Source organism: Hippopotamus amphibius, chromosome 4 (assembly GCF_030028045.1).
Source record: "Hippopotamus amphibius kiboko isolate mHipAmp2 chromosome 4, mHipAmp2.hap2, whole genome shotgun sequence".
In the NCBI taxonomy this organism is placed as follows: Eukaryota; Metazoa; Chordata; class Mammalia; order Artiodactyla; family Hippopotamidae; genus Hippopotamus; species Hippopotamus amphibius.
In genome coordinates this window covers 12,479,682-12,550,011 of record NC_080189.1, presented here as the reverse complement: position 1 = coordinate 12,550,011, position 70,330 = coordinate 12,479,682, and the positions used below count along the sequence as shown (strand labels likewise).

General features: G+C 48.2%; 2 protein-coding genes across 5 annotated transcripts; one reads left to right on the top strand and one right to left on the bottom strand.

The window, feature by feature from the left end:
* The first annotated feature begins 28,335 nt into the window (after positions 1-28,335).
* Positions 28,336-43,102, top strand: EPHB6 (EPH receptor B6). 4 transcript variants are annotated; one of them, XM_057731570.1, is made up of 18 exons: positions 28,336-28,654; positions 30,819-30,888; positions 35,801-35,997; positions 36,433-36,497; positions 36,746-37,499; positions 38,192-38,347; positions 38,685-39,023; positions 39,133-39,257; positions 39,452-39,614; positions 39,837-39,951; positions 40,147-40,199; positions 40,356-40,475; positions 40,591-40,838; positions 41,073-41,246; positions 41,704-41,853; positions 42,087-42,280; positions 42,403-42,558; positions 42,664-43,102. In XM_057731570.1, the coding sequence occupies exons 3-18, from the start codon at positions 35,898-35,900 to the stop codon at positions 42,770-42,772; spliced, it is 3,021 nt and encodes a 1,006-aa protein (XP_057587553.1). In that variant the 5' UTR covers positions 28,336-28,654; positions 30,819-30,888; positions 35,801-35,897; the 3' UTR covers positions 42,773-43,102. The 4 variants fall into 4 exon arrangements, with proteins under 4 accessions (XP_057587553.1, XP_057587554.1, XP_057587551.1 ...); XM_057731571.1 differs by lacking the exon at positions 30,819-30,888 and having other exon boundaries at positions 35,799-35,997; positions 41,076-41,246; XM_057731568.1 differs by lacking the exon at positions 30,819-30,888 and having other exon boundaries at positions 35,799-35,997.
* Positions 43,103-43,379: 277 nt separating this feature from the next.
* TRPV6 (transient receptor potential cation channel subfamily V member 6) lies at positions 43,380-57,204 on the bottom strand. Its single transcript, XM_057731572.1, has 15 exons — positions 56,871-57,204; positions 49,562-49,659; positions 49,281-49,403; positions 48,773-48,910; positions 48,390-48,488; positions 48,097-48,272; positions 47,441-47,587; positions 47,138-47,350; positions 46,746-46,832; positions 46,571-46,647; positions 46,162-46,327; positions 45,738-45,804; positions 45,144-45,412; positions 44,003-44,109; positions 43,380-43,697 (listed from the first exon to the last, which is right to left on the bottom strand). The coding sequence occupies exons 1-15, from the start codon at positions 56,996-56,998 to the stop codon at positions 43,427-43,429; spliced, it is 2,166 nt and encodes a 721-aa protein (XP_057587555.1). The 5' UTR covers positions 56,999-57,204; the 3' UTR covers positions 43,380-43,426.
* Between the last annotated feature and the right edge of the window lie 13,126 nt (positions 57,205-70,330).

Genomic DNA, 70,330 nt, shown 5'->3' with positions numbered 1-70,330 from the left:
ACAGCTGTGTCCCATATGTTCAAGAAGCTAGAGGAATGATTGAACATGTTAAGTAGAGACATAGAAGATATTTTTTAAAGCCTCAAATGAAACTTCTAGAGAGGAAAACTATAATGTCTGAGATGAAAAAAATACACTGTATGAGATTAATGGCAGATTAAACAATGCAGAAGAAAATATTAATGAACTTGAAAGTAAAGTATTAAAAACAAGCTAAGATGAAATAGAGTTTTTAAAAAGTAAATAGACATTCCAGAGTGATAGGACAACTTCAAGTGACTTAATATACTTGAAATTGGAGTCCCAGAAGAAGAGGAAAGACATAAGGAAAAAGTAAAAATATTAGAAGAAATCAGGACTGAAAAATTTCCAAATTTGATGAAACTCTAAATCCACAAATCCAAGAAGTCTGACAAAACCAAGGACAAGAAACACACACACACACACCCTCCAAAGAATACCACAAATTGCTCGAAACTATTGTTAGAGAGAAGATCTTAAAAGCAGCCAGAGAGTAAAGATATGTTTTATACAGTAGAACAAAGTAAGGAAGACAAAAAGATTTCTTGATGAAAATAGTACAAGTGAGAAGATAGCGACATCTTTAGGACACTGAAAGAAAAGCATTGTCCATTTATCATTCTATACCAAGTGAAAAACTTCATAAAATCCTTCCTAAATACATCTGTTCTTTTGCCAAATTTCTCTTCTGGGTGCCAGCTGCCTTTTCCCTCCTCTTTTTTTCCACAGCCACTCCCATCCTGAACTGTTCCATCCTGAATTGTCCGGAACAATTCAGCTCTTGAAGGGAATATCCAGCAAAACAAAAACGTAGTAGCAGATCAGACCCACGTGGAAATTAATTCCATGACCACCTCTTTTTATATAAACTTGATCCATTCTGATGTTGCCCTCTCATCTAACCCTCTTCACCAGAAGTGACTCATCAAAGTATTTAGTAGACAAAATATATCTCTATCGAAGAAGAATTCTGCTACATTGAAAATAATATTTTCTTCCTCTTGCTACCTACAAAAATTGGTAAAATCACGAGGATTGGTTTCGGAGAGAGGGAAATAAGTGTAATTTAGTGCTCTGATTGCGATGTTATGGTGGTCTGATTCAAGGGGAAATGCACAAGTGAAAGACTGAATTTTTAATGAGACATCAGGATTAGTGACAGTGATTTGAGTCATTTACATGGAGATAACAGTTAAAACTTTGGGAATGGGGGAGATCTCCAAAGTAACAGGTGAGCGTAAAGCACAAAGATCCAAAAACAGAAATGGCTAAAAATCCACAATTTTGCCAAAGAAAGGGAAATGCTAGAGAAAGAAAGACGGAATGCTAGCGGTAAGAAGAAAGATGGGAAGGTGTCTTGGGAGCTAAGAGAAGATGCTGACCAAAAAGAGACAGTAGTGGGATTTAAAAGGACAGAACAAGGTCAACCAAATTAGGACTGCGTGAACTCACTGGTATCATTGATTAGAGGAGCAGATGTGAAGCGTTCATCTGTTAAGCACAGGGGTGGAGAGAACAAGGCAGGAGTTAAAGGGAAACGTACAGTTGAGTAAAGTCTTTTATCCCAAGATAATTGCATCTAATTATGTCTGAAAGCCAAGAGGAGTAAATCTGTGAAGACAGGAAAATTGAAGATGCTAAAGAGGAGTTAATTGAGAAACAGGGGAAATCTGAGGAATTAATTTTTAGGCACCGAGAGAGGGATTTCTTCCCCTGAACTAGGAGAAAAAGAATTAAAAATGTATAAAGGATAGATTTGCAGTGGAGAAGGCCAATAAACATAATGAGAAATGCTTAATCTAACTAAAGTTTAGTGAAATGTGAATTTTTTAAAAAACACCATTTCAACCATCAGATTGGCCAAATCAAAGGAATCAATAACATCAGATGCTGGTGAGCACGTGGGGAAATACAGGCGTTCCCACACAGTTGGAATGTAAGCTCAACCAGTCTTTGTGGAGAGCCATTTAGCAATGTTTACTAAAAATGCACAGAACATTTTACTCAACAATTCACTTCAAAGAAACAATTCCATAAAAATATATGCACATGTAGGCAGGAAATTTTGCCAGGTTTTATGTGATGGCATTGTTTATAAATGCCAAAATATAGGAAATATGTAAACACCCATCAGTATAGTAATGGACAAATAAATATCGACAACATATTATGCTATGCGGCAGTATTGTTGCATAAAATAGAGCAATATGTGGTACTATGGAAATATTCCCAAGATATGCTGTTGAGTAAAAAAAGCAAGCTGCTAAATAATATGTATAAAGCAATATGATTTACATCAAAACACATTCACAATCCCATATGCAAAGCAGTTTATTTGTATACACACACACACACACACACACACACACACACACACACACACATCCACACATTCATTCATCCAACCAGCAGTAACTGGGTGCCTGCTAGACATTTGTGTGTGGCTTATTTTGATAAGGGATTCAAATGTATAGAGAGGAAAAGAGCTAGGAAAATGCACACTGGATTGATAATAATGGTTATTTATGAGAAATAAAGCAGGAGAGGGAAGTGTCAAGAGACACTTTGTTTGATCGGCATGTTGTATTTTTGAGATAGATGTATTTGTGTGGTGTGTATTGAGTACCAGCGACTGAGCCTGACTCTCACTCAACTTATTTTGAGCAGGTAACTAAGTGAATTACAGTCATTAGGCTCAAACTCCATCTTTTTTTTTTCTTCAGTTCATAGTAAATAACCTATTGAGAACAACATCAAAAAAAGGTGCCTGAGTAGTTCAGATTGACAGAAAGTCGGGATGCCCAGTGAGGGATAGATGTGTGAAAGACAGAGAAGGAATGGCATGAGTGAACGGTCCAGGAGAGGAGAACGTGGAACACTGGAAACGCTGACAGAAAAGATATTGAGAAAGAACTGTCTGGTAAGATGAAGGCCTTCAGTGTTTCAGTCTTTGGCCCAATTGGTGTGAGATCTAAGATCTTGAGGGGTGACTCAATAGGTAGACTGAACTCATAATTAATGCCAGAGTGGGGACTAGAGAAAAGAACATGAATCAGTTACTGAATCATCTTTGGATGTGAAAATGGGTCAGCAGAGGATGCTAAGCTATAGATTTCAGGAGGGCTGTGGACATAACAGGAAAAGACTTCAAATAATGAGGAGCAGAGAAAGGGTGGTAGAAATGGCCCAAAGTACGGTCAGTCCCACCACCCCCCAACCTCTTATGAGGCTGGTTTAGGGGAGCTCTCAATGGGAGAGAAAAGTAGGAAGAACAGTATTGAAAGAGGAGGGCTTAATAGGGCAAAGCTGTGAATCTAGAAAAAACTTGAGGAAAAAAAAAAAAAAAAGGTATGTGCAACAGAGCAGACACCCACTACCTAATGTGAACACAATGGGAATGAGACTGGGTGCTACCAACGGGATGGCTAATAAGAACCAAGTCAAAGCAGCCAAGGATGCTGCCAAAGGGTGGTGCCCTGAGCTCTGGGTGTGGTTCACTGGGGTAATGGAGACAGTCAGGCAGGACGCAAAAAGCAAAGTCATGATGAGAACCGGGGTGTCTGGTTGCTGTCACTCCCAGAGCAAGGTGCCTCAAAGTGGGAAGTCAAGTTCAAGAGGGGAGAGGCCAGTGACCACACACACACACACACGCACACTTTCATACACGCCCTAAGATTCCAAATGTAAGACTTGTCAGTCTTATCAATAGCAACAATTATTTGACCTGTCAGGTATGTTTATTTTTGATGACATTACAAAGAGCAGTGAGGATGTGGGAAAACTTCATTTATAATCTCCCTTTAAAATCTTGCTGTGCTCTGTTAAAAGGTATACAAGATTATAATTGTGTTATCCTTTATTGAGGGAATTTGAGACAAGCAGTTTGGAAAAGTTTCAGGAATGTAAAGAGTTGCTTTAAAAAGTGTCATAAAAAAAAGAGTAAACCTCATGTGACATTTGAAAAGAAATGATAATGAAATTCCCAAAACAAGTTTTAAAAATTAGTGGACTAAAGAGACGTAGGGAATGGGCAATTTCTTTTTTCTAACAGATAACGTATTGTGAGATTTGCTGTGTCCAGGCGCAATCAAGCTGTTGTCCCATCTTATCGCCCTGAAGGTAAAGCTCCACCGTCCTGACAGGTGGTCGGGATTTGTCAAATGAGGGCATTGAGGCTTGGAGAGGCTAAGTCACGTGCCCCAGGTCACACCACACCGGCAGCACCTGGGCTCCACCTAGTGCTGAGCGACTGCAAAGCTCCTGCGATAGAGCAGAGACTCACATCCTCACATCCTCACATCCTCACATCCCTGCTGTGCAGTGAGGAACGCATTCCCCCCTGCTATGTCAGAAGTTACTCTTCCTGGGGCGCTGTTCCTAGTGCTGAAATGTGTCACAACTTGATCCTGACAGACCCTATGCTGCAGGTGATTTCGTTATCTGTCAGCCCCCTCTCCGCAGATAAGAAAGCCCAGGCACAGCTGAGTTAGATGATTCTGCCCAGGGTCACAAGATGAGCAGGTAGTTGCGCCAAGAGACCCAGACAGGGAGTCTGGCTCTGAAGCTCGTCATGGCGGTGGGGTGCCGTGGCCGGGTGTGTGGTTGGTTTCGCTTCTCCCATGGAGAGAGAAACAAGAAAAAGCTAGGATCGGAGACAAGAGATGAAATATTTTTTTAATTTTCCTCTTCACAAGAGTGTTGAGGAGACAAAAGAACAACAAAATTGGGGTTTCTGTTAGCATATACATTTGCAGTCTTAAGAATTTCAGATATTTGAAAAACAATGGGGTGTTCACAGAAACTGAGAATTTCAGGATTTCCAGATGACTCTGTGAACCAAGGGCCTCTAAGCAAAGCCAAATATGCTCACAGGAAAAGTTGTGATGGGATCAGGGAATATGAGAAAGAGAAGAAAAATCCAAGGAAAGTTGAATCAAAGTACAAAAATAATATTAATAACAATGATAATTGTAACAAACATTTATTGAGTGTATACTATGTGCCAGACATTGTTGTAGATAACATACTTCCCCTGGGCTGGATGGTCAGCAGATACCCTCAGAACCTCCTCCAGAACATGGAATCAACAGCCAGTGGATGAAAGATTAGATTAGATGAACTTATATCTCTGCAAAGGCAGTTCATTTAGAAATGTTATTAAGTAAATACATGCCTACTCTTTGAATGAGTCCAGATGCTATGATGCTAGAAATAAAACAAGATTCTAAGAACCTAGCAAGAGAAACAAATTGCTTGAAGCGCTGGTTATAATAAAACAAGACAAGCAAACACATACACACACACAAATCTAGATAGATGATATCCACTATGTGCTTACATAGAATTTAGGAAAAAACACACGGTGAGGGTTACACCAAGGAGAAAAAACAAAATTTCTAGGAACATCATCTGAGGAACACCAGCTGATTTAATGAAGCATAAGATGCAGCCAAAAGTCAATAGCAGATCTATTCAGGGCTTAGAAAGGGCCTAGGAATATGTGCTTTGATAAACTTCCTCTACTTTTTTTTTTTTTTCTTAAGCTAGAGGTCGCCTAAAAATGTCATTACTTCCTTTGATTACAGTGGTAAAAAACAATGGGCACAGTATCTGAGTATGTCTGCGAAGTCTTACTCATGAAAATATTTATCTGTATTGGAGGTATGTTTAACCGTAATATCTCTCTACTCATAAAGACATAAATATTACATTTAATATGACCCAATGCTTGATGAAAGCAAAATGAACATTTAGGGTAACCAGGTGTTCCTGCATTGCTAGGGTGTGGTCTTTGGAGGAGTAAAGCTCCATCCTTTCCTAAGGATTTTGAAAGGTAAGCAGTTAAGGTGAGGTGTGGTCCTGCTAATGGCTGAATAAAAAATCAATAAGATATTAGTGATGAGGTCTCCCTCCTCCAGTTCTCTTCCAAACCATCCCTCAGGTCCTTGGTGAAATAGCTGAGGCAAGCTCTATACCAGAAAGCTGTGTCACCATATGGAAAACACACATGCACACCCAAGAGAGAAAGAGAGAGTTGGCTTCTGCCTGTTTCGTAAAAGTCCTAGGTGTGGCCACTACCTCTAGGTTAATGAAGCTATAATTATGAAAGAAAAAAAACATTAAGAAGAAGAAGCCCTGATTGTGATATTTTCACTAATAGCAGAAACCTGTCGAGGTCAGGTGAACTCCTATATTTTTTTCTAACAATGTTCCAAGTCCAAGGAAAGTAAAGGATAAGAAGATAAAGATGAAAGAAAGAAGCCGGTGCCGTATGGTGGGCTAGACTGCAAATTTTCCAATGTAATGAAAAACCAAGAAAGAAGGAATTAAAATATTTATAATGTGCATATGGCGTTATTACTTACATACGGCAAATGTCTAACATTTATGTATGTTACATATCTAACATAATGAGAATGTTAGAATCTGTTCTAGAGACAAGAAAGCAAATAAAGAGGGTAAAGAAACTAAGTGTAGAGGCAAATAGCTTGTGAGACATTGGCAGCGTTCGTAAGATGTGCTAAATATAGATAAATAAGTCGGTAACCTCTGAGACACATATGAATAGATAAAATGCAGCCTGAACGTGCCAAACAAAGATAGAAAAGGATGGAGAATAAGGGAAAGGGAGGAAGGTGGGGAGGAGGAGGGAGGGAGAGAGGAAGAGAGGCAGGAAGGGAGGAAAGTAGCATGGAGCTGGTATAAGTGATATTGACCACACCAGCAGAGGGCAGAGAGCCAGGCCTTGGGAGCAGTTTCTAACTAAAGGTAGGGCAGCAAACACAGGCATGTAGGTGAAGGAGGTCTGGGAAGGGTGAGTGATTATCAGACTCTCATTAAAGGAGTGGCCCTGGTCAACAGAGCTTAGAAGAGCGAGGGCACTTGGCTCTTAACACAGGAAATTATTACAAAGCATTAACTCTCTCTAGACTAAATACATAAAATAATTACTATCATTTTTGAACTCTTGAATTATATTTGTGTAAAAATGAAATCATCTCTTTAGTTGATTACATTGGGAACTGTCAGTCTAGGTGAATCTTTCCAGTCCACCCATGGGTCCAGAGAGCCATTAATTCCCACAATGGGAGGTCCTCATAGTTCGTTAAAGTCAACCCATCACACTTATGGATGAAAACCACGAGTTCTAAAGCTGCTAAATAACTTTCCTCACATGACACTCATAGCTTGGTAGTGGCAGAGCCAGGATTTGAACCCACTTGCTCACAGAGTGAGAAAATAGGACTTGAGAAGCTAATATGAGGGATAGTTGGAATAGGAGTAGGTGAGAGTGAGGAGAGAACATTCCTCTTTGGAAATAAGCTTTGGATAGAGTGAAACGTAAGGGGAATCACAAAATGTCCAAGAACCACAGAGGGACCAGTTGGTCAAGGGCAGAAGACAGTTTCAATGAAGCCCAGATTTCCCCAGTTTTATGAAACTAAGTTTTAACCCCCTTAAAAAAAACATCATGTAGATGAGAGGAAGGCAAGTAATGAGGTAGGGACACCTCCAGGTAATCTGCTGTGCTGACCACTGAAAGATTTCTCTATGTTCTCTGTGACACCTTGGTCAAGCCATCACGGCCCAAGCTGCGGTCCTCAGCTTCCTAAGGCTCATACACTTGTACCATCATAGTGGATCAGTCTCTCATAGTCTATTCGGGTTCAAAGAAAAGTTTGCTATATAAATTAGAATGCCAATTTATAAATTTAAAATTTGATAATGAAAAATGTAATTGTCACCGCTTCTGGGGAGATGCTCTTAAGCCCGCACATCCTTTTCCTTGGGAGAAGGCATACGAGAAGGCAAATCATCGGAAGGTCACTTGGTAAGTACAGGTGTTTCAACTGGTTTATTATATCACAGTGGGTTAACCTGATACATCTACCTGATCGATAGGAATCCTCCTGCATTAAGGACCACAAATTCACTTTTGTGTTTGTTCATCTATTCATCTAGTATATACCTTTGATATTATCTACTCATGTCACAGCGACAGCCTCTTAGCTATCTCCCAAGTCCACAGAAGCTTCCCTACAACCCTGCAGTCATATGAAACATAGGATACCCTCCACTGGGAAGAGGACACTGATCAGTGTGTGGTGGTAGAGTGTTTTTTATCAGTATGTTTAATTTAATATTATGGGGATATTTTTAACAATTTTTATAATGTTTTAATTTCTGCTATACAGCAAATTGATTTTGTTATATAATACATACATATATATGTATACATTCTTTTTTAATATTCTTTTCCATTACAGTTTATCATAGGATATTAAATAGAGTTTTCTGTGCTATACAGTAGGACCTTGTTGTTTATCCATTCTATTTATAAAAGCTTACATCTGCTAACCCCAATGACCCACTCCATCCTTCCCCCAACCCCCTCCCCCTCAGTACTGTGGTAGAGTCTTAATAGATGAGCACTTAGGTCACTTACTCCCTCTCCTAATGAAGCTGAATACTCCCACATAATTAAATCACTATTTATATAAAGCCTCTATTAATTACTTTTGTGCCTCTAAGCAACATTCACACTTCATGCATCCTTTCATCCTTCATCCTTTAAAAATGCACTTCTCACTTTAAATGTGATGATTCTGGTATCCTAAATCTTTCTTTGTTTCTTTTCCCTCCTTCCATGCACTAAAGTTATCATCTATAATTTTACTTCTACATTGTCAAGGTTGATATCACTTACATTCCATTTTGGAGCATAATCAAGTATGTTGTGCTGTGTCTATAAGGTGACTCTGAAGTTGAAAATTATGGTATTTATATTATTATAACTTCATAAATAATTATTTGCTGCAAAGTCATACAGGTATAATTACAGTTACTCTCTTGTGTAATTTTTATTAACTTCCCTGGAGTTAAAATTCTGTTTTCCCTAAAGTAGTTGACTTTATCATCTCCTTTATTTATTTTTCCATGTCCTCTACCAGGTAAAATATTCTATTGTGGCAGAAACTGCTAATGTCCCCCAATATCTGTTCTCCACTTCTTCTACTGTCATAAACTACAATTAAGCTTAGCTGGGTACATGGAAATTTGAAATCAAAATTTTTTTTTCCAAATTTGCTTATAGTGAGATGTAGTCAAGTGACTCAGCTCTGGTCATGGGATGTGAGGTCCAGTGTTGTGTGCAGCTTTCACTAAAAGTTGTAAAAGGAAGTCAATATGTCCATTCTTTCCCCCTTTCTCTATTCTGCTCCTTGGAACCTCAGTGGGATGTCATTTTTTTATTTATTTAATTTAACTAGTTAACTGTATTTATTGGCTGTGTTGGGTCTCCGTTGTTCCACGCGGGCTTTCTCTAGTTGTGGCAAGCAGGGGCTACTCTTCATTGCAGTGCACAGGCTTCTCATTGAGCTCAGTGGCTTCTCTTGTTGTGGAGCATGGACCCTAGGTGTGCAGGCTTCTGTAGTTGTGGCACACAGACTCAGTAGTTGTGGTTCATGGGCTCTAGAGCGCAGGCTCAGTGGTTGTGGCATACAGGATAGCTGCTCTGCAGTATGTGGGAGCTTCCCAGAGCAGGGATCGAACCCATGTCTCCTACACTGGCAGGTGGAATCTTAGCCACTGCGCCATGAGGGAAGTCCCGTCTTTCACTCAGTCTTGGGCTATTAGTACTCTAGGAGTACAAAGCTGAAAGTCATTCTGGGTCCTAGATCATCATGCAGCTTCAACAACTGCCCTAAACTACCTACATTCACGCTTTTATGTGAAAGAGAAACTTCTATCTTGCCACAACCACCCCACAGCCTTTTTACCAGCTCTAGACTGCCTCCCTCTGGGCTTCTTTTATGCAAGTTTTTAAAAACTGGGTTTTGTTTTTGTTTTTGTTTTTAAGCCATGATTGTTTAACGTCTCTTACCAGCAGAAGAATGCTTAACCTGATTGATATAAACCCAGAAAGGACGTGCTTGTTTTAGACACTTGCCTCGCTCATTGACTTCATAACACAACACATGGATGGTGCTCAGTTGATTTCAGGGCACAGATGTAGGAAACAAAGCAGGACACAAGAACTGCTTGAGTGGGTCTAGTGACAATTATTCCTAATCAAATGTATTATAGAGCTGAACATTGATGTAAAACAATGGCTGCTTTTAATAGATGAGGGTGTACACCAAGACAGGAAGAACAAGATGAAAAGAAAAGAGGAAGAAGAAAATAAGCCTCCTAATATAAAATATTCTGTGTAGCCAGCATTTCATCCCAAAGATTCTAAGTTTATAGAAAAAGTAAAGGCAGAAACACATCTGGACAATTGTTTCACTTGTCCAACCCAAGTTCTCTGTCCTAAAATTCCTTGACCTAACTTTTTTCTTTTTTTCTTTTTCATATTTATTTATTTGGCTGCACCTGGTCTTACAGCACACAGGATCTTAGTTGCAGCACATGGGATCTTTTTTTTCTTTTTTTTTTCAGTTGGGGCATGCAGGATCTGTAGTTGTGGCATGTGAAATCTTAGTTGCAGCATGTGGGATCTAGTTCCCTGATCAAGGATTGAACCTGGGCCCCCTGCGCTGGGAGCACAGAGCCTTAGCCACTGGACCACCAGGGAAGTCCCTTCTGGACCTAACTTTCTAATAATTGTAATATTCACCTTTCTATATCCACAGTTATCCCTTTAAATACCCACAATGTTTATTAAGCTAGTTCTTTCCTCTTTATTCTTTTCAAAGCTCTGTCCCTTCCTTCCTGCCAACTTGTTATAAAAACCCCCAGAGCTCTTGAGTGAACCAGAAATGTGTCCTCTCTGTACCTGGGTTGTATTCACATAAAGACTCAGTGGGAGTCGGGCCGAGCAGAAAATCACTTAGCCGCAGGGATGGTGTATAGGGAACAGATGATGGCAGTCTTGTGGATAAATTGCTCACACACAGATGCTCAAATAAATCTGTAATTAAAAGGAAATCTGAATGTTTGGACCAGGGGAAATAAATTCCCTGAGGCCAATCCTTTGTTGGTCTCTTTGATCATCTTCAGTAATGGGTCAATCAGACCACCTGCCGGAAGCTCAAATGCTGTCCTCGTGATGTGCTTGGTTTCCCTGTGTCCTAGCAAGGGCCTTGGGATTTAGATTACTCTGGCATTCAAGAGGCCTGGATTAGAAGGAGAGAGAACAATAATATTTAACACTTAAATACCACACGTATACCACACAGGGGAGGAAATCTTTTTCCTTCTATTCTAGGTTCTTTGGTTGGTCTAGCAGTTAAATTGGCATTAGACAGATTGACAGGAGAAAAAAAATAAATTTCATACATACCTCTTATCTTTGGAAACTCAAAGATAAGAGGCTGTAGGACAGTCAGGAAGCTGAGGTTTATATGCCTTCCAGAGCAAAGGCAAAGGGGGAAGGGGTTCAGTGACTTCAAAGTGGAGGAATACAATTCACAGGAAGATGGGAAGAGCAGATGTTTGCCATGCCTTGCAGCTAAGTCTTTCTGATATAAAAAGTTATCTCTGGTATTAGCTCTCTTCCTGGTACAGGCCCTCTATCTAAATTCTTTCAGGCAGTTAAGGGAGGTGTAAAACAAACAAACAAACAGACAAACAAAAGCACCTCTTTCTGAGTCCCTTAGGCCTTGGTTGTCATCAGCTCAAAACAATCCACATGGCAGTGGCATATTTGGGGGTCACATAATCCACTCCCCCTCAGTCACTTCTGTGTATTTTTACATATGTTATCTCATTTAATCCTCATAATGATTCTGAGAGGCAGAAAGCTGATTCTTTTATTTTTTAAATAACTCATTTTTAAAATAAAATTCACTGCATATTTAGATTGTAATAGGCATGTATGAAGTATATGTTTAATCTTTACAAGACTCCAGTACCTAGATCATATTTTACAGTTGAGGAAATGAAGGCACCCAGTTATTAAGTGCTAGTGGTAAAAATAAATTGGCAGGACTTCCTAGGTGGCGCAGTGGGTAAGAATCCACCTGCCAATGCAGGGAACACAGGTTCAGGCCCTGCCCCAGGAAGATCCCACATGCCGTGGAGCAACTAAGCCCGTGCGCCACACTACTGAGCCTGCACTCTAGAGCCCATGAGCCACAACTATTGAGCCCATGTGCCACAACTACTGAAGCCCACGGGCCTACAGTCTGTGCTCTGTAACCAGAGAGGCCACCGTGATGAGAAGCCCACACACCACAACGAAGAGTAGCCCCTGCTCACCACAACTAGAGAAAGCCAGTGTGCAGCAACAAAGACCTAACATGGCCAATAAAATAAATAAATAAATAAATCGGCAAATATTTTTTTAAATGATAATACCTACTCTTGATGGGCTTATAAGACAGTATGGCATTTTAGTAGGGCATTTTTCTATGCATACATAAAGTCATAAAAAAGCAAAGACCTTTGGGTCAGTGAGTCCACTTCAAGGAATTTGATCTAAGAAAATCATCAGACATTTAACATCCCAGGTACAAGAATGTCAATTGCGGAGTTGTTTATAATCACCAAAAACAATACTGAAATAAGTTAAACATTCAACCAGAGAAAGTTATTTGGTAACTTATGGTATACTATAAAATGGAATATTTTAACGTTTAATAACTTGTTTTAGGAGTTTATTTAAAAATACAGAAAATACAAAGGTGAGTTAAAAATTATCCACACTCTGGTTATATTAAAACTTCTATAAATTCTACAGCCCGAGTGTTGATAATTTTTGACTCACTCTCATAGTCATATAGGCATGGAAAAATCATTTATTGCTAAGTGAAAAACATAGAGCTTTTAGTTCAAGATGATAGTTTGAAAAAGGTCATTTATCTCCCTTCGCTCCAAAAAAAAAGAGAAGGTCAACAAACTATTGAAATATGAGTTTTGGTAAAGAGCATAAAAGAGAAGAAATTAATATGATTGCCGAATACTGGAAGGAAAACAGTAGCAAAGCAAGATTTTATGAGTTTCTGGAAGATCAAAGATGGCTACAGCCAGGTTGATATGTAAATGAGAGTGAAGAGAGACACAGCTCAGCACCGGTAAAGGAGAAAGCAGCAGCTGAGGCAGGGCCAGAGCAGCTGTGGACAGAGCCCCTTAAGTCCACAGGGATGTAGTCAGAGCGTGAGAAAGAACTCAACGCTAGACAATTGGTCTAAGAGCTATACATTCAACGGCCGCTAGGTCAGAGCCTCCTTTCTGACCTCTGCACACATGAATGTGTTTAAGGAAAATATCTATAACATGAAGCTGGAAAAACACTCTTCAGAGGAATTAAACTGTCGACCTAAGAGGGGCAATGGCTTCTGGAGAAGAGGTTGCCAGCTCACTTATCTTAAAGCCTGGCAGTCCACACACCGCACCCACAAAGAGCGTGTGCAGTCAGTCTTCTCACGCAGGGGAGAGGTCACACTATCAGAGGAAATGTAGTCAGTTACAGGTAGTTTATGTATATTTCATGAACATGATTGGATGACTGAATATCAGTAGACATTCGGTTTTTCAAGAAAAATAGCTGTGGCAAAGACAATGCTATAGATATATCAAACCATTTTGTTAACCTCTTGGGAGTCCAGGAAAATTACATTTCCCAGACCTCTTGCATCTAGATGCAGCCAGACAACTAGTTCTGAATAGTGGCGTGTGAGTATAAACATATGCCATTTCCAGGCTTGGCCCCAAACCCCAAATCTCCCACATGTGATCCTCCTCTCTCACCTGTTGTGACAGCAATGAGAAGCTTTGGTTTGCCAGGCCCTGGATCTCAGAGTCACCTCTCATAGAAGAGCTGTCCAGGTGAGATTCCTGACCAGAAAGATATGCATTGGCCTTTAGGTGAAGAGAAAACAAAACAAAACAAACAAACAAATAACTTCTACAGGGTTAAAGCACTAAGAATTGGGGGATTGTTTGTTATAACAGGTACGATTAATTACTCTTCCTTATGTAATAACATAAAGGAAAAGACCAAATCAAAACAGAAATATTGACCCCAGAAGACACAGAGATAGTTCAGGCTGTTGACACAAATAATCAATAAACAACCTATAATAAGAGTAGAAGGGCTTCCCTGGTAGCACAGTGGTTAAAAATCTGCCTGCCGATGCAGGGAACACGGGTTTGATCCCTGGTCCAGGAAGATCCCACATGCCACAGAGCAACTAAGCCCATGCACCACAACTACTGAGCCTGTGCTCCAGAGCTCACACTCCGCAACTACTGAAGCCTGTGTACCTAGAGCCCATGCTCCGCAACAAGAGAAGCCACCGCAATGAGAAGCCTCTGCACTGCAATGAAGAGTAGCCCCTGCCCTCAACTATAGAAAGCCCGTGTGCAGCAACGAAAACCCAATGTAGCCAATAAATAAAAATAAATTTATAAAAAAAAAAATACAAGAGAGTTTTATTCGAGCTAAAATCAGTACTATAGTCTGGGAAACAGCCTCTCAGCAGCTCTGAGGGGACTGCTCCAAAGAGGTAGGGGAAGAGCCAGTATATACATGAATCCTTTCGGCTGGGAAATACCCCTAGTCAAGCATACATCTTGGTGAAAGATTCCTGCTGATCACAGGGAACAGATATCTCAAGTTAAGGATTTTAGTGTTTTGCTGTGTATGGAAAGATCCAAGAATCTGAAGTCACTGGGATTCATCCTTAGATATGCATCTTAACTCTGTAGGAGCCAGAGATTGTAAATTCAAAGCATAGAATGCTTCTTCCTGTTCCAGCCTTAATTCCCCTCAAGGCAAACTGTTGGTGGGTGACTGCAGTGGACTGCAACCTTAACCCTTTGTGTGACTGGATAAGCATACTCTTTCCTTTAATTAAAACAGATATACAATGGATGTTTGACAGGCCACAAGACAGGCTATTTTAGTTAGCATAAAGTTCAAGCCAGATTATGTATAAACCAGAATGACTTCTCCATAGCTCAATATGTGAACATTTTTTCCATCAAGGGTAACTGAATTAACTGAATTCTAAGTCTCTTTTTTCTTTTCAGAAAAGTTTGAGGATATATTTTATTTATTGATTAACGAAAGGATAAAATGAAAAAAATCAATGAGAGAGTCATTGGAAGTTAAAAACTATTACTTAAATGAAAATTTCAGGAGAAAAGCTAGAAAAATGTAGCCCTCTCCCCCCCCCCCAAAAAAAACAAACAAACACATTAAAAAGATGGGGGAAAAAAAAAGATGGAAAGCATGAGGGGAAAAGTTAAGCAATAATGGGTCCCTATTTTTGACATATAGTCATAAAGTAGTCCCTATGTTAGCTTGAGTGGATGATCCCCGTGACCAAAGGGAAGTCTGGTGGCTGTTGCATGATGGTGTCCATCAGGACTATGCCTGGAACCCAGAGCATCCCCTCGGATCCTTTTAGTGTTCCTCTGTCTAGTGTTCCTAGAAAATGAGAACTGCAGCATCCCAATGAAGCCAGGACCCCACAGACACAGATCCTCTGGGAATAAAGGTATGATTCAGCCAACCAAAAAAGAACTCTGTCTTGCAAAGTTGCAGGTGGAGGGTAAAGGCAAAATGGAATTAGGTGAGGAGCTTATAAGAAGGTCTAGATGAATGCAATGACTATTCATCTAGACCTCATGACTATAAAAGCAAGGACTGAGGCAGCCATGTTTCAGGTTATTCAATGCTTTCTTTTCCTCCCCTCCCTGAAACATACAGACAATGGGAAGAGCTCTGGAATAGAGGCTAACATGTTAGTTTTCGAGTACATCCCACACAAACCACTGTTCCATCTGCTAACAGTCAGATAATTGCCTTCTCTGATCCTCGGACTCTTGCATCCGCGTGAACAACTGCTGATTTCTCCATACACCAACAGAGTATATCAGTTGGGGTAACATTCGTGGCTGTAACAAGCAAACTCTAAACTTCATAATGACACACCCATGGTAGTTTATTTCTTGCTCATGTAAAGTCCTCAATGGGTGTTCCTGGCTGATGGCAACCACCTCTCAAAGGAATAATTCAGAGACTAGGGAGGTGTTATTTTTCTCATCTGCCCTTTAAAAAATGTGATTTCCGAGATCCTTCTACTCATTTATATCAAGTCAGTAAAAAGAAAAGAGACCATAGATGAAGTATAGCTGCCTATTAAGGTTCTTGACCAGGGGTGAAACAGCTTACCTGTAGTTGCAAACATTGGTGGGTGTGGGACACTCATCACGTGACTCCGGCCCCCTCCCCCCAGTTCTCTCCTATCAGCTTTACTGTGTTTTTTTTAATTAATTAATTAATTAATTAATTAATTTAATTGGCTGTGTTGGGTCTTCCTTGCTGCACATGGGCTTTCTCTAGTTGCGGCAAGCAAGGGCTACTCTTCGTTGTGGTGCGCAGGCTTCTCCTTGCAGTGGCCTTTTTTGTTGCAGAGCATGGGCTCTAGGAGCATGGGCTTCGGTAGTTGCAGCACATGGGCTCAATAGTTGTGGCTCACGGGCTCTAAAGAGCCGGCTCAATAGTTGTGGCGCCTGGGCTTAGCTGCTCCGCAGTATGTGGTATCCTCCTGGGGCAGGGATCGAACCCGTGTCCCCTGCATTGGCAGGCGGATTCTTACCCACTGCGCCACCTAGGAAGTCCATTTACTGTGTTTTATTTTTAATTCCCCAGATCCTCCCCCTCTATCTCAGAGTGCACATGAAAATCTTCAAGTGGCCCTCCAGGCAAAGTATTATGGTGATTTTTACATTTTAGGGAAAAGGAACGCAGATACTAACAGATTATGACCACAATTTAAAGAAAGGTAACTCAGGGTCTTCGCACCCTTTTTTTAAAGATACATGCCTGCCTCTACTGAGAGTAATAAGCCTTATCTGCCAATATTTTCTTAAGGAATCTGGTTTGCTTACACTTTTGCTTCATTAGTAGATCAGAAAGTTATCCTTTAATATTTTAAATGAGACAAAAATAATCATTGAGACTTCCTTGGCCAAGGTCCAGTGGTTAAGATTCCACGCTTTCAATGCAGGGGGCTCTGGTTCGATCCCTGTAAGGGAACTAAGATCCAACATGCTGCGCGGTGCTGCCAAAAGATAAAAAAAAAAAAAGAAAGAAAGAAAATCCTCAATGGATTTTCCCACAAGATTCCTGGGAAACAAACGTGAGGGTCCTGCCCCACGTACAGTAACATTTATGACCATGATGCACTCTCCTTTTGGTAGAATAGGCGCCTGCGGAGACCCAGCTGTGAGGCCACCACCAACTGATGAAGCCAGAGACGGGAGGTAGTGTCACTGACAGCCGCATCTTTGACTAGTACATTTTATTGAGAAGAGAGTGTGATTTCCTTTGACTGCTCTTTTTTTTTCTTTAGTATCCTCAAACTTCTAATTGCTATTTAAAAAAAATAAACACAAACCCCTAAACATTCACCCCTTTATTATGTAAAGTAATTCAGCCCTGCTCAAGCCTCTATGCCCAAATTTACATACTCATATAATACTCAGCCAAAAAAAAAAAAAAAAAAAAGCGACAGCCCACCTGATTTAAGCCCTGGATTTACTGGGCAGCTTGGGAGCAACTTGCTGTATTTACGCATGCGTGTTGGAATTGTTCTTGCCCCAAGTACCACACCAACGCATTTCCTCTAAACACAACAAAACAAAACAACTTTCCCCATGGAGAATTTTCAAACCAGCTGCTAAGAGGAAAAATACCCCAAACATTCTCTATCATATTATACTAACTTCTACTGCTTGAATATTTTTTCTCTGCCAACCAGTTTCTTAGCAGCCTTTTTCTGGAAACTATTCAATGGCATTTAGCAGATGGAAAAACCCTGGATCACAGAGAAAGACACACATCATAAGCATACACAAACTTATCAGAGTCCCAACAAAAACAGTCTTAATCATTTATTTACAAAGACGTGGAATTGTTTCTATTTGGAAAAATAGACTAAGCGACACAACTGGAGAATACACTTATTAATAACAAAGCAGATTAAGAAAGAATAGGCACATAGAAAATAACTTCATTATAGTTTACGTGAACTATAGAAATTTCCCATTTTAAGTAGATTGAATCTACCAGCCTCACCAACATTATCATTACTACTAAAAAAAGAAAAAGCATTTGACTAGAAGGAGAATTGGTTTTTAAATATGCTTACGGAATAAAGTTTGTCAATATTCTGCGAGGTATTCAGAATCAAAAGCATTCACTAAAGAAGCTATTCTAAAATCTTAAACTTTCTAGTCAAATGAGAAAAGAAAAAGAAAAATAGGAGCAAACCTCACTGTTTTGCTGTTCATCCCTTGAACTATTAACAATGTTATGAAAAGTTATTGTGAATTATTAGGCATCTAAATCCGTAATATTTCCCACTCTGTTAATCTGTTTGAAGCCTGTGACAAGACATGTAGATTCTCAGAGGGAACTTAGTTTATGTACCATGACTACCAGTCTTCAGGTGAATTACCTAAAATCAGAATGTTGCCATGCCCCTTCCAAATCACTCACTGAATCCCTACCAAATTCAGATTAAAGAAAATGATGGCTCTTGGAGACCATTAGGAATAATTATCCCTTCTACAATCTATAATTTGATCATGGATAATTATGTGATGTAACAGTAGAATAATTAGACTGCTTTCTCTATCCGTGTTTGTGTGTGGCACAGTCATGCCACATTTGCTAAATTATATTTTTAAATGACCTATTAAAATTAGTCAGCTCTATAAATGTCATGGCTAGGAAAGGTTTAGATGATTGCGGTGCATGTGGTACTAAAGATTGTATTTTAGTTTCCTTCCTTAAGACTGGAAAAATTAATTCAATAAAAACTTGTATACCAAATTATTTCAACGGGCTAGACACAGCTGGGAGATAAGGAAGCAAACCTGACGTGGAAATCATTATGGATCGCACTGTCCTGGAGAAGAGAAAGACAGTCCTCAAAAACCACAAAAATAAGTACATATTTACAGACTAGAATAAAAGTGATGAAATAAAAAGCATAGGCTTCTGTGAGTGAGTATAATAGGATTTCAGAAGTTTTCCCTGAAATAGCCATCTGTGAGCTGAGATTCTTCTATTGTTATAAAATATACAGAACTTCACATTTATCATTTTAACCACCATTCAGTGGCATTAAATACATTCACCATGCTGTGTAACCGTCACCACTATCTATATCCAAAACATTTTCATCTTCCCCAACAAAACTCTGTACCTATTAACAATAATTCTCCCTCCCTCCCTCCCTCCCTCCCAGGCCCTGGCAGCCACTATTCTGCTTTCTGTCTCTATGGATTTGCCTCTTCTAGATACCTCATAAAAATGGAATTGTACAGTATTTGTCCTTCTACTTCTGGCTTATTTCACTAAGCATAATATTTTCAAAGTCCATCCATGTAGCATATATCACAGTGTTATTCCCTTTTCTGGTTGAATAGTATTTCATTATACGTATATACCACCTTTTGTTTATCTGTTCATCTGCTAATGGACATTTGGATTGTTACGACCTTTTGGCTACTGTGACTAATGCTGTTATGAACATTGGTGTACAAATATCTGTTTTAGTTCCTGCTTTCAATCTTTTTGGATATATACATAGGAGTAAAATTGCTGGGTCATGTGGTAGTTCAACACGTAACATTTTAGAAAACCACCAAACTGTTTTCCACAGCTACTGCATCATTTTACATTCCCACCAGCAATACACAAGAAGTCCAATTTCTCCACATCCTCACCAACACTTGTTATTTTCCATTTTTTAAATTATAGACATCTTGGTAAATATGCAGTGGTATCTCATTATGGCTTTGATTTGCATTTCCCTAATGACGAATGATGCTGAGTATCTTCTCATGTGCTGATTGGACGTTTATATATCTTCTTTGGATACATGTCTATTCAAATCCTTTGCCCATTTTTGAATTGGGCTGTGGGGTTTTTGTTATTGAGTTTTAGGAGTCCTTTGTATATTAAATATCAGATATTTAATTTGCAAAGATTTACCCCCATTCTTTACGTTATCATTTTGGTTTCTTGATATTATCCCTCGATATACAAAAGTTCTTAATTTTTATAAAGTCCAATTTATCTTTGTGTGTGTGTGCCTGTGCTTTTGGTGTCATGTCCATGAAATTGTCACCAAATCCAAAGTCACAAAGATTTTCCCCAATGTTTTCTTCTAAGACTTTTATAGTTTTAGTTCTTAAGTTTAGTTCTTTGATCCACTTTAAGTTAATTTTTGTATATAATGTAAGGTAGGGGTCCAACTTCAGTCTTTGGCATGTAGATATCCAGTTTTCCCAGTGCCATTTGTTGAAAAGATTGTCCTTTCCTCTTTCAATGATGTTGGCACACTTCTCAAAAATCAATTGACTGTATATGTGAGGGTTTACTTTTGGGCTTTGAGCTGAGATTTTAAGAATAAATAGGAGTTATCTAGATGACAAAAGAGAGAAAAATCCTTCTAAGAAGAAAGATTAGTTTGAGCAACAGTAAGTATTGCCTTTCTTTTCAAGGAATGTAGCACTTTTCTATTCCTCTTACACATACTGCATTAAATTAATCTGGTATCTAACAGCTCTTTTGGGGGATATGCTGAGTTATTTACTTTACTCTGGGGTCTCCAGAAGGATAATACAGGGTAGCACTAAATCCACTCTCCTTCATATTGCAACCAAAGTGAGTCACAAATATGCCACCTTTTTTTTCTTCTAGAATCCAACAGGCAGTAGTAATTCAGAAAAGCACAACTCACAAGACCAAACATTAATTATCATAAAAAGTACAGAACAAAAAATTATAAGGAGAAAAAAAATCTAATTATTTAACAATTAGTGAAGCCCACCTTGCCCATAATAACATTAGTAATTACATTATTATGAAGAGTAGTGTTAGAAAAACTCCTTCTAGGCAATTAAAAAATTTGTGGGAGGTAAGAAAGGGAAAGTTGTAGGGATTTAATGAACGTTAACATGGAAAATTTCTATAATTTACACTAGTTTTATTTAACATTCTACATTATCTGTCAAAATGTCTCTACTTCATTAATCTATTTTGAATGAAATGAATGAATATAATCCAGTTAAGAAATGTGATCTATTTTCCAATATGGAAATAAACAATTTCATGTTTTCATTTAAAGTGATTAAAGTCTTTAAGCCCATATTTTTGTTGAATTTGAATGTGTTATCCCATGATTTTTTTTAATCATCTCTCCCTTTCACACTGCATCCTGTTGGGTTTATAATAAATAAAGTGAGCTCAGTTCTAAGCTTTATCCTTTTTCATGATTACTGCTTTAGCTACATAAAGACTCAGATGAAGCTTTGAAATTATTGCTTGTAAGAGCCTAATCAATTTTGCAGACAAGTCAATGTTGTTTTGCATTCCTCCTTGGGTTGTGAAGGTGCAGGGAAAGAGAGGGGTAGAAGAGGAGAGGTGGGCAACAGGAAGGATAAAAATGTTCTTCTTCCATGTGTGTATGTGCGCGCGCGTGTGTGTGTGTGTGTGTGTGTGTGTGTGTGTGTGAGTGAGAGAGAGAGAGAGAGAGAGAGAGAGTATTTAAACTCCACGGTTTAGATATTTCAAAATTATATATTTATTTTTAACAATATTATATTGTACTGTTACTGATGGTTCCATTTTTATTTGAGAAATTAAAGGGTCAGGTGCCTCCCCAAATACCATCTCATTTATATAAACATTTCCAGAAATGCAAAAGACAATTCATTTAAGTATATTACAAAATGTGAAAGAGACTTTTTGTTACTTGCTACAGGAAGATATCACAACATACTTATTCTACTGACTTATCAAAGAAATTGTTCTAGAATATGCTTATTAGGACATTGTGCTTGGTTTGAGATCTGTCACTTTAGTTACATTTTAGTTACATTTTAATGCTTCCTGGTTATCTTTTGTATATTTTGCCTTTGCATGAACGAACTATAACCATTTACTTTTCTCTTCTATCTATGATTTGTAAGGTTAACACCCTATTTTAAAGATAATCTTACATGATTATCTTAAAACATTAAGATTCTTTTTACCTAATTATGCCAACAACAATTGTCTCCCTTTGATGATGTCAAGGAAGTTAACACTGATGACATTCCCATCTCTTCTATTTCCCTTTCATACTTTGGATTATACTAATCTGGGGTTTAAAATCTCCTTTCAAAAGTACTTTCTTCTTATATTTACATCGACTATTTTACCTTTGTTCCCATAATTACTCTCAATTACTTAATGTTCCTCTTTTTATTGCTTAGTGATTTGCAGGTTTGTATTTTGTTTTGTATTTTACTTATCCTACAATTTTAGTTTCAGTGATTATAACCACTTTTTCTCAATCATAGCTAATGAAGAATGCAATTGCTTATTCATCTCTTAATTGTTCAGAGTACATTTGCAGTGTGTCTTGCTGGAAAACAGACTTGAGCGGTAAATGTTCCAAGAATTTGCAGATCTGAGAATGACCTTATCTTGCCTCTTGGAAAGAGTAGGTCCTTGGCTGGAGATATAATATTTGAGTCTATATTCAATAGAGAAGTATGAAGCTGCAGGTAACAAAAATCACAATTACAGGTGTTTATTTTTTTCATGTAATGAGAAGTGTATGTGGTTGTGGCTTTGACTCAGCTGCCATTATGGATGCTGCAGCTCCAGCCATCATGTCTGTGGTACCAGAATAATGGTCCCCAAAGATAGCCACATCCTAATACTTGGAATCTATTATGTGAGTGCACATCGCAATGGGGAATTAAGGTTGCAGATAGATTTACGGTTGCTAAGTACCTGACCTGGAGATGGAGAGAATTATCCTGGATTATCTGGATGGATCCAATATAATCACACAAGTGATTATAAGTGAAAGAGGGAGAAAGAAGAGAGTCAGTGCGAAGAACTCAGCCCAATATTGCTGGCTTTAAAGATAGAGAAGTTCATGAGTTAAGGAATGTAGTGGCCTCTGGACTTTGCATTAGAAAAGACATGGAGACAGTGCCTCCAGAAGGAACACAGACCTGCCTACATCTTGATTTTTTTTTTTTTTTTTTTTGCCCAGCTAGACCTATTTCAGACTTCTGACCTCCAGAACTGTAAAATAATAACTTTGTGTTGATTTTAACTGCTAAGTTTTTTTGTGGCATTTGGTAGGAAATCAGTACAATGTCCAAGAAATGATTTCAAAGCAAGACAGAGGAGAAAGGGCCACATCAGCCAACTCTGTGTCCTTTTATCAGAAATCCAAAAACTTTCTTAGAATGCCCCCAGAAGAATTCTATTTCCTTCTCATGAAGCAGAATTAGGTTTGGGTATCTGCTCCTAACTGTAAGAAAGACTAGGAGGGCAATTATTTAATCTTCTCAGCCTTAACATTTCAGGTAGTTAAGGAGAAGACTTGGGAATAGTTTTTCAGAAGCTGATCAATAGTGTTATCCTTTTCTTCTCAGCACTCTGAAGATGTTATTCTACAGCTATGGACCTTCTCAATAATCAATGTCCCAGAAAAGAAATATGAACTTATCTTGACTTTGACTCTTGTTAAAAATGAACTCTGTGTGTGTGTATAAATTTATGTTACTCACATATATATATACCAAAATACGTCATAGTACTGATTTCTGCCTGTTAGTTTTGCTTAAAAGATGGCAAAATCTCTAAATTTTCAGTCTCATGATTTTTTAAAAGTTAATCCAACTACGTAATAAATATTTAAGTATTTAGCATGTGTCAGATACTAAGATAAATTTCATTAATTTTGTCTTTTTTTTTTTTTTCTCTTATGTTTTTGATCTGTCTTCTCATTCTGGTATTGTCATTTTAAGGTTAGAATCCCCTTTTGTATTTTTCAGACGTTTTACCTTCTCTGTTATTTAAAAAATAATCTATTTATGTCTCACATGGACTGTTGTCCCAGGTTCATGTTATATTTCACTGGTTTGTTTTTCCTGGAGTTTTAAGTCACTTTTTTCTTTCTGCATGACTGAGATTTTATTTTGGCTATTGTGCTTGTCTTTTTTTATCACACTCCCTTTTCATCCCAACCTTTAAAAATAGTTTCCGTATCTGCTTTTAACTCACTAAGAATATAAAGTGAAAACTTTTTCTTTAAACTCTTACATCATTACTCCTTTTCCACTTTGCCTCAGATTTTTAAAAGATCTCAAGTTTTGTTGCTGTTGCTTACTAATTCTTAACACTGACTTGATCCCTTTGTTATCGGTGCTTAAAGGTCTGATGAGATAGATTCCAGAATCCCATATGAATGGAGAGAAAGAGAGCTATCCTTGAAGACAAGGGAACATCCAGCAGCCTTAGAACCAGGAAATGCTCCAGCCACATCTAGAGCTGGAGACAGATCTTGCAGCAATGCAGGTCACCCTTCCTATTTGGGGGTAGGGGCGGGGGTGGGGCAGTGGGAGATGTGGACATTTTCAGAGAACACGATCTGGGACCAGAGCTAGAGGACAAGACTGCATTTGGCTGTAAGAGCAGACCATGGCACTATCTGCTCCGTGTTGTAGATCATCGCATCCTGTCTGGATCCGAAGGGAGGAGACACAGAGTAGACAAAGGAGAGGGCAGAGTGGTGTGGCACACTTGTCAACCCTGTCCCGCACATGGGGATTGCCCAAATTCTTCTTAAAATCTGGAATGTTTTCAACTCTTATTTTTTATATGAGTGACTGCAGAGGATTTTTCTTTTGAGATGGTGTCGTGGTAAGAGGAGGCACCTAGCATCCCATCCAGTTCATTAACTTCCTAGAAATCATCTTTGAACATTAAAAATATGTATGAAAGATGATGGCCTGGTGGGGCGGGGCTGCAAGGATGTCTTAATGAAAAGCCTCCAACTTCATGGATTGCAGGAAAAGTAGGTAACTGTGATCATCTCAGCTCATTTGTGGTGGAGGTTGCTGGTGGCTTGTCTAACATGCTTTCCCTTCTCTCTCACTAACAGATCTTTAATTTTATCTGGTGCACATGCATTCCCTGGCCAATAATCCACAAGGAGAAGTCACTGGGTGGAACTCCCAGAAAGGATTTTTAGAGAGTCTTAACTCGGCTGAAAATAAGCCCTTTATTCTGTGCCCATCTTCTATTTCTTGACTGAAGCTAACAGACATTACAACTGGAGCTCTGGCTAACGGGCTGACAGCCTGAGAACAAGGCCTCACCCTAAAGATGGAGGGGCAGGAACCCTAAGTCTTGTTGACCTGGGGCTGCCTTAGCATCCCTGGATTCCTCAATTTGTCTAAAGCACCGCTGTATAACTTTTCCCTTACATGGATCTGACATCAATCTCTAACTGATTAAACATCCTATCAGGAGAGAAGAGCCTTTCTCTTTCTCTCTGTGTATTTATACCTCTCAATGTCTTTTTACTATTGCTCGGTTAAAGTAATGCCAAAGTGTAAGACTCTGATGGGTAAAATTTGAAGATCACTCACATCCAATGAGCATTCAGGTTATCAATCACCATTGGTGTACAAATCAGTTGCAAACTAGGTTTACCTTTCAAACAAACCAGTCCTGTAGGTTTACTCTAGAAGTTTTTAAACAGAAAAATAAAATTGTATAAATTGGGCTTTTGACACTTTTATTGGGCAAAATGTTTGGAGACATGAGACTCCAGCTTTTGGGAAGACTGCCCCTAGAGGCCACAGGGCCTGCAGACAGTTCAGGGAAGTGGCAGGGACCCTGTGAGCTTGTGCATCTGGAGCTGTAACTCCTGTCTTGGAGTAAGAGATCTGGGGGCTCAGCAAGTTTCCTTTATTGCTTTTCGCTAGAATTCTTGTCACTGAAATTACTTATAAAGCTCTTTGTTTATTATAACAAACAGCTTCCATTAGCTGTTCTAAAGGGAAATAAAAAAGAGGAAACTTGCACATCCTTGGGGAAGTGATAGATGTTGGAGAGAGAAAAAGCCCAAGAAGGAGGCAAAAACACCCAAGAAGGAGGAAAAACAGAAAAAAACAAAACAAAAACCAACCAACCAAACAAACAAACAAAACAAAAAACAAGCAGAACCAATCAAAAAGCCATCTCAAACCACCTGGAGTTTTCTACTTAGGACCTTCTTTTGGCTCCAGATTTACATTGTAGGTGGTTGTGTCCCAAGATAATGACTTCTGTGAGCCCCAGACTTTATGGGTCCTGCCCTTCAGCACAGAGAAAATTTAAATATTATTGTTTTCTTTACTGACATTCTAAAACACTTCCAAGCACCTAATGTGTACCAGGCACTGAACAAATTTTAGAAAGGATCTATGTCCAACTTTAAGAAAGGATTTATTACTTTGCTTTTTAATAGCTGCAGATGGCAGCATCACTTAATGCATTCTGTGCTATCCTCCTGCTTTTAAAATTTAGTTTGATAACACACAGGAGATTATGATACAGGGCCAATTGTCATCATCACAAATTTAAACCTCTTTGCCTCCAGGGTACAAGGGAGCTTTCTTTGAAGACCAGATGCCTCTCAAATTTTATTAACAAAAGAAAAATAACTAATTACATAAGCCTCAAACAACAAAAGCTTAATTTCATATTATAGGCACCTAATGGGCAGTATAAACAATAAGCTATGTCAGACAGTAGAAAGGACTAGAGATATTTTTACTATAATGTCAATATATGATGAATTGCAAATTCCTACTGGAACTTCTGGGTTTTTTAAAGTTACCTCTGTCTTTGTTTGATTGATACTTTTATTTTTAACATAATTTAATCATGTGCTTTTTTACAAAGTTTCCAGCATACCCGAAGCTTTCTGACAATCAAATTATTACTATATCTAGGATCATGAGTTATATAATATTGCATATAAAGCCAGGTTTCTTCACAAAAGTCTTTCAAGGTCTTGGCAAGAACTGCTTAGGAAATGAAGGCAGTTCTCCACCACTGAGTTTCAGAGCAGAGAGAAGAAACAGATAAACTCACCCATGTAAGTGGACTCATTATTTTGATGTCCAAATGCAGAATCCCTCAAAAGCATTAGGCTTATTAATTGACTCAGATATTGAGACTGAACAAGCCCCCTGCCCAGTGGGGAATAGTCCAGTTGCCTTTACCTTTCTTTATGTCACTCATTTAGCCGATTCGTTAAAGCCTGTGTTTCTCCCAGGTGCCCCCTAATGAGTTTCACTGTTCTGCTTATTGTGCTTGTGGGCTCACAGACCTCTTTCACAATTTTCCTGGGTTTCTGAATGCTCCTTAAGTACCAGTTTTGACCAGCCCATTCGCAGCTAGTGCTTTAATAAAGATGTCTTGAATAAACGAAGAACGTAGGAGAATGTTGGGAGACAGGGTAATATGTGGGGAGTTGGGGCTGGTGAGGGGAGGCCAGACCGCCCCCGATGCTTGTGTTGTTTGAAAGAGCCAGCAGGTGGTAGCAGCACTTCGCAGGAAGGCCTCAGCTCAGCGCTGTTAGGACCCTAACAATGGACCCCCAATCCTGTCCCGGGTTTGAGAGGAGGCTACGGGTGGGCAGAAACATTTTTTTCCTCGCGGCGCCCCCTCGGTTCCTTCGAGGCACCCGCTGCGAGTACCTTCCACCGCCTCTCATCCGTGTGGGGAGTTTTTCTCTGGGGAGCGGGCAAGGCAGGAGGCAGCCAGAGGTGCAGTGACTTGCCCTGGCAGTGTAAGCGCCTGGCACCGACCTCGGGACTTCCCCTTTCAGACCCAGGCTTCCCTGCCCTTTGGGGAGGATGGAGGGAGGGAGGGTGGAGTCAGAAGCCCCAACGCTGAGCAAGATCCAGGGTCACCAACGCGGAGAAGTGTTGAAGGCTAGATCGGAGCCACTTTCGTACCCTGACTGCCTAGCCACCCCCAGCCCACCCCCGCACCCTCCAGCGTCTCAGTTTATCGTTCCCTCCACCCCCTTCTTCTCCTTTTTTTCCTCAGCTCACGCCCACCTTAGTTCAAATCTGAGTGGGAACTAAAACAGTGGGTTTAGTTCCTAGAGTTGAAGCAGAAAAGCAGGGGAGGCGAGGGGGCGCGGGTGCCCCTGCCCTGCGCTGGGTACCAGTCGCGCTGCTCTCCGGGTGCCGGAGCCCGCACCCGCCCCGGGGGCTTCAGACACCGCTCCCGGCCCCCCGGCGGGCCGCCTCCCGCAGGCCCGGCCGGCGCGCCAGCCCCGGCGCCCACGTCCCCCGGCCCGGCCCACGGGCGGGCCCCGGGCGAGCCCCGCGCCGCCACCCCGCTCTGCCCCGCGCGCCGGGGCCGCGGAGCGGGCGCCGCGCACTCGCCGCCGAGGCCGGGAGGGCGGGCTGGGCTCCCCGGAAGAGGGGAGAGGGAGGGCGGCCGAAGGGGCCGGAGAGGGGCGGGCCGGGCTGGGAGGGACGCGGAGGGGGCGGGCCGGGCTGAGCTCGCTCCAGCCGCCGCTCGGGAGCAGAGCCGCGGGCGGCGGGACCCGCGACCCAGCGCGGCGACGGCGAGCGCGACGCGGGCCCCGCACGATCCCCGGCGCCCCGCCTCCGGAGCAGCCCCCGCCGCCGGCCGCCGCCAAGCCCTGAGACCCGCGGCGCCGCGCGGACCCGGGCCGCGGAGAGCGGGGTGGGGGGGTCCCTGCACCCGAGCGGAGGCGCGGGCGGCGCCGGGGGAGCGCCGGGGGCCGCGGCTCCAGCGCGGGGCCTCGGGGGGCGCAGACCTGCGGAGCCTGCGGCCGGCGCGAAGGTGAGCCCCGGGGTCGCAGGCGGCGGTGGGGGGGCGGGGGCCGGCGTGCCTGGGGACAGGGATTCAGGTTTGCAGAAGTAAAGGGGCCCTCCAGACAGGGCCTCTGCAGATCCGGGGGTGCTCCTGGGGGAGTGCTGAGTCTCCCTCCCCAAGGCGAGAGCGGGGTTCGTGAGGGGTGCGGGACTGGCCAACCTGGCCCCCACCCCACCCCCGCCTGTCACCAGCCATCAGTGACACCCCCACAACCCTGCTGCTGCGATCCCCCACGGTGTTTCCAGAGACACTCGGTTGGCTCTGATGTAGGGGGTCCTGATCTAGGGGTCGTGGAGGAGGCCGGGCTCCCAGCCTTCCGAAGAGGATTGCCCACCCCTCCGACTCCAGTGGCATCTCTCCAATCCCGGTGGAGCTGGGAGGAGCAAGGAGGATGATCGCACACCTGCCCCCAGCTCCCCGCAGCCTATCCTGCTCCCCCACCGCCATCAGCACCCATAAACCCTGGAGTGGAGGGAAGGCTTGGTTCCTGCTTCCCAGCCCTGACCCCCAACTTGCAACCAAAGACTACTGCTTGCTGCTGCCCTAGCTCCACCCTCTCGCTTTCCATCTGGGTGCATGGCCCTGCCTGCCCGACACCCCCACCCACCAATCTTGGCTGTCTGGCACCCTCTCTCCTCCCATCCCTAGGGGAGCTGGCAGGGGCCCAGCCCAGCCTATGTTGTAATGTCCCTGGCAGTGCCCAGGGAGAGAAGCGGCTGGGCCTGTTTCCAATCTGTTAACCCCGGGCCCTGCGCCCGCCTGGGGAACTTGACTCAGGCTCTAGAAAGGGAGATGCTGGTTCAGTGGGAAAGGGGCTGTGGGACGCTGGCAGGTCCAGGGAAGCTGCCCAAGTAATGGGCACTGGGGCTCTGAGACTTGCCAGGCGCTGCTCAGAGGGGCCCACTTGGCTCGTTCAGGGCAATGCACATTTTTTTTTTGTTGTGGGAAGATTAGGCTGAGGGCTTCCTATGTATGTACCTGCCTAATGGCCTGGGGAAGAGGACTTCTTTAGAGTCTATTGGTTCATTTGGGGCATAAGAAGATGGCCTGCAATGGCCACTCTGTCATCAGAATGCCAGGAGCAACAGGCAGTGATGGGCTGAGCGGGGTAAGGACAGGACCATCCCCTCTCTGAGCAGGGCCAGCTGGTCTCTCACAGCTCACCACCATCTCCAGAGCTGGGCCCTGGGCACTGTGTCCCCACCGCACTCCCCACTAGGTGGAAAGGGGATGCTGGGGTTTGGGGGGCTTTGAGCCTGAGGTTTCCCTGTCTCTCCTTCCCTGCTTACCTTCCTCTCCCAGCCCAGGTATTTCCACAGGAGCGACTCCTGGGGTAAAAAAGCAGTTGACAGGCCATCCAGAGGTGGAGTAGGGACAGACCCAGGGCGAGGGGGAAGGGCTTTATGGGTGTCTGCCACCAGCGTGAGGACCACTCAGGATCTGCAGGGATGTGCCTGCTGTCACTTACACACACACACACACACACACACCCAGCACGTACTCTCCTGCTCCACACCCATCTCACCTCATATACACTCTCCCTTACACACTCTCACACTTGCTCTCACAGGCACTGGTCCTGGCACACATGGGCTTTCTTCCACAATCTTCCACTTACTCATCTCTCCTGTATATGTACCGACTGCCCCAACACCCTCGCTTATGCCCTTTTCCAGAGCCACGGGTGTCCCCCCCCCCATCATGCACAGCCAGAGTGGCTCCTTCTAAGTGGCTGTCTGGCTAGACCCAGACACTGCCTGCATCTTAAAAGCCTCCCCCAGCTCCACAGCCAGCCGGGGAGTGGGAGGCACATTCGTCTGCCTCTGCGTGCTCTAGGGGACATTCTCCGTGGCTGAAGGCCTCCAGGGACACAGCACTGTCCTCTGCTAGATAATCCACACATTGGCTTCTCCAGCCAGTGCAGTAGGGGCTAGAGGCCCTGGAGGAAAGCCACCTCCTCCCTGTCTGCTCTGGATGCCTCCTTAAAGGCCACCGGGATCCTTTCCAAGGCAGGTGGCCAGAGCTCGAAGAGAGAGCTACTGAGACCATATCCAAGGTGGAGATTAAGGGGTAGAGGCTGCAGCATTAAGCTGAGCGAGGATTATATTGGAATTTCCTGGGCATTTAACAGCTGCGGAACAGGACGGAGGACAGGGCCTGTGGTGCTGACCTCTCCCACGCTGACCCTGCGGCTGACAGGAGTTTTAAGCAACCACTTAAAACCATTGGCTTCTTTGCCCTTGGGACCTTCCCTCACCCTGCTGGCCCTGCAGGCTGCTCTGCCTGCCTCCCTGTCTGGGCTTACTTTGCAGTGATGCCCTGTGTGTGTTCCAAGTGCATAGCCCTCTCTGTCCCCCTTTCTCTTTGAAGTTGCAGGCCTTTGCTTGACATCCTGTAAGAGAAGCATAGTGTTATCAGTGGGACAATTTGAACTTCTTGGAAGAGAAGCTTAAAGACTATCTAGGGATAGAAGTTATTTGGCTTTTATTGTTGACATTTCACTCATTCATTCCCAGGTCCTACTGCCTCTCTCTCTCTCTCTGCTTTCTTCTTATAGATGAAAATTTCTAGATATTTTGAAACCTAGAGGGCAAAGAGGGGCAGGATAAATTGTAAACATGCTATACTAGTCTAGGTTTTATAAATATTTTCCTTTTTTTGTTTAGATTCTAATTATGAGATTTTGTTTTAATTATAAAAATAAGATATGCTCATTGTAACAAGAAAAACAATTCAACTATGTATGAGACGGTAACTCTCCCCTCATCCTCCATTTCTACCTCCTACAGTAACCAATTTTAACGGCCCAATATATCTTGCCGTATCTTCCTCCAAGCTCATTGGGCTTATATTATTTAAAGTTAAAAAATTCGCTCTGTGGATCGAGGTGCATAAATTATATTTAAGTCAGCTCAGTTTGTTCATAAATTTTCATATTTTGCATTTTAATTTGAGCACAGTTAACTTTTTAAATTCTTACAGATTTACTCATTTATTTTTATCTTTCATTTTTATAGATAACAGAACCCATAAGCTACAATTTAGAAGTTAAGGTTCTACACATCTTTAATCTTTGCCAATTTTTAAAAACAAAATACAATCCTGATGCCTACAAAACTGTCATGTTTTTGTAAACTAAAGAAATGTAGCAAGCTTGTGGCTATAGTGTCCCTGCTGTATCAAAAATATAAAATGGTAAAACCGGAAAAGGAGCTGATAAGAAAAAAAATTCTGGTCATAGAATGCAATTTTTATCACAAGAAACTCTGTCTAATCAGTCTCATTTTCTGAGCTATCATTTTACATCCACATTTCTGCTGCTCCTGGTGTTTTATATTTTTAAAACCAGTACATATCTGAAATGTGAATGTTTTCCTGATGGAGATAAGTTTTCTGCTTTTTCAGGGGTTAGAGGATTTTTAAACCCTGACGGATTCCTTTTATAAGCTGGAGAAGATAGAGGAACCTCAAGCAGGTTGCAGAGAAGAGGGTGAGGGGCCTGGCCTTACAGGGGCCTGTCTCCTTCTGTGTGGCAGCAAAGATGTGATTGGCTGCTCCCAGGGTGCACTCCTGGACCAAATGTGGAAAAATGTCCTAGTCCTCAGCCATTGAAGGCACCTTTGAAAATCAAGTTCTAAGTCCTGCTTGTTTTGTATTCCAGGCATGTGATGGATCTGCGTGTTCTTGTCACTTATATTTCTGCCTTTGAGTCTTGTTTCAAAAGAATCTGCAGTGACAGGAATTAGTTGACAGCAATTTCTTCCATATCTTAATAAAGTTCCCTCTATCCTTATTTTTATCCTTGCCATAAAGGTACACTCAGCTTTTTTTATACATTAAAAAATAAAAGACTTGAATTTATCTGGTTTGTTTGATACGTAAGAACTGACCGAACTTCCTAGTCTCACTCAGCAACGATTTTTTTTCTGAAGAAACTTATTTATAACCTTCAGTCTTCTGGATCTGAATCTAAAAGTGGTCTTTATCAAACAGCAAATGAACACTTCTGGGTGCTTGAAGGTCCTCAACCATTTCTTTTTAATGAATATCTTTGTTCTCTGTAAAACTTCAAAAAATTACTTGTGGCAATCTACATGCAACGTCTCCACTTTATTCTTTTCTTTCTGATTTCTCTTGACAATAGAAACTGAGTGGCTTTAGCATATTTTATAATTATTTCTGCCCTTTTTCTGGATCTTCTGGAGAGAGGCCAGCTTCATGTTGTCATCAAGATGCATACTAAGGGCTATTCATGCACACCCTACCGTAGCCACAAACCACTGTGTTACTTGTATTGTGGGTCATCAAAGTAAATGCTTAGCCATTCATATTCTAGAATGTTCCATACTGCACAGCTGATATGATCTGCAGCACATCTTTTTCTCTCTTGTTTGGCTGTCTCTCAAAAAAATTCACTGGGATATCCAAAGTTTGTTATTCCTTCACCATGATTATTTGTCTAGTTATAAGTTTAAGAAGACAGTACTTATAGTATCTTCTTTGTACAGATTCCAGAATCCATCCATATTCTGACTGAAAGAGCCTATGTTAAAGAATATTTGCTGGGCACATGGTATAATAGTCTTCATTGTTTAAAGATGTTTTGCTGGCATTTTCAGTTCTTGATAACAGCCTTCCTAAAGACTCTGTGACTTGGGACAGAATCTGGTCTGCTCTGGTGTGTCAAGCATGTCTCCAAATTAAGTCATTGAGAGTTGGGAGTGGGTATATCTACAACATGAATGACTTTAGGATATTGCTTAAACAGCCATTGTTGATGGGACCATGCTTTTTCTTTACCATCTCCCGGTTCTTCTTTGAAACATTTATTTTATCTGTGAATGATTCTAATAGCATTTGGGACCGTATTTGCAAAGAACCTCTGTTTCTTAGGAATGATTTGCCATATAGAAATGCTTCTTTTCTTCCCCCAGCTTCACTGAGATACAATTGACATAAAATATTGTGTAAGTTTAAGGTGTACAATGTGAAGCTTTGGAAATGCTTCTTACTTGTCTCCATATGCTATAAATTGAACTCTGTTTCTCATATAGGGTTCTAGAGGCATGAAAGGTAAATTTCAGCGGCTACTTGGCAGACATCCACTATATGTCAGCCCATGCAGATGCAGAAATGATGTCTTTTCATGAAAACCACCTGGAGATAACACCGAAGGCTTCAGCTTACAGTATAGCCAGCAGTCACTGAAAAAAATTGATTTGTAGGAATCAAATCATGATTTTCATATTTATCAAATTTAAATATAGTTTGATAGCTTTAGCTTCATTGTGAAATGTGTAATTTTTAGGTTCTAACTTCCAATTGGTTTTTTTTATTCTCAATCTCGTGTCTTTTGAGCAACGTGCCTCTTGTTTTCTTCTCAACAGAAATAAATGACCTCTACTGCTCTTGTCCATGCAACTCACAGACTTTTGGGACTCATTCACAAGGCGAGACATAGCTCACCACTGACCTTAGACCAACGAGCAAAGAAAGGTCTGAGCCTGTCTGTCTTCACTGTGACCCTGGAGGTAGCCATGGCTCCTGGTCATGTGCTGGAGAGCCACAGTGCTTCTAAAGGCTCAGGAATGTTCTATATAAAAGCATAGCTTATCCCATAGTCCCAAGAAATCATTTTGAGGGCACGAACACTATTGGGATTCATTTTACTAAACAGTTATTATATTTATGGATTTAAATGAAATGTTAATGATTTCACTGGAAAAATAATACATATGCAAGATTTTTAAAAGATCAAAATTAAAGGGGAAATAATGAGAGTGTCTTTTATACTAGCCCCCATCTTTTCCCTCTCCCTTTCTTCCCAGGTTTTGTCTATGTTTCTTAAAGATCCTCACATCCATATGTATGTGTAAGTCCTTCTCGAGTTACCAGGTGGGAGCATACTGTATACTGTGTACAGCTCTGCAATGGGCTAGGTCCTTTCCCTCAGAAATCATTTTCATATCATTACGTAAACACTAGCTCTTATTCCTTTTGAAGGTTGTGCCATAATTGTTTCTAACCATCTTCCTATTGATGAAGAGTTACTTTACAGTCTTTTCCCTTACAAACAATGCTGCAATAAATATTCTTGTTCAAACATCTGGGCAGAAGGATCCAAGCTTATGATATGCGAAGGACAGATTCTTAGAAGTGAAGCTGCGAGACAGACATCGCCAACTGTCCTTCGAAGAGAATACACCAACTTGAGCCCACAAGCACAGTGAATACAAGAGAGCCTATTTCTCATACCTTCTCCAACCCAGGCATTGTTAATCTCAGAGAACAAAATGACTTGTCACTGTTGTTTCCACACGCCTCCCTTTCACTCTGAGCAAACTAGGGAGCATCTTTATATATATATATAAGGCACACATTTATTTTCCATAAGCCAGAAGGAAAAAATATGCCCCTCGTGGAGAGAAGACCTTGGTTCACAAGATGTAGGTATGCCGGACCTACATAGCCCTATCCCTTCTCTATCCTGGCTCCTTTATCAGACGGAATCTTTCCGCCCCTGTTCTTTTCTGTGTCTGCTCTCACACCCTCCCTTCCATCATACCCCACAGCTCTCCTTCCGTGGTCCCTCTCGCTTCACTGCCTCTCTGAAATGTCTAGAGTGTCCAAGTCTGATGGGGGTTGGGAGGTGTTGGGGAAGGGGAGCCATGTGTCCCCAGGGAAGGAGTAGCTTCTAACTCGCCTGCTTTTAATGAGAAGAATCTTCTGACTCTCTGCAGGGTGGCCATAGGAGGAAAGGAGGAGAGTAAATGAAGAGAAAGAATTTGAATAGCTCCTTCCAGAAGAAAAGGATAAGATTGGCCCAGAACTACCCCGTGCTCTAACTGGGAGGGCCATGAGAAACAGAGGCTCAGAGATGGGTCACCTGCAGGGTGTAGGGGGGAGCAACCAGGTGCATGGCCCTCCAAGATGGTAGACTTGACACAGGTCAGGAGAGAGTCAGCCTTCCACTGGCCCTCACCCCTGGCTGGTGCTGAGGCACTCTGAGAGCTACAGTGGGAGACTAGGGCCAGGTTTTGGAGGCTGGGCCAACTGTGAAGCAGCGCAGTGACCTCCCACTGGCCTCCTCTGGTCCTTGGTATCTCCCTAGGAAGCAAGCGTGGCTACAGACACCAGTCTCACGAAGCGGCAGCCCTGCCTTGGAGCAGGGGCGTGGCCAGAGCGATGGTGGGGGCCCTGAAGATGCTTCATGGCTGCTAAGGGGGCTGCCCCGCTAGGGAGCAGAGTGGCGGGCATGGTGTGCAGCCTGTGGGCCCTGGTGCTGGTGTCCTCAGTCCTGGCTCTGGAAGGTAAGAGGGAGGGGAGGCCCAGCCCATGTGGGACGCGGGAAAGATTCAGGCAAGGCAGGAAAGATTCATGGAAGGCGGGAAAGATTCAGGGAAGGCGGGAAAGATTCAGGGAAGGCGGGAAAGATTCAGGAAAGGCAGGAAAGATTCAGGGAAGGCGGGAAAGATTCAGGAAAGGCGGGAAAGATTCAGGGAAGGCGGGAAAGATTCAGGAAAGGCAGGAAAGATTCAGGGAAGGCAGGAAAGAGTGAAAACTTCCAAAGAGGGAAAGGAATGGGAAAGGTTTCAGAGAAAGGCTCCCAACAGACAGTGGTGCTCCTATTGGTCAATTACATGAACCTGGGAGGGAAATTTGTTTTCTCCTAATGGGAATGGGGTGGGGTTAGCCGTGCTGGCTGAAGGCCTGGCCACTGCGTGCCCATTCTTCTCTCTGGGCAGAGGTATTGCTGGACACCACTGGAGAGACATCTGAGATTGGCTGGCTCACCTACCCACCAGGTGGGGTGAGTGTCACGCTTTCATCCTGAACCCATTGCCCCTCCCCAACCCTGCTCGCTTGAGTGCTGAGTTTGGGGAGGAAACTCTGAGATGGATGGGATAAGATGCCTGCCCTCTGGAGGAACAGGACTTCCGGGTATCCTCAGCACCTTTGCATGTCATTAATTCTAAGTTTCACTGGAGAGGCTATGCCCCCACCTCCCTGCCCCCTCCCAGCCAGAGCAGCTAATACCCTCTGTGGTCCTCCCTGCAGTGGGACGAAGTGAGTGTTCTGGACGACCAGCGACGCCTGACTCGGACCTTCGAGGCATGCCACGTGGCCGGGGCCCCTCCCGGCCCTGGGCAGGACAACTGGCTGCAGACACACTTTGTAGAGCGGCGAGGGGCCCAGAGGGCGCACATCCGGCTGCACTTCTCGGTGCGGGCCTGCTCCAGCCTGGGCGTGGCGGGGGGCACCTGCCGCGAGACCTTCACGCTTTACTACCGCCAGGCGGAGGAGCCCGACAGCCCCGACAGCATCCCCTCCTGGCACCTCAAACGCTGGACCAAGGTGGACACCATCGCGGCGGATGAGAGTTTCCCGGCCTCCTCGGCCTGGGCGGTGGGCCCGCGCGGGGCGGGGCAACGGGCGGGGCTGCAGCTGAACGTCAAGGAGCGGAGCTTCGGGCCCTTGACCCAGCGCGGCTTCTACGTGGCCTTCCAGGACACCGGGGCCTGCCTGGCCCTCGTGGCGGTCAAGCTCTTTTCCTACGCCTGTCCCTCCGTGCTGCGCGCCTTCGCCTCCTTTCCTGAGACGCAGGCCAGTGGGGCCGGGGGGGCCTCCCTGGTGGCGGCCGTGGGCACCTGTGTGGCGCACGCAGAGCCCGAGGAGGATGGAGGAGGGAGCCAGGCAGGGGACAGCGCGCCCAGGCTGCACTGCAATGGGGAGGGCAAGTGGATGGTGGCCGTCGGGGGCTGCCGCTGCCAGCCCGGGCACCAGCCTGCGCGTGGAGACAAGGCCTGCCAAGGTGAGACCCCGTGCCCTCGCACTTGCCCCCTAACTTTGGGATCCTCCCCTAAATGGGCCCACACTTAATTTTGTCCCCAAAAGGTCAGGAGTCAGCTACTTTAGGAAAGGACCCCGGTTTTCTCAGATTTTTTTCCCCTAAAGCACACAAATTTGCTCTCAGCCATTCATCTGAAACTTCTAGAACCTTCTGGAGACTTCCACAGCAGTTGCTGGGGGTCCTAGAGCTGCAGGCCTGAGAGGGGTTGGAGATGAAAGGAGTTAAACTCTAGGGCTATCTTGGGATGGGGTCCTTTGTCTGCATTTGCTGTCTAGCCGGGGACCATCCCAGGGCCAGGTGACCAGGAGGCAGGTAGAGACAGCGGATACAGCTGAAAAGAGTGATTCTGCTGCAGGGCGGGGGCTGCAGGAGGCCTCTGCAGAGGGAAGTTATGCAGTCAAGCCAGGCACCTACATCTGGCGCTTGGCCTGCTGTAGCCCCCACCACACCTCACTTTTTCCATCAATTGAACATGTAATTCCACCCCAGCAAAATAGCAGAAGTCATCTCTTCTTGAGGGAGGGAAAGAGAGAAGGGAGGGGTGAGGGGTAGATAGATCTGGGAAGGCTGGGAGGATGCCTGTGTGCAGGTGTGGGGGGCTCAGGAGGTGATGGCAGAGTGGCCTGAGGCCTCTACCCTCCTCTGCCCCTCAGCCTGCCCCAGAGGGTCCTACAAGGCCTTGGCTAGGAATGCCCCCTGCTCACCGTGCCCTGCCCGCAGCCACGCCCCTGACGCTGCAGCCCCTGTTTGCCCCTGTCTGGAGGGCTTCTACCGGGCCAGTTCTGACCCCCCAGAGGCCCCCTGCACTGGTGAGTCCCACACCCACCCCAGGGATGGAAGCGGGATGGGAGTGGGGCCAGGAGAGGGAGATCCTGAGGGCAACACGGTGCAGCTGGTTTGCATGTGCAGTGACGTCTTTCTCCTGTGGCCCTTGTTTCCTTCCCGGCTCTCTTTCCCTGACCCCATCCCCACCTGGCCCTCCTCCTTCCTCTCTCACCCCACCTGCCTCCTCTGCTTCTCCTGCTTTCTCTCTCCTCTCTGTGGGCCATCCTCCCTCGCCTGCCTTCTTCCTTCCTTCCCCAATCACCGCCACCCTACAACTCCCTCCTTCATGGCCTTTCCCTGCCCTGCACGCGGCCTCTCCAGGCCCCCCGTCGGCCCCGCAGGAGCTGTGGTTCGAGGTGCAGGGCGCTGCACTCATGCTGCACTGGCGCCTGCCTCAGGAGCTGGGGGGACGAGGGGACCTGCTCTTCAACGTCGTGTGCAAGGAGTGTGGAGTGGGAGGCAAGGGCCCTTGCCGCCGCTGCAGGGATGAGGTGCACTTTGACCCCCGCCAGAGGGGCCTGACGGAGAGCCGCGTGCTCGTCGGGGGGCTCAGGGCACACATACCCTACATCCTGGAGGTGCAGGCTGTCAATGGGGTGTCGGAGCTCAGCCCCGACCCTCCCCAGGCTGCAGCCATCAATGTCAGCACCAGCCACGCAGGTGAGCCTTGCCCTCCCCTAAGCCTCCCAGCACCTCACTGCCTTAGGACCCCCTGCCCCCACTCCTGCTCTTCCGGCCCCTGGAAACCCACACTAACCCCCCACGCCAGTTCCCTCCGCAGTCCCGGCTGTGCACCAGGTGAGTCGGGCCTCCAACAGCATCACCGTGTCCTGGCCGCAGCCTGACCAGACCAACGGGAACATCCTGGACTATCAGCTCCGCTACTATGACCAGGTGGGGAGCAGAGGCGGCGCCCGGCAGGACGGGTGGGAGTTCAGAGTGCCCCACAGTGGGGCTACATGAGAGGTGCCTCGGAGCCCTGCAGCAGGGGGTGTGAGGAATGGGGGGGGCGCGGCAGGTCTTGGGGTAGGAGCAGGGGGGAGAGGGGCCCCCACGGCTGGCAGGGAGTGAGTGGCTGTCACCCCCAGGCAGAAGATGAGTCCCACTCCTTCACCCTGACCAGCGAGACCAACACGGCCACCGTGACCCAGCTGAGCCCCGGCCACATCTATGGCTTCCAGGTGCGGGCGCGGACGGCCGCGGGCCACGGCCCCTACGGGGGCAAGGTCTACTTCCAGACGCTGCCTCAAGGTGAGAGGAGGCCTGCATGGGGCAGGGGCGGCCCAAGGGGTTAGTGAGGAGGGGCCCAGGGACCATTCAGGGCTTGCACCTTCACCCCAGATCCTCCAGGCCAGGAGAGTGGCTGCTCCCTGATCTGCAGGTCCGTGTGGGGAGAGGGTGTGGGGAGGTGGGTGCTTGCAGGGAGGTGTGTGGGATCTGACACACGTGTGACTCTGGCGGCTGGTTCCCCAGGTGAGCTGTCCGCCCAGCTTCCTGAGAGACTCTCCTTGGCGGTTGGGTCCGTCCTCGGGGCCCTGGCCTTCCTTCTGCTGGCGGCCATCGCTGTGCTGGCCCTTGTCTTCCAGAGGTGAGCCCCTCCCCCCGTGGCACAGCACCAGGCCCCCCAGAGTTCCCTGCAGAGACCCCTGTGAGCGCCCTCCCCCACCGCCTGGCCCCCGGCTCCCTCGTGCCCCTCATGCCCGGCCGGATGTTGGCCTCACGGGGATGGCTGGGCGAGTCAGTGGGAGAGAGAGTGATGGCAGGACTCTGGTCTGTCCCTCAGGAAGCGGCGTGGAACTGGCTACATGGAGCAGCTGCAGCAGTACAGCAGCCCAGGTGGGGGTGGGGCCAGGGTGGGGGCCGGGGCTGGGGGTCCGCCAGGCAAGGCTGGACCTCGAGGGTGGAGGGCAGCTCCCTGCGGGGAGAGCCTGCCCGGGGTGTGTGGGCAGCCCGCCGGCGCACCCCCTCATAATGGCCCCTGTATGCTTGCAGGGCTTGGGGTGAAGGACTACGTCGACCCCTCCACCTATGAGGACCCCTGCCAGGCCATCCGAGAATTCGCCCGGGAGGTCGATCCCACGTATATCAAGATAGAGGAGGTCATTGGAGCAGGTACCGCCGGGGCAGAGGGAGGGCATGGAAGGGGTCCCAGCAGAGTCCCTTCTGAACGTGGCAGGACACCTTGAGTCCTTCTTGGAGACCCCCCAGCCTGCACCTGCTCTCCCAGGCTCCTTCGGGGAGGTGCGCCGGGGCCGCCTGCAGCCCCGGGGACGGCGGGAGCAGGCCGTGGCCATCCAGGCCCTGTGGACTGGAGGCGCCGAGAGTCTGCAGATGGCCTTTCTAGGCCAGGCCGCGGTGCTGGGCCAGTTTCAGCACCCCAACATCCTGAGGCTGGAGGGCGTGGTCACCAAGAGCCGGCCCCTCATGGTGCTGACGGAGCTGATGGAGCTGGGCCCCCTGGACAGCTTCCTGAGGGTCAGTCAGGCTGGCGGCGAGGTGGGGGGAGGGGCTCAAGCGGGGAACGTGGGCCGTTCTCAACTGTCCCCGAGACAGAGGCTTTGCTCCCTCCTGCCCCACCTCTGGGGTCTTCCCCTTTCCTCCCCAGGCCGTTCTGTGATGCCCACATCCCTTGCCTTTGGGTGCCAGCGTGTCTGTGTGACGTGTCGAGGCCCCGCACCCCTTTGCTGACCTCTGTCCCCCGTTCCTCAGCAGCGGGAGGGCCAGTTCAGCAGCTTGCAGCTGGTGGCCATGCAGCGGGGCGTGGCGGCCGCCATGCAGTACCTGTCGAGCTTCGCCTTCGTCCACCGTGCGCTGTCTGCCCACAGTGTGCTGGTGAACAGCCACCTCGTGTGCAAAGTGGCTCGTCTTGGCCACAGTGCTCAGGTGAGAGCACAGCCTTGGGGCCCCGCCTCCCTCAGGGGGTGCTGGAGGATGAGCTGGCACCTGGGGCAGCGGAAGCTCACCTGTGTGATGGAGTGAACCCTGTTCGAGGGGGCGTGGGGGGATTTCAAGGACCGAGGACACTAGGGAAGAAAGCGGACTAGGAGGGCGGGTGTCCTAGAACCACCTCCTGCCCTTCCCTAGTGCAGACCAGTGTCAGAGCCGCTGGGTAGAAATCGTGAACACGCCACCCTCAAGCTCTTGTGACTTGGCACAAGTTTGTATTTATGCCTCAGCCTCTGCAAAATGGAGATAATGTCGCCTGCGCTACAGGGTCGTTGTGGGATTAAATGGGCTGCTTGATATGAAGCCTTTGACGCACATTGGAGCCCGTAGTTGTTGATCAATAACTAGGACCACTGCTCTGATTATTGCTGTTACTTTCAACCCCACCCTTCAGGGCCCAAGTTGTTTGCTTCGCTGGGCAGCCCCAGAGGTCATCGCACATGGGAAACATACAACATCCAGTGACGTCTGGAGCTTTGGAATAGTGATGTGGGAAGTGATGAGTTATGGAGAGCGGCCCTATTGGGACATGAGTGACCAGGAGGTGAGCTCTTGACCTAGACACTGCCGAATCCCCACCGCTGTCCCTCCAGCCCACCACCCTCACAGACTAACACGTTCTAAATCCTCCATTCCATAATACATTCACATTCTAAGATCTCGTGGGTCTCGGTTTCCATATTTTTAAGTTCCTTTCCAACCGCATGCTTACCTAACAATATATTCCTTTCCATTAGCAGTAGTCTCCAAGCAGCATATTCTTCCTCTAACCGCCAGGTGCTAAATGCAATAGAGCAGGAGTTCCGGCTACCCCCACCTCCAGGCTGTCCGCCTGGACTACACCTGCTTATGCTGGACACATGGCAGAAGGATCGTACCCAGAGACCTCACTTTGACCAGCTGGTGGCTGCATTTGACAAGATGATCCGCAAGCCAGACACTCTGCAGTCTGGCGGGAGCCCCGGGGACAGGTCTGGAGCTTGGGGCTAAAGCCTGGGAAGGCCAGGGAGGGATGATACAAACCAAAAAGAAAACGGAGGAGAGGGGACGAGGATGACGACGGGACTTTGACCTGCCTGCCCCTCCCCCGCAGACCTTCCCAGGCCCTTCTGAACCCCGTGGCCCTGGACTTTCCCTCTCTGGACTCCCCCCAGGCCTGGCTCTCGGCCATCGGCCTGGAGTGCTATCAGGACAACTTCTCCCAGTCCGGCCTCCACACCTTCAGTGACGTGGCTCAGCTCAGCCTGGAGTAAGCAGGGAGAGGTGGGGGAGGGGAGCCTAGGCCCCAGGCCAGGGATCACACCTGGCATCTTGGAGATGCTGGCCTCGATTTAATCTACTCCTTCCCCACCAGAGACCTGCCCACCCTGGGTATCACCCTGGCCGGCCACCAGAAGAAGCTGCTGCACCACATCCAGCTCCTGAAGCAGCACCTGAGGCCACTGGGCTCCGTGGAGGTCTGAGTCCTGGGCAGGAAGCTGTGAACTGATGATGCCTGTGACCCAGTCCTGGACCCAGGTCCAAGCAGGGATGCGAGAGACGTGAGCCCGTCTCCGCCTTGGCCTCCGTGAGAGGCGCCCGCAGGCCACACTAAACCCAACCCATGGGCCGCCTCACTCCCTGGTCCTCCACCCCTCCACTGCCCTCCCCCTATTAAAGGGAAAGAAGAGATTTTGCAAGTTGGAGGTGTGGTGAAGCCTTGGTCTGCAAGGAAGGGGTGGGAAAGCCTTGGAGCAGAGGGGCAGGGCCGGGAAGCCCACTCTGCAGAGAAGGATGTGCAAGGAGAGCAGGAAGTGACTTTATTGGAAGGTAGGAGGTGGCTTCCCCCGCAGGTGGTACCCAGCCCCTGACGGCACCTTTCCCCAGCCGCCTCAGCTGTCTGCAGCTGTGACACCGGGGTGGAGACCGGTGCCCGAGGGCAGCAAGTGTTTCTTAAAGTGCTTTGCTCAGACAATGCCGCCGCCTTCGGTAAGGCCAGGGTAGGTGAAGCTGGGTCCTTATTCACCCTGGGCCCTGTGCTTGGGGTGAGGCGTGGGCCTGCTCCTTGGTTTCCATTTGTTCTGTTCTACCCCCAGGACAAAGAGGTCTAGGCTTTGTTTTCGGATGCTCCCAGGCGCTCAGATCTGATACTCCCAGCCCTCCCAATCTTCCAGAGCCTTGTTCACCACCCCCCGCAGCTCTCTCCTCAGGGTCCCTTGCCGCAGCCTCTCCCAGTTAGTGCTGCTGCGGGAGGTACTCCGAGACAGTGAGGGGGTGGGAAGGGACAGGTGGGGGCTGGAGGAGACGCCTAGCCACCGTCTTTCCACGTCCTCTTCGGAGCCTGGGTTGCAGAAGGCCTGTGTGTAGTGCTGGACACGCCGCCGGTTGACAGCCTGTCTGTCTTCTACCCTGTGGGGAAGGAGGAGCTGATGGAAAGGATGACCTTGGACCATTCCTTGTCTCCTGGTCCCACCCAACCCTATTGTTGGTGGCCTTTTTCCTTGTCTGCGGCCCAAGAGGGCACAGGGGGTGCCAGGCCTCAGGAAGCGACTCAGAGCCGAGGCCACCGGTTCCGTGGGTGCTTTCAGGGCCCAGGCACCGAGCAGGCCCTCTTCCCCCAGCGAGGCCTAGAGCCTAGGGAGCACACAGGCCTGCATAGCGCCCGTGGGGGCAGGAGGTTGGGCAGAGGGATGCCAGCCCGTGTTGTCACTCACCGCAGGAACCAGCGGTCCCCCAGCCCGAACTTGCACCCGCAGATCCCTGAGCGAGGCCACAGGCAGCGAGGCAGCTTCTTTTCCAGCATCACCGTGGTGGCCACGACCTGCGCGTGGTGACAGAAGAGGATGAAATCGGAGGCTGGTGTGGACCAGGAGAGGAGAGGACGCTGGGAAGAGGGACAACTGTTTAGCAGCGGCTGGGAAACTCATGGTTTCCTAGAGGTGACAGCACCCCTGAGCTGAGGATGGTGGTGTCAGCTTTGTCAGCCCTCTTCTGTGGGGGAGAGTGGATGGGCCTTGAGCCCCACGGCACTTTACCCGTGACCTGACATCCAGGCCAGGCTGGTCCTGCAGGAGGTGGGGAGGCCTTGCTCCAAGGAGATGGGGGTGGGGAGGGGCGGGCGAAGCAAAGAGAAAGGGTCCGTGGGACTACAGAATATTTTGACCCTACAGATGTAAAGCCTACTTAGAAACACAAACATCCTGCAGAGAAATCTCATATGAATGCATTTGCATGGAAAAAAGTATTTTCATGAGCAAATCCAGTTTAGCCAGCTTAGGTTTTTTTTTTTTTTTTTTAACACCATTTTCTACACAACACAGTTAAATGCCATCCAATTTGAGGGATTCCCATTTATTTTGCTGAAATTATTTTTGTTCAGATACGTTATTTTGTAAAATAAGTAGTTTTAAATAATGATTTGATCCCATTAATTTGTTCTTTTGTCCCCATCACAGTTATCTGCCTGAAGATAGTTTCTGCTACTTACAGGGAGTTTTTAACATGTCCAATTTTTCCGGGTCACATTTTGAAGACTTAAATATTGCCAAAAAGATGTGAGACTCCGGTTTTTATTCAGTAACTGCTGTAGCCACTACTAAGCTTCATTTCTTGTTGATTATTCTAGAAAACAGATTTGACTTTTCGAGAAAACTGTGAGGAATTCTTTTTCAGCTACGCCAGTATTGCTCGGTTGTATTGCTAACCGAGTTCGGTGCACTTTGCATGATTTTGTGTCCTGTGCACCAACCGTCCAAACATATGGTGGGGTCAAAATATCCCGCTTCTGAGTTTGGCCTGGTCCTTGACAGGAAGGGAAGGACGGGCACTAACCCTCCCAGCCACCAGGGGGCTCACCTGGGCCCTCCAGAGCTCATCCCGCTCGTGCGCTACACGCCAGTGAGTGTCGCCCATCATCGCGATGAGGAGGTTGAGCATGAGCAGAGCGGCGATGATGGCGAAGGCAGCATAGGTGACGCTGTACATGAAGGGCAGGTCCACGTCGTAGTTGGCGGGGCCGTCGATGATGGTGAGGAACAGCTCGAAGGTGCTGAACAGCGCCATGGGGTAGTTGTAGAAATGGCCCAGCTCGTTCGGGTCCTCTGTCTGGAAGATGATGAAGAAGGCTGCTCCGCCCGAGGAGGGGAGAGTTATATGTGATTAAACCACAGCCAGCTCTTCGCTGCCCATTTCAGTGCTGTTTTCTTCCCCTCCAGTATCCCCACCCCAGCCCTCCATCGCTCCGTACGCTGGGTTCTTACCCTCCCTTATTTTCCACATGGCTCACCCTCCTGATCCCAAGAGCCACCTCTTCCTAACACTCCCGAGGGACAGCCCATCTTCAGACCCTACGGCCTCCTCTTGCCTCTGCCTGCCTTCCCACCTTCCCCCAAGTTTACCCTAATTTCCTCCAGCCTCTCCAGCCCAGGGCCCCCATCTCAGATGGTTTACCTGAGGCAAAGCCCAGGATGACCACAGCCATCAGCCAGCAGAATCTCATCAGGTCGCCAAAAATCATCTAGAGGGAGGGGAGAGGAGGGAGGACAGGTCCACATCAATCCCTTGAGCAAATGCCCCTTCCAGCCGCTAAGAGGTCTAACCCCGAGAAGTCTAACAGCTCCCTGCTCTAGGATAGGGTTGGCAAAGTATGGCCTGCTGGCCAAATCTACTTGGTTGGTTTTTGGTCAGCCCTTGAACAAGAATTTTAATGTTTAAAGGATTGAGAAAAATTTGAAAGGAGAAAGAGAAAGAAGAAGAAAATCAGAGACTGTGTGGCTCCCCAAGCCTGAGACCTCTGTTATCTGCCCCTTTACAGAAATGTTTGCAGCCCCTGCTCTAGGACCTTTCTCTAGGAAGCTTGGGAGGAGGCACGGACCTTCTGGATCATGATGGTGAAGGGGCCCAGCATCTGGAATCCTCGGGCAAAGTACATGACGTTGCACCAACCCAGCACCAGGGCAAAAGACATGGGCACCACCTCCCCGCTGGTGTTGGTGAGCCGCATCACCATGGTCACCAGCACCATGCAGGCATAGGTGATGCTGGGGGGAGAGCAGGGAGGGGGGATGAGAGCGAGACCGGGATGATCCTGGGCATCCAAGGACAAGGGGGGATAGAAATGGTACCTACACACTCAGGTTCAACCTCTGTAAGCTCGATACACAGGGTTACACACACATCAGAGAGGGGCCTCTGGAGCTGGGGTTCTCCAGAGGTCAGGGATCCAGGGAGTAAAACTGGAGCCTTGGGGAGGAAAGGGATGGGGTAAGAGGAAGGAGACTCACAAGAGGACGTGAAACGGTCCCCCAAGGATGGTCTGCCCAAATAGGCGAGTGATCCCCACACGGTAGATGTCTGGAATCTGGAGAGAAGCCAGGGAGACACAAAGGCCCTTGTAGACTGGCTTGGGCTGGATGCCTGGGGCAGACAGCTTCACCCCAGAGTCCAACCACACCGCACCTCTATGAGCAGAATAACCACAGCTCCAAAGACAGACATCAGCTCCCCCACCATTCGGAGGTTATCCTCGGGGGTCACATAGGCCTCCTGAGGGGAGAGACATGATCAGAGGACTCGGGGGCTTCCCTGCATCTGCTCCACCCACCCCCGGGTACACGGCAGCATCCCTTATCTAAGGTCACCCACCAGTCAGATTCTTTTTAACCTGTTAGGTTTGGCTCTCTCAAACTCTGCTCTTAGAGCATCGGTGTGTTTCTGTGTGCATGTATTTCGAGTTTGCGCCTACATATTTGAGACTTGAGCGAGGAGAGAAATGTGGGTGGTAAGATAGGAACTGAGAAAGGGCAGAGAGCTGGATCCTGCCCGAAGCTCTGCTGCTCCTAGGGTGTCACCTGAAGCAGCTTCTGCTGTAAGAGGGTGTTGTCCCGGGGGCCAGTTTGGTTGTCCGTCCTGGGCTTGAGGGGGCGGTAGACACAGCACATGGTAAAGCAGACCATGTACAGCAAGTATGTGGCCGCCAGCACACAGAAGTACGGCTGCCCATATCTCTTCCACTTGAGGTTCACCAACTCCTTCACTGGCGTCTGGTCCAGGATGCGGCGAGCCTGCAGCAGAAGGAGAAGAGAGCAAGCAGCTCAAAGAGCCAGACTCCCCTCCTCAGCTCCCTACCCTGAAGCCCACGCCTGCGCCTGTACCTCCCGATTCTTGGAGGTGACAATAAGCTCCAGCAGGGATAGCTCCTCCCCCGAGGAGTCAATCTCCGTGAGGTCGTAGAGTGTGGAAGTCAGTGGCCCATATGTCCACTGGACGTACTTCCGTTTCTGCATCAGGTTTTGGAACATCTAAGGTTGGGGGTGGGGGCAGGTGAGTGAGGAGGAGCAAGCCAGGGGGACTGTCACAGGGTGTGGATGGGAGGCTCGCCCAGAAGGACAGCACCCCTGAAAGGGTGCTCGCTCTTCACTCAAAGACCACAGACTTGTGGGCAAAAGAACCCATCTTCATGCCGGCCTCCTAGTTCATCCTCTTCCTTGTAACTACCTGTAGAGCTTGGAAAGAGGAGGTGAGAGGATGCAGGGCTACTGCTCGTGGTCTGAAAGGACAGGAAGACATGGGCATTTCAAACCACCCCAGGATGGGATCTAGACCCTGTAAGTCCCCAACAACTCAGGGGAGAGAAAGCGGACAAGAAAGGAGATGGGAGATACAGGGGCTGAGAAAGAAATTCCAATTGAAGCTAAAAACAGAACCTCAGCATCGGGGATGGCTGTTCACATATATTTCCTCAAAGGGTCAGAAGTGAGAGATGAAGGTCAGGAGAAGGACACAGTGGGATTGGGGGAGGGTCCCTCACCACGGTGTTGCCCTCCACGCCAGCCAGCTTGAAGGGGGTGAGACCCTGGTGATTGGGCACGAGGTCCAGGGACTGCGGGTGGTCCCCACACCCATCGTAGGACAGCAGCAGGTTGTACATCTGGCAGGCAAAGGTTTTGTTGGGCTGGAGGACGAGGATGTGCAACACTGTGTTTCCTGGGGGAGGACATGGGCTGTCACGTGGTCACTGGGACTAGAGTCCCTGATGGTCCCCCGTCCCAGCCCCTCCCCCACCCCCCAGCACCCCAGCTCCTCCTCCAGCCCGGCTCTTACCCAGGGAGTCCTGGGCCCGGATGTCAGCTCCGTGCTCGAGGAGCAGCCTCACGATCTCCTCGCTGCCCACGCAGGCGGCCAAGGACAAGGGGTGCTCCCCTGGGGAGGCAGAGGGCGGCCTGAGCGTGCAGGCTGGGATGGGCAGTCTCTCCAAGTGATGGCCTCTCCCTCCCCACACCTCAGCTCTGGGCCTGGGGACACTTGTCAGCAGAATCAGAGGCAGGGATGGGGCAGAGGGCCCTGGGGTGGTGGGGTTGGCTCTGGCCTTCAGCCCCATAAGGGCGGACCCCACCCAGCTTCCCCAGGCGTGGAGCCGCCTCAGCCCGCCCTCCCTCTGCTCACGCCCACCTCCCTGTCCTCCCAGCTCTGCCCCTGGCTCTCACCAAAGTAGAGGAGGTTGTGAGGACCAGGGCGGAAGTTGGAGCCTGTAACTCTTGCAGAGACCCTGGCCCCATGGGCGAGCAGGGCTTTCACCAGCTTCACGTTCTGGTTCATGACGGCCATGTGCAGTGCCGTCTGACCTGGACAAGAGAGCTCATGTCACGGGATCTGTCCCCAGGATCCTTGTAGGGGCTCCCTCCTGTATCTCCACATGGTCCTCTTCACCAGGGCAGCCTTTTAGGGGAAGGATGCGGTGGGGAGGTGGGGCTGGGCCTGGCAGGGTTCCCAGGGGATCCAGCTGCTCCCTGCCCCTTCTCACGCTAGACCTTTTCATCCTCAGTGCTCTAATGAGCTGCACTGAGGATGCCAAGGAAGAAGGGAGATGAAGAGGGGATCAAGAGGAGGGGGCTCAGAGTCCCTCTCGGTTTCTCCAAATTATACACCACCAAGACTGACTTGAAACATTGGTTTGGTCTCCGCTCCCTCCATCCCAGACCCTTGGCCCCTCACCTTCATACAGCTCAGATGTAACAGGCTCGTTGACCAGCTCTGGGGAGGCCTCCATCAGCACGATGGCGGCCTCCAGGTTGTCATAGAGGGCCGCCACGTGCAGCGCTGTCTCCCCCAGGGCTCCTGACATTGACAGAAAGGAGAGTCACGTGGCTTCTCTGGAGCAGGGGAGTGGGGACTGTAGAGATTTGGGGGCCCGCAGCAGAAGGTCCTGGGGCTGCACCAGTGAGGGGAAGAGGGAGCCATGTGCACAGGGCCGACCCCGGAGGGCCGCTCCTTACCTTTCTGGTGGACATCGCAGGCCTCATACTTGAGCAGCTTGCTGAGAGCCTGGATATCATTCTCTTTGGCAGCTAGGAGGAGAGGAGACTCACAGATCCTACGAGGGAGGGGAGCGTGCCCAGTTGTGGAGCAAGTGGTGACGGCTTCATTTCATCATACACCTCAGTGGCAATGAACCCCAAGGTCTCCCATCCAGAGAGGTGGGGCCGCTGGGGGAAAAAGGGCTGCCTGATCTTTGTCTGATCCGTCAGTTAACCCAAACCAAGTTTTTCCCCTTTTAGCTTGTGTGGGAGAATGTCAGGGACTGCTTTCCTTTCCCCTGGGTGCTGTAACCAGGGTGTGTGTGTGTGTGTGTGTGTGTGTGTGTGTGTGTGAGAGAGAGAGAGAGAGAATCTGTGCACATTGGGGTATAGAGGGAGGAGTTTTAGTTAAAACACTCATTCACCTCCTGACCTATTGACCTCTGGAGCAACCCTGTTTTAACTTCACTCAAAGTCCTGAGATTACCTCCCAAGATAAGCCCTGTTTTCGTGGGCTAAGGGTACAAGGAATTCCTCCCTCATATTTGTGGAGGAGGCTGACGTGTAGAGGCTGGCCGATTTTCCTCTTGTTATGTGATGTTCCCCTTCCTGGACCTCAGCAAAGCCCTTTGATTCTGGCACGTTCCTCCTACAACAGCATCTTTGGGAATCAATCAAAAAGCAACTGTGGGTCCTTTTTTGCCCTTTGGACCCTACATCAGATTACAGACTCTTCCTACTTCCTATCTGCTTCTAACTTGTTTCGGGCAAAGAATCATCTTCTCTGACTTTCCAGTTTTATACCTACAGTGAACTAAAAACATTTTGTAGTATCAAAACTTACCCACACTAAGACACATGGGGTCCCCTTTATTTAATTTTCTCTCCTGGCCCAGCACCACGTGGTCTTTCTAGGGGAGTGAATGACATAACACTACTTGTCCATAGATGGCCAGTTATGTGAACAGGAGCTCATACACTGAAGAGCCCACAGTAGCAGGAAATCGACTCCAAGAGCTGGGGTTGAGAGGGTGCTCAGGAGAGGAGGAAAGAGTATGACACGTCCATCTCCCTGAATGCTGGCCCCAGCTCTCCACATCAGGCCACAGAAGCAGCCACCTGTCAATCAACATCTCCGTTCAGTCCCTGCCGCCCCATTCCTACTGACCCTCAGTAACCCACATCCTCATTCTCCAGGCCAGGACTAGCAAAATATCCTCCTATTTCCCTGCACCCTATTTACCCCAATCCGTTCTTCTGGACGCTGCCAAGATACTCTCTCTAAAACGGCAAATGGAATCACAGTTTACAAAAGTCTGATGGGTCCTCAAACGCCCAAGGAGAAGAAACTCACGAGTCCCCTACAGCCTTTGTGCAACTACTTTTCCATGCTCTCTTTCTCCCACCGGCCCTACACCCAGCATTTCAGCCTCACCAGCCCTGGGCACACCATTCTCCCCATTCCTCTACTGTAACTCAGCTCTCCTTCCCCCTGGAATCTGACCCCCCAGCCCACCTGTTCATGCTCTACTCTGTGTTCGCGATGCCTGGAAATATGCCCAGCAAGTGGCAGACAGTCAGTACCACTGTCTGTAGAAGGAGTGACTTGTAGCCGGGCCAGAAGGTGGTTTGGCTTTACTGCCCCTCCTCATTAGCTCCCCCTGAGCCACCCTTAGGCAAACGTATAATCTAAGTAAAAAACAGTATGCTTGGTATGTGCACACAGCTGCAAAACAAGTTTGCTACACCTCCCACCACCTCCACCACCCTCATCACCCCACCACCATCACACCCTCACCACCCCCACCCCCTCCACCATCACCACTACCTTTTCCAACTATTTGCCCAAACCCCTCCTTTATAGATGTTCTAAAGCAAGCAATATTCCCCAACACAGGCACACACAGAGCAGGAAGTTTTCCACCCTCTCCTCTGGCCTTACTTTCATTTTAGCATTTTCACTGTGCCATTAATATCTGTCTCTTCCTCTACACTAGGGGCCCTTGAGGTCAGAAATCAGCTACTTTCTCATCTTTGTATCCTTTCTCTGCCCTCCTCCAATTAGCTCCTAATTTTGTGTCCCATTTGACCAAAGGTTAATGGCAAAGCTAGAAATAAGTCCAAGGTGGGCTTCTGACCCAAGTGCAGAGCCTGCTCCCCGCTTCCTAAGACATGAGTGGGGAGGCTAGTCAGTGGCCGCCCCAAAGATGTCCCTCTTGTTCCTGATGCATCTCTGACACCCATAAAAGTCTCTCACGAACCTTCCGTCCAAACGTCTTGTTTCTGGCCTCTGCGGACTACCCTACTGGCCTGGGAAGGGCAGGGAGCGACTGTTTGAACTGGGATTGCCAGATTTACCAAATAAAAACATGAGGATGCTCAGTTAGAGTTGAATTTTAGATATACAGCAAATAAGTTTTTAACGTAAGTACGTCCCATGCAATATTTGGGACACACTTAGACTCACAGAATTTAACTCTGTGTCTTGTACTTTATCTGGAGATTAGATCACAGTCTGGGTGGAGAAACAGCTTATGACCCAAACCAGTAAGGTTTATAGATTCTGGGTGGCAAATTCCAGAATCCAGCACAAATGGAAGGCAGCGTCTGAACGGTTCCCAGGGGATCAGGCAGTAGCATGACTTGCAATAGCATCACAGGGCCACAAGGGGACAGCCGAGAAAGCCCTTGCTCCCACTCTTGGCAGTAAGGCAGACCACCCCCCACCACCCCAAACACCTGCCTACCCTTGTGCCCCATAAAAAATGCACAAGAGCAGATCCATCCAAAGATTCCTGTGCCTGGGAAATAAGTGGTTTCTTCCAAAGCAACCCAGCACAGAAGTTGAAGTCTGGAGCAAAAATCTCCACATCTTCACCAGATACCTCCCTAGGGCAGGAAGAAGAGGACATATTGCCAAAATGTCTGCTGGTGTTAATGGTTAAATTATACTCACTCCCTTCTCGGGAAGAATTTCCCTTTATTTAGTAGAATACTTAACTACCAAAATCTCTTATTTACGAACAGTGATTTAGAGCCGTGGTCTTTAACCAGGGGTGATCCCTTGCTGCCTCCCAAGGAATTTGGCAATGCCTGGAGACATTTTTCGTTGTCATGACTGAGGGAGGGCAAGCTACTGGCATCTAGTGGGCAGAGGGCAGGGATGCTACTAAACTTCTTCTACAAGGCAGCCTCCGTAACAGAGAATTATCTGCCCAACATGTCAGAAGTGCCAAAACCCTGACCTCGAGGTATAATTATTCATAATCTATTTTTTAAGAAGGCATTTTTCACATTAAAAGGGATGAGAAACTCCTTATGTGTGTTTTCTTACGAATCATAAATACTCAAAGAAGAAACAAAAAGGTGACGCCTTTCAAGCAGCCACTGATTAAGTATTTAATAAAAGACTTAATAACAGAAATTAGAGAACAGATCGGAAATTATAATGATATGAAAGCTGTTTCCGGAATTTAGAATGTCTTATTTTGCTTGACACTTATAAAATTGAATGGTCTGTTTCAATACTGGGCTGGTGGAAATATTACTACAGGATTTCTGACATAAAAGCAAGCACGCTCTTTATAGAGTAAGCAAACCATTGATCTTGCCTCAGGGTTCCCTCTGGACCCCAAGGATCTGTCACTTTCCTTCTCTCCCTGTTCCCTCCACCCCATCCTCTCTGCCTCCATTCTTGTGGATGTGTACACATCTGTGTGTGCACTCACACGAGGACTGCACATGTGAGTGCCGTGTGCACAAGTGAAGTTTTGCATTTGGTTGCTGGGAAACAAGGCAGGATCAAGAGTGTCTAGAGAAGAATTCAGATCTGAATTTTAGAGCTAGAAAGCCCTTAGAAACCTAGTCTAATCTGTTCACGTAACAGATGGAGAAAGAGGCCTGGAGTCCCAGGGTGATTTGTCCAAACAACTCGGAGGCAGCGCTGGGACCCCATTTGCCATTTCTCGGTCCCTATTCTCTGTGTTAATCAGGACCTGAAGAGGGGTCAGAGGAGGCACAGGGGATGGGATCCACAGGTGTGGGTCCCACCGGTTTCTCCACGAGCCCCTCTAGGAGGAGCATGCCAACTGAGCAGGGGAGGGCCACACCATCAGGAAGCCCACAGTCTGGTTCCCTGGGTGGATCCAGCTCCGATAGGAGGAAGCTCACAGCCCCTCTAACGCCTGCCATCACTGGGACTTGCCTTTTGACTTTCCTTGGGTTCTTTTTGATCACAACAGTCCCATGGGTTAAATGTGCTTTTCAGCTTCCAAAACAGCATCTCACTTATTATCACGTTTGCTCTTTACAACCCTGTGACAGGGGTTGAATAATTCTCTCATTTTTCCGCAAAGGAAACCGAGGCAGCAACGGCAAATCCTTGCCAGAAGACCAGACAGAGGTTAAGGCAGAATGCTTGGTCAAGAGCCTAGCCTCAGGCTCTCACCACTCAATCATGTGGTTCTCCTAGTTCTATGGCTCTTCCCAATGTTTCTGGTGGTGGGCTGAGTTTGCAGGGGGCAGCTGGAGCAGTGACCACAGGTGAAGGAAAGAGCAGCCCTGAGTGGGGAGGAGGCAGGTACTGGCTACTTGGGGCGATCTCCCTCCAGCTTAGATTCTGGGCAAAGGCATGAAGAAGCGAAAGCTTGGGAAAGTGGCTAATTCCAGATGTGGCCGCCTTTCTAAGTGCCAAAACCACATCCCGCACATAGAAGATGCACGCTTCTACACACGCACATGTGTTTACTGCAGCAGGGAGTCCCACTGTGCTGTGGGGTCCCAGCGCTCACTTTCACAGACACGCCAGTTTCACAGATATTAATACAGGGATCTATCTAAACAGAAAAGAACCCCCAGTGTTCACTGCCTTCTGCCAACTAGTGGGAGGGTGACCAGGCCAGCGAGGGGGGTCAAGGGGAAAGTCAGGTTCGGCAGACCCTGGAAGCTGCCCAGCACACCCCACACCGACCACAATCAGAGGCTGTGCTGTCCTGCCCAAGGGTCCCGTGATGCTTGTTCACAGCCTTCTTAGAACACTCGCTGAGCTCACTTTTAACCCAAGTCGATGCCTAGTGGTACGTTTTGCCCATGAGAACGTGAGCTTCTTGAGAGTAGAGAATGTGTCATGTTCATTTCTGCAGACCTAGCCGAGTGTTTCACACTCAATGTCTGGTGCATCGCATCTCAGGAAATAAGACAATTCAAGCCCGAGATATATGATGCAGGGGGAATGAGAGAACGTGATGGTTCAACCTGGATCCCAACGACATCGATCTAAGCAGAAGGAGCAGTGACTAAGACCCAAGGGGAGCCTACACGAGAAAGGATTGCTGGGTGCCCTATGTTCCTGCTGAGACCTGAATGCCTCGCTTCTCACTGGACCATGCCCCACCCCCAGGAATACCCCCAACCCCACCCAGAGCCCCCTCTGTTCACTTTGGGTTTGCCTTATTCCCAGGGGCTGGTGACAGCGCTCCTCACCTGGCCGTGCTGTCCTCACTCACATGGTCAGCATGCGTGTGTCTAGCTGCCCACAAATCTTCCCTCAAGCTGACTGATGGCACAGCTTTGGACACTCCCCTTCCCGACACTTTCAGGTCCTTCCAGGATGAATCCACCCAGAAGGGAATCAATATTCCAGGCTCCTGGTGTCCGGGAAGAAGAGGGCCCAAAAAACTGTGGAGTCAGACAGGGGAGGTGAGGAAGAGGGGAGAATCCCTCCCAGTGGTGACATCAGGCCTTCCCAGCCCAAGGCCATCAGAGGAAGGCCCACCAGATGTTCCAAAGAAACAGGGACAAAAAAGACAGGAGAAAGCAGCTGCGGGCTCCAGCCCAGGTCCTTCACTCTGTCTTCGCCACACGTAGACACACAGGGAGCCTCTGTCACCACTTCTGAGCCCCCAGGCCTTTCTGTGCTCCTGCCCAGCTTCCCCAGCCCCGGGATCCCGAGAGTGGGAAGGGGATGAGTGGAACCAGTGATGGCCCAGTGTCTGACAACAATACCATTCTGTTGCCTCAAAATGTCATCAAGCAAACATGTGCCCAGCTCCCACTCTCCCAGGCCTGGGGGAGAGAGGTGGGTGGCTGGTGTGAGAGCCGAGAAGCCAGAACTCAAAAAAGGAGCACATCTCCAGCCCTGAATCCTTGAGCAAAAGAAAGAAAACCACAGGGGCTCCAGAGAGCCCCCAGCCTCCCAGTCAGGCTCAGGCAGGCCCCTGCACTTGGAGATGGAGAAAGACCCTCAGACGCAAGCACTTTGGACCTTCCCTTTTGAATAGACATATTATCTGCCTTCTTAGGGCCCCAGGAAAGTCCCAAGAGGAGGACTTCCTTCTCGCCTGCCTGTCCCTGGGTGGGGAGACCCACAGAGGCGCTGGAGAAGAAGCCACACACAGGATGGCCTCCAGCTTCCTCTTCTCCCTCCTCTCCAGCTCCCAGCTCCCAGCTGCCACGGAGGCAGGAGGAGCATCAGAAAAGTTCAGGGCAGTTTCCAGGGCTGGAAGCAACGAGTGAGATTTACTTCGGTCTCAAACCCTAGAGCCTCTCAAATTTCTCAACCTGCATTTGACGGTGGAGTCTAAGCCCATCTGGTGTTTTGGCCCCTTGCCTATGCTCCTCTCCCCCAGTAGAGGGTATACATTTCAGGACTGTATCCTGGCCTTTTTGTTTCCATACCACCAACCCCCCTACCAACCCCAAGACTCTGACCCAGAGCAGGGCCTGGGTCAATGGCTGATACGATGAATGCACGGGAATAATGATGATCACGTTTTGTCTCTTTTTGTGGTCACTAAAGTCTGCCCTTCCCTCTCTGCTTCGTTCATCCATTCATTCATTCCCACATGTGTACGTAGATGTGCTACCTGTTTCTGTCTAAGACACGGTTCCAGGGGCAGGGAGTAGAGATGTAGAGCGGTATCCTGACCCAGCAGCCCCTCCCGGGTGCAGGTCTACGATGCCATCATCCCTCCCAGGCCCACCAAGGTGCCTGGCCTTCAGGGAAGTACTCACAAGAGCCTTGCCTAATTGATTGGATCTTGAAGATAGAGAACACCTGTGTCACCCATGCCAGTCCCCTCCCCTTCCACCTGGCGTCCTGTGGAGCAAGACCCAGGGGCCAAGATGCTTAAGACAACATGCTCTGAAGGAGCCAGGCCTGGAAGGACAACGGCACATGCCCAAACAGAGGCGCCAGAAGAGGCTTGGGGTGGGAGAGGGGGAGCAAGAGGGAGGAGAGGGAGGGGTGAGGAGCGAGCCTGGGGGTGCGGGGGAGCAGCTTGAGGCTTACCTCTTCTGCTGCAGCAGGTTCTGCTCATCTCGCATCTGAGCCCATGACTCCTGTTGCTGGAACCACCTACAGAACTCTCTCCACAGGCAGAGAACGTGCCCCTTCTCCTTGGGCAGCAGCAACCCCATGGAGTGTAGGGCTGGCTCCTTGAGGGGCCGGGGCCGAGGCCAGACCCCGCCTGGACTCAGCCTCGGGGCCACATCGGCAGCCCCTAGGGCCGGCTCGCCCTCTCCCCGCAGAGGTCCCGTCTCGGGCCTCCCCGGCCCCGCAGGAGTCTCCCTCAGGTGCACCAGCCAGACGCAGGGGCCTCCGAGTCTGAGTCTGTTACACTTGGCAGAGCTGGGACTCCCGCCACTGGGGCTCCTCCGGCAGGAGCTCCTCCTGGGACTAGCAGGAGCCCAGCAGACACTCCCTCACGCCTCCCAAATTACCTGAGATTTAAAGAGACAGGCCAGCAGTCGGCCTGCTGTCTGAGGCCTGGGTAACCTCCCCTCTACCTGGATCACGCCCCCTGCCTGCAGCCAGTCCAGAGAGAGGAGGCCTTCTGAGAGAATGGAGAGGGCTCCTTGGACTTTGGGACACGCGGTGACCTTTTACAGAAAGGCCTGGACAGGTCCGTCTAGCCTGAGAGACTCAAGTCAGTGAGGGAGGACAAGGAGGAGTCAGGCAGGGCACTGGGCCAGAGGGGCCGGGAGTCCTCCCTGAGCCTACCTTCCTCACAGGGCCTTTCTGGGCTTCCCTGTCCTGGGGACTTCACTTTGCTTAATCTCTCGCCTGGCCCAGAATAGGGATGTAAATACTGAAAACTCTCAGTCGCTTCACCAACTTGTCCTGTAAGGGCCAGGTGGGCAATGTAAATACTCTAGGCCTTGCAAGCTACACACAGGCATACAGAATCTGACACGCATTCCTCTTTGTTTTTATAGCCCTTACGAGAGGTAAAATCCATTCTGAGCTCACGAACTAGGGCGCAAAATGGCGCTGGGGGCAGGATGGGGCCCCCTGGACAGAGTTCGCAGACCCCTACCCTCGAATTCTGGAGACTGTCCCCGACACGGCATACAAGGAGTGGTTGCCAAGTAAAATAGAGGAAGCTCAATTCAATTTAAATTTCAGATAAACAACAAAGCATTTTTGAGTGTAAATATGCCCCCAAATATTGCAAATATTTTCTCTGTCAACCACCAGTGGAGACAGCATTTATTTACCCGCTACTGCCTGCCGGGTCCTGCGCTAAGTCTTCCCGTATCAACTCACACTGAACCTGTGAGGCAGGTATTGTTATCAGAGTTTTACCGATGGAAAAAAAACAAAGCAAGGAAGCTCACAGCGGTAAATAAATCACCCAAGGTCACAGAGCCAGTTGCAGCCAAGGCCAGGTGCAGGCCCCCTCCCCTGAAGCAAAAGTCCCCTGTCTTTCTGCCCTACCGCACTCCCTCATTCCCACTGGCAAAGAGCAGTCCAGAAAGAAGGGCCCTGCACAGTCACACTGAAGAGCGAGGACAGGAAGCACAGCCGGTGCTGGGCCCACGGCAAGCTAGGAGCCCCGAGAAGACCCCTCTTCCCGTTGGAAAGCAACGCAGGCCCCGGCTTCTGCCCGGCGCACAGCGAGCCGGGGATCCGATGGCCTGGGGCATGGGCGGCGGGGCCTGGAGAGTGACAGGTATGTGCGGGTCCCTCCCAGGCTTCGGAGCCTGTGTTTTCCTACCTGTCTCTGATTCAGAGCTGGAGGACGCAGCGAGGAGTGTGTGTGTGCGTGTGTGGGGATGGCCTGTGCCTGTGTGTGCACCTGTGCACTGTGTGTAGGGAGAAGGGAAGCTTGGGTGCAGGGGTGGGGTGTCTCTGTGGGCGGGGTGGAGGAGGGCCACCCTCAAGTCTGAGAAAGCAGCGCTTCTGTTCCTGCTGTTGGGCGCAGGGCCAGGCCACGGAGCCTGAGCACACAGTGCGGTCGATGAGCTGCCTTCCCTACCCACCCAGGGGTCAGTGGGTTCAGGCTGGGTGCCGGGAAGACGCTGGAACCCAAACCTTGAACCCAGGACCTTCGTGCCCATTAAGCCGATGTTTGTCGGCCTGCCGACCCACCCACCTTCTCTGTCCTGCTGGGCTCCAGGCAAAGACCCCCATGCGGGATGAGGCGCTGAGGTATTTGTCATGGCGCGGAGGGGGCCTCCAGCCATTCCCAACTTTCCTTTCCTTTCTCACCTCCCACCAGCGGATGCTACGTTTGCAGGGTCACCGGGGCAGATGGGACATGGGGACCAGACTCAGAATGGGTGTGGAGGGCTGCGGCCCAGCCCGGACGGGGAGCATGGGAGCGGCTGGGTGCTGCGTTCTCTCTTGGGGGCGCCGTTCTTCAACCGGGGCACGACGGATCTATTAGAACGAGTCATTCTTTAGTGTGGGGGCTGTCCTGCGCATTGTGGGATGTTTAGGCGCCACTCACTGGGTGACAGCAGGGCCCCCCTCTGCTCAGCTGTGACCTTGGGCATTGCCTGAGGTCCCCCGGGGAGCAAAGTCACTCTCCCTTGAGAACAATTGGTTTAGGGCCAAAATGTGTATACGTGTAATTTTTCTCTGGTTTTGACCCTCTTTGTGTTTGTTCTGTGTCTTTCTGTGTTTCCCCCTGGTTTCCCTCTCTCATTGCTTTTGTCTTTCTGCAGTTGTATCTCCTCCCTTGGTCTCTGTGCTGGTGAGCGTGAGGTTTGTGTGTGTGTGTGTGCGCATGTGTGTGTGGTGGTGTGGTGTACGCAATAGGGTGTGTGTATCTATGACCATGACTCTGAGTGGTCTCTCTGTGGAACCCTGGGTTTCCTTCTCTTCTCTCTCTTGACCGCACCCCTGTGTTGCCTGTCCAGCTTACTGTGTCACCCCATCCCTGCTCCCTGCATCCTCTGGGGGTGTGGGGCATCTCCTTAGCTGGGCTGTCAAGTGCAGGGCTGGCTGGGCAGGCCAAGAGGGTGCAAGGATGGAGCTGGGCGGGGCAGTGAGGTCAGAGCCACCTCTCACTCAGCTTGGAGTTTGTTCCAGTCACTGGGTTCACAAGCCCTTGTGTGCCAGCTCATAAAGTCTGCACGGCAGCAGATGACAGGTCCGCAGGTGAACACACACACACACACACACACACACATCACAAGCTCTGTCCCGGGGCTCAGCCACGATGGTGTTCTGCTACAGTGTCTAATTGGGACCCAGGTGAGTTGGGCTCTGGTGCTGGGTCTCTGGCCGCCTTGGATGGCAGTTTGTGCTAAAACCCCTCCAAGGTCCTTTCAACTCAAACTTTGCACCAGGTGTGATTCTGAAGAAATATGAGTCATGTGGAATTCCACATGTACACAGGGTCACCTCGATCTCCGCAGGTCCAGAAGTCTGATTGTAGCAGAGCCCTCATGCACTTTTCCCCACTATGTGACCTTAACCCCTGGTGCCCATTTTTCATGCCAATCGCTAATCGTGTCTCCATCCCGTTGCCCTCCTTGTGTACAAGCTCTCCATCCTCATCTTGAGCAGCTGAAGCTCAAGGGGGACGTTGTGTAGTCGCTGCTGACTACCTGCTTTCTGGAAGAGACCTGGGGAAGGCCTTGAGGCGAGTCCCGCCTCCCCAGATATGCACATGCACGTTATTGGACACATGTTTCTGCAGGGAATGTTTTACAACAACTGAATCAATATGTCATAGCAGTGTTTTAGAATGGTCGTTGGCGTGTGCATGTGTGTCTGTTTCCTGGCATCCTCATAGTTGTCTGTAGACTTTAAAATTCACAGGCATTGGTCCTCCTAGACCCTTACCCCTTTGCACAAGGTGTCCAAAAGGCATAGATGGCCATATGGACATAAGCATCCTCCCCTCTCCTTATCTATTTCCCTCCATTATTGGTCTGTTCTCCCCACTCCCGTCCCACCTCTGCAGGAAGATTGATCAGCCTTGAGAGGTCTCAGTTTGCAACCTTCTCCCACCCCTCAATGACGCTGAACATCTTGTTTCCTAAATCATCCATCCAGGAGATGACAGGGAAGGGCGGTGGGTGCTGGTTTGAGGAGAAGCAGGAGAAGCTGGCTCTCGTGGTTTGTGAGAGAACTGAAGCTTTAGATGGAGCTCCAAGGAGCTCTGATCCGACCCTCACCCTCTCCCAAGGTCTTTGCAGGCTGGGATCAGGACTCATGGTCCCAGCGTAGCCCCTCTGGAGACAGGGCAGCCTGCAGGAATGTGTCCAGAGCCTTCCCGGAGCAGAGCCTCTGGTCCTGCTAGCTAGGCTTCCTACATCTTTTCCTGTTCAGACCCTGAGGCCGGTCCCTTCCACAGCCAGAGCCCTCTGCTCTCCCACCTCCCTCATCTGCTTTCACCCACCTTACCTAATCAGAGGCACTCTGCTTGCAGACCCGGAAGCCAACCAGGAACGCAGCTGCTGAAGCGTGCACAGCTCCCAAAGCACTTTCCAAAAATACCCAAGGGAGTCTGATTTCTGGAAGAGGCACAGAGAGAGCAACTGATATGTAATCAGAACAGCTGTGTTCCAGCTTCAGTTCCACCAGAAATCACGGCGGGACCTCAGCCAAGTCATTTACCTTTCAGGGTCCTGATCGGCAAAAATAAGGACTCTGAAGTTCTTCAGATTTCCCATTCCTTTCAACATTCTCACTCCCCCAGGCAGCTCCCCTCAACTTCCATATGTGGAGAGGATGGATGTCAGAAGGGACCCCTTATCAGAAAGGGCTCTTACCTCTCAGGTGAGATCTGTCTCACTCTAAATCACAGGGACAGATGCTCCACCAAGCAGAGAGGAGAGAGGGAAGGGAGGCAGAACACGGGGACATAGGGCTTCTGATCATCCTCCAGCCTTACCCTGTGGTCCTAAGTGGGGAGATTCCCAGGGCTCTGGACAGCCAGCTGGGGCTGGGGCTGGGGACCAGGTATGTGGTCCTTCTGACCAGCCAGGAGCGTCTGTCTCTCCCCTCAACTCCACTCTGCTCTGCGCCGTGTCCCTGGACACTGGGCTCAGGGCTTGTGGGAAGGGAGGCTTGAGGCCACTAAGCCTAGAGGAAACAGCCACAGTTTGGCGCTCAAGAGACAGGATCTAGCCACTATCTCAAACTGGATCATTGCTCTTAAAAACCCAAGCCCATGGGAGATTGGGGTTGACATATACACACTACTATACATAAAATAGATACTGATAAGAACCTCCTGAACAGCACAGACAACTCTACTCAATACTCTGTAATGACCTCTATGGGAAAATAATCTAAAGAAGAGTGGATATGTGTACGAGTTAATGTATAAGTGACTCACTTTGCTGTACAGCAGAAAGTAACACAACATTTTAAATCAACTATACTCCAATAAAAATTAAAAACAAAACAAGACAATAAAAAAAAACCCAAGCTAAAAACAAAACCCTTTTCCAAAAGCAGGTGTTCAAACGGGGATCCCTAGCCTTTCTATCAGCCCTGCGGTGGCAGCGTTTTATTGGCACCCTTCCCGCAATTTGTCCCTACCTGCACTTTTTAGTTTCTTTCTCTCCCTACCCAAACAAACTCAGTGAAAGGGCAAACCGGGTGATGATGAGAACGCTCAAGTTCTATTTATTTAGTGCAAGCACTCACCCAAACACCCCAGCACCTCTGTCATAAAAACCAAGCGAAAGGCCAGACTTGTTACAAAAGTAGCCACAGTAGTGGAAGGTCCAGGAGGGACAGAGGGAGCAGGCAGGCGCCTTGCAGGGCACTGGCTGCAGGGGGAGGCTGAGCCTGAGTCTGAGAGTCAGGGCGCAGGGGTGAAGGAGCAGAGTCGGAGCAGAACAGGAATGGAGGGAGTGCGCTGGGGGCCTGAAGACCCCACCCGAGAGGCAGACCTGACCTGGGAGGGAGCTCTGCACCTCCTCTCCACCCCTCAGTGGAGAGGCAGCTGGGAGAGGGGGTGGGCCTCCCCTTGGACTGCAGGGACACGAGGGGCTGGGCAGATTCTAAGGCAGATACTTGAGCAGGGGCAGGGCTCCGCGGGAGGCTGAGAGGGGCAGGGAGAGGCCAGGCTAGGGGGCCAGGAGGTGGTGTCCCGACTGGGAACAACGGAGGGACTGAAGGCGAACAGTATGTTCTCCAGATAGATGGCTCTTGAGCAATTCTGGCTCTATGCAGGGAAGTCCCGGGTCAGCCAGGGCAACAACAAGAACTAGGAAATGGAGGAAACGAGCTTAGCCATTCTGCACCTTCCCCACTCCCCTGCCCCACTGCCTAGGCTTCCCAGACCTGGTGCCCTCCCAGGGTTGGGCCCCCCGTATGTGTGAGTGTGGCCTCGGGCTCTGCCTCAGCACACATGGACTGGGACCCGTGGGGAGGCCCTGGCGGAGTATATGGTGTGCTCCTGATACGATCCACTCACGGGCCAGGCAGCATCGGTCCAGCAACCACAGGCTCTGCCCCGGGGGCAGTTCTCAGGCCACTGGCTCCCCTGCCTGCCCCTCCCCCTTCTCCAGGACACGCTGATGCCAACTCCAAGAGCTGACTTTAATGTGTCCCCAAGCTACAGGGAAGTCCAGAAACCGGTATGCAGTTGGGGCTGGGCCTAAAATCTTCGTGCACGGGCCAGAGTGCAGGAAACCTCAGAACCCCGGGCTGTCCATTGGAGTGTGCCCGTGTGTGATTCTGGACCAAGGCTGTCCGCATCATCGAAGGTGGCAGATGGATGTACTAAAATGTTTACTGTCAGAGGCACACGAGTGCCCATGAGCTAATAGCAAGGCGAGGTGTCCCTGAGCTCGACCCTCTGTGTTGGCCTTTGCTATAGACTTGGTGCAGAGGGTTGCCCCCCACCCACTGGGTCTAGATTGGTCCATCTGTCCATACAGATGGGCAAAGGAACCATCGTGGGGCTAGGTCCCTCCAGGAGCCCAGAAGCCATGGGTTCTTGTCCTGCTCTGCTCTGCTGAGCTCTGCGACCTCAGTCATACAATGTCTCCGAGCATCAGCTTCCTGGTCTGTAAAACGCACATAGCGATCCTGCGGTAGGATTTATTCTGTAGGGTTTGTTGTTAGGATTAAAGATGATCGTTAATAAGATAATGAAAAATTCTATATGCCCAACAGTGTCATATCAATGCCTGAGAGTCATTTACCTTATCATCTTTGCTTGAGTGGGAGTGTTTGAAATTGAGCACACCCAGGAAATAACTTTCAGCTGTCAGAGCTGTCGTCTCTGGGCCCTGAATCTCGTGGTGGAAGGAGCACAGGCTTGGGGCCAGATACCTTTGGATTCGAAGTCAGACTCTGCTAATTACTAGTTGAGTGATCTTGTGCAGTTAAGTCCCCCACTCTGAGCCTCAGTTTCCTGTCTACGGAATGAGCACAGTCATACACTTGACCTTAGGCAAGGAACTCACCCTCTCTGGGCTTTAATGACTGTCTGTAAAAGAATAACAAGAGTTAACGTGCAGGCCTTTTATGAGACTCAGATGAGGCAGGTGTGGGAGGTGCCAGGCCCGTGGCAAATGCACAGTAGCAGCCTCTGTTTCTATTCCCTCATTCTTCTCTTCTGTGGCTGTTTTTGTGTCTTGGAGCCCTTTAGGTGAACAGCTTACCCTTCCGTGACTAAGTTCCCTCAGGGGACCAGAGCCCAGCCAACCTCCGCCTGCTACCCCGGCACAGGGTGGGGTTTCTGTATCATTCCTACCATGGACCTCACCCACCTCTCCCTCCCAAGAGACTGTTTAATTCGGGACTTCCCTGGTGGTCTGGTGATTGACTCTGCGCTTCCACTGCAGGGGGCGCGGGTTTGATCCCTGGTTAGGGAACTAAGATCCCACATGCCCTGTGGTGTGGCCAAAAAAATAAAAAAAAAATAAATAAATAAAAATTCTAACGAGAGAGAGAGAGAGAGAGAGACTGTTTAAATCAAACTCCCTTGTTCACTGATGAACTAAGCAGGAGAGAACTAGCGTCTATGGCATTTCCCTGCCCCCAGCTCTGTAACCATGTCAATCCTGCCGCAGTTCAGAAAGATGCCACACATTACTTATCTGGCCTGTAAACTCTAGCTCATTCCTTGAAGCTCAATTTCAATGTGATGTTCTCCCTCTCTTTCTCTCTGCGCCCATCCTTACGCTGCCAGGTGAGTCCCAGCCCATCTCCGGTTCTCCATGCCCTTCCTGCAAAAAATTGCACTGAATGAACACTGCCCTTGACTTGGCTGTCCCCCTCTTCTTGCTTGCAGAGCCTCAGAGGAAGAGGCTAAATCACACCGTGTTCCCCTCTCTCTCCATCCGAGTACCTGCCATAGAGTACATGTTGAACTGTGTTTTATGGAAAGTGATCTGTACCAAGAAAATTGCAAGCCCTTGGTTCTGCCAAAAAGTTCGTTTGGGTTTTTCTGTGACATCTTATGGGAGACCCGAACGAACTTTTTGGCCAACCCAATATTTGGTGAATACATTTCCTTTCTGAGGCCCCAAAGGCTGAGGTAGGGCTCAGTGTGCAAGAGAGGGGCCCAGAGGTGACAGAGGAACAAGGGAAGGTGGCAGGGGACCTCGTGAGTGCGGGTGGGGGACGTCCGTCCCTAAAGGGCCTGCAGAATGTGGGCCGGGAGCAGCAGCTGGGATGAAGGGCGGGGAAAGCAGAGGCCCCTGTGGCTGCCACCACGCCCTCCATCCCACCTGCCAGACCTGAGTCCCCACTCCTGGCTGGCCTGGGACCGGGGGCTTGTGGGGAGTGATGCGTGATCACTGACTGAAGCCCGAAGCCATGGGGCCTGGGAGCCTTCCCCTTCTTGCCTCCAGGTTCACCCTCGGAGGGAGAGAGAAGATGGGCAGAGACGTCTGGGAAAAGGAGGAATAACTGGCAGCTGTTTCCTCCAGACGTGTGAGGCCAGGGCAGGTTGGGGCCTGAGAGTCCCTGGGAGAAGATGAGGCATGCATGTGTGTCACATGCTCTGACCTAGGGGCAGGGCACACTCTTCAAGGCCTGGGTCAGAGGTCAGTGACCTTCATGGAGCCAACGTCTGATATGTCTGTGTGCCTCCCTCATCTTCTTTTCTCTGAATCTGAAGGCCTGGCCTGGAGAGAGGTGAGGAGTGAAGGCCTGAGAGAGGAGAGGCAGGAGAGGGAACGTTATTGCAATCACAACTCCTTCCACCACTGAAACACTTGTGGCTCGTGTGCTTTCATGGGTGGGCTGTGATTCGATGGACACAGTCATGGCAGGTAAACAAGTCAGACGTCAACAGCTAATCCCACGGCAGAGTGCGAACCTGAAACTGGGTTTTGACTTGTACCCATCACCACTGAAGGACTCTGGCTGTCCAGTGGGGATGCTCGTGGGGATAAGGAAGTTGGCAGAGGACAGCAGAGTGTGCCTCAGGTTAGCCCAGAACCCAAGGCAGCCCTGGCCAAGGAAGGCGGAGCTGGTGGGGGCGGGGAGGGTGGCAGTGATGGTGTCTGCTGGAGAAAACTGTTCCAGCCGCCCCTCTGTGGACTCCACGGCTTGATCAGGAAAGAATCAGACAGGCAACCAGCAGAAGGAAGAAAAGCAAACCATCGGCACCTGCGTGCACACAGCAGACCCCTCCCACAGATGCCTGCCACCACACAGGGAGCGGGAACCCACATCCTCAGCCCCCTGGTTGCAGCCTGGCCTTGCACAGCCCCTGCTCCAGACCCTGTGGCCATAACTGCCACCACCTCAATGCCACAGACAAGAAAAAAGCAGTGCAGGCAATGGGAAAGAGGTGTGTCCAGTCCCACCCAGGTGGCTCCCCCTTGGCTGCCCTCCCAAGGTGGAGAAAGGGGCCCCTGAATCCAATCTCCCCATCAGTGTGACACCACTCAAGTGTGTCAGAGTAGTTCTTTCCTGGCATAGTTCTCATTAGCCTTAAGAAACAGGAGGGCCTGACCCAGAGAAGTCAATGATCCTGGCTCCTCTGTCAAAGTCAAGGCATCTTCTCTGCTTTTATCGAGTGATCTTGGCTGCAGGAGGGGCCTTGGGAATCCCTGTGAGCTGCCCTGTCTGTGCTCGCAGGGCCCACAGAGGCATCCAGGCTTCTCTCAGCCTCTGCTCTCCACTCTCTCTCCCTCAGCTGCAGCGCCCCAGACCTCAGCTGGCCTTTCTCCAGCCAGCAGCAGGCGGGAAGCTGGCCCCTGCCCTTCCTTCCCCTGGCTGCAGGCAGAGCTTTTCCCCAGGGGCTGCACCACCATTGTCACCAGAACTCAGAAACTTGTCAATCAAATACTTTGCAAACATCCGAGGGCAACATATTTTTAAAAAGTTCAGAGACACCTCTGAGAATATAACCTCTCATCACCTCCTTGCCTCTGGCCGGTGAGGCACCCGGGAGCCAGAATGTTCTGCTTCTCTATTCTGAAGAAACCAGGGGAGGGGGAGACAGAGTGGGGACTGGTAAGCGTTTGGGGTACCCGAAGACTTCCTGACGCAAGAACTGCAGTATTTCTCCTACTCTGTTCAAGCAGTATTTCTTTTACTCTGTTTCCGTGTCCCAGTCTCTGCAGCCCCATCAATGAGCCTGGCAGCTGCCTGGTGGTTGGCACAAAAACATCTGCCAGCTAATTTAACCCTTCAGCACCTGGTTCACTTACCGCATCTGTCTTGCTGCACAGCGATGCCTGGGTGTCTTCCTTTTCATTTCTCACTTGGGCTCCTGCGAGCAGATGTAGAATCTTGCAGGCTGCCTTGAGTGCTTCTTTCAGCGGGTACCACATGCCGGCCAGTTTCGTGAGCTTTGCCTCAGAGCTTTGCCTCTGAGATCCTTCCCTCTTTTTCTCCTTCGTAATATTTCGCATCCTCTCCTTTCCCCCTACTCACTTTCTCTTTCTCTCCGTCTTTCTGTCTCTTGCACACACAAAAGTATACATAAGCCAAGAAAATTTCCCAATGATTACTGACGTTTGCATTGTTTTTTATCCTTTGCAATGGGTTTCTGCCCCAGTAGGCCTGTAATTCTTACAACCTTACACAAAGCCTGGTATTTTTTTTTTACCGCCTTTGACAGGTGAAAACAAATATGAAATAGGTCCAGTAGGAGAACTTAGAATAAAAACAGGTCAAGCATTCATAGGTTTTGTTAATGCATATTTATTATGCCTACATTGTTCCAGGAATTACATCAAGCACTGGGAAAACAATGGCGAATAAGAGGGGCATCACAGTCTCCTTTGTGGAGCGTACCGTCTGTTAAGGAAAACAGACATTTAAACAACTAAGTACAATAAAGTGCAGGGTGTGTAATAAAAAGAAAATATATGTGGCTTGGAAACAAAACAGGCAGACTGCACCCCCCAGCACACACACAAACACAATAGATGACTGTTAAGCTGAGATAAATAGAATGAACAGAAGTTACAAAGATGGAAGGAAGGATGGTCCAGAGAGGTAGAAGGGTCCAGAAATTGTGAAGGCCGAAAGGAAGGAAGATAGGGGAGGAATGAATCGTAATTCATCTTGGTGAAACAGAGGGCCAGAGGAGACAGGTGCACAGAGGCTGGGGGAGGTTGCCGGGTGTCAGCTCATGGAAGGGCTTCCGGGAGATCACAGGTGGAGGCAGGAGTTGCATCTTACAAAGATCAATTTGGCTCTAGTGTTGACGATAGATTGGAGAAAACCAAAACTGCGTGCAGACAGCACAGGGAAGGATCGTCTCCTGGAATGCAGGTGGGAGATGGTGGTGGCCTGTTTTGAAAGACTAGCGATAGGGTTTGGAGAGGCAGAGAGAAACGAAACAGTCTTCAAAACATATTAAGTGGAAAAAAGCAAGAACTGTTTTTCTAATGCATTGTACTATATTATATGTGTTTTTAGAGGAATATATACATAGGTATGCTCAGATATGCATAGAGTATTTTTGGAAGCATAAATAACAAAATTCTGTTTGTGAAAGTCCCTGGGGAGAACACATGAAGGGCTGGAACAGAGGTAGGAATGCTCTTTTCTTTGTATATCTTGTGTGCTCTTTGAATTTTGTGCCGTGTGATGTATCATCTACTCAAAAGTTACTGTTTTTCAAAAGGGATGTTTTAGGGAATAGAATCCACAAGACTTAAGATTGACTGCAAATGAGAGTTGAGACAGGTGTGTTGGGGATGACACCTAGGATACGGGCTTGGGTAATTTTGCCTACTTATTTGGTTAAAAACACTGGCAGAGGAGCAGGTTTGGTGAGGGAAAAAAGCTGTTTAGTTTGGGGCATGTTGAGTTCCAGATGTCTATAAAATATGCAGGTAGAGTTGGTGAGGAAGAAAAGCTGTTCAGCTTGGGACATGTTGAGTTCCAGATGTCTGTAAAATATCCAGGTAGAGTTGTTTAATAGATAGGCATCCAAGCTGTTCGTGCCTGGAGCTTGGGAGACAGATCTAAAGGGAAGATAAGGAGTCCAGAATCATGAACTTGTGTGTGTCAGTATCTACAGAGGCAGCTGGAACTTCCCAGGTGGTGAGAAAACAGAGAGCCTCATGGACCAAACATATTTAAGGGATGGATCAAAGAGAAGCAGGCAGAGTAGGAGGTGTACGTGGCACTAGGCATGTGCTCAGAGGGGGTAAGTGGTCCACTAGCATCTGAACGCTACAGAGTTTGCACAAGACTCAGATTGTTCAGTGGCGTTAGCTACAGGTAGATAACCTTGATGAGAGTGCCATCAGCAGCAGAGAGGCAAGGTCAAATCACAATAGGGTGAGGACTCAGTGTGAGGTCAGCAGACAATAGAGCCTTCTCTTAAGAAGTCTGGCCCCGAAAAGGGAGTAAAAAGATAGGCCGGAGCTGAAAGGAGAAATGGGAGCTGAGGGAGGGTGATTACAATGTCTTTGAAGATGGGAATGAATGGGGCACGCTTATTTGCTGAGTAGCATCGCCCCGGGGACAGAGAAAGTTTGAAGATACAAGAATGAGAGGCATTAGAGGACACAGTAATGGACAGAGCTGCCTGAAGAGACAGAAAGAAGATTGCATCTGGTACACAGATGGGAGTTTAGCTTTACACAGGAGAGGCAGAGCTTCCATTGTGAGAGAAGATCAGAGGAATCACGCTGACTGAGCATGCTTAGAAACCGGACCACCTGTGTACCTGTTTGTGTGTGTGTGTGAGTGAGATCCCTCAACGTTCTGCACTCATTTGTGTCTTGCATCAGTATCCAGATGAATCTGCCTGTGGTTTCACAAATCCCACTTACCTTTTTGCTGTTCCAGACCACAGTCCTCATAAAGGTTGTCATGGCTTTGTGGTCAGAGTGATGATGGGCTGGGATGAGACGGTCTGGAGGCCAAAACGAGGCCATAATGGGTACCCTGGACACCTAGTTTCCAATTGCCTTCCTGAGAAGGGATGGCTCGTGCTCTGTTATTGCTGTCAACCCCATGGCTCAGCAGAGGGACCAAGGGAGATGGGGTGGAAGATGGCTGTTGAAGGAAATGTGGCCGGGAGCCTGTTACCTCCAGACGCAAGGATGAACAGCTGCTAACAAGCAACC

Coding starts and splice junctions, on each gene's coding strand:
- EPHB6 (XM_057731568.1), top strand. CDS start 35,898: ATGGCTGCTAAGGGGGCTGCCCCGCTAGGGAGCAGAGTGGCGGGCATG. Junction 38,348..38,684: donor CCCAGAGGCCCCCTGCACTG/GTGAGTCCCACA, acceptor CGGCCTCTCCAG/GCCCCCCGTCGGCCCCGCAG. Junction 41,854..42,086: donor GGGACATGAGTGACCAGGAG/GTGAGCTCTTGA, acceptor TCTAACCGCCAG/GTGCTAAATGCAATAGAGCA.
- TRPV6 (XM_057731572.1), bottom strand. CDS start 56,998: ATGGGGTTGCTGCTGCCCAAGGAGAAGGGGCACGTTCTCTGCCTGTGG. Junction 46,833..47,137: donor TACAGCAGAAGCTGCTTCAG/GTGACACCCTAG, acceptor CTCTCCCCTCAG/GAGGCCTATGTGACCCCCGA. Junction 46,648..46,745: donor TGGTTATTCTGCTCATAGAG/GTGCGGTGTGGT, acceptor GCTTCTCTCCAG/ATTCCAGACATCTACCGTGT.